General features: G+C 36.7%; 2 protein-coding genes across 4 annotated transcripts; one reads left to right on the top strand and one right to left on the bottom strand.

Moving 5' to 3' along the window:
• The first annotated feature begins 7675 nt into the window (after positions 1 to 7675).
• Positions 7676 to 48457, top strand: LOC109063076 (coronin-2B-like). 3 transcript variants are annotated; one of them, XM_042727723.1, is made up of 12 exons: positions 7676 to 7941; positions 29716 to 29916; positions 40164 to 40280; positions 41313 to 41462; positions 41667 to 41831; positions 42282 to 42401; positions 42987 to 43091; positions 44087 to 44183; positions 44775 to 44887; positions 46279 to 46369; positions 46464 to 46603; positions 46704 to 48457. In XM_042727723.1, exons 1-12 carry the CDS (start codon positions 7927 to 7929, stop codon positions 46875 to 46877), a joined length of 1488 nt encoding a protein of 495 aa, XP_042583657.1. In that variant the 5' UTR covers positions 7676 to 7926; the 3' UTR covers positions 46878 to 48457. The 3 variants fall into 3 exon arrangements, with proteins under 3 accessions (XP_042583657.1, XP_042583655.1, XP_042583656.1); XM_042727721.1 differs by lacking the exon at positions 7676 to 7941 and adding an exon at positions 28074 to 28231; XM_042727722.1 differs by lacking the exon at positions 7676 to 7941 and adding an exon at positions 28075 to 28231 and having other exon boundaries at positions 42285 to 42401.
• A 1234-nt stretch (positions 48458 to 49691) lies between these two features.
• LOC109063054 (acidic leucine-rich nuclear phosphoprotein 32 family member A) lies at positions 49692 to 54052 on the bottom strand. Its single transcript, XM_042727724.1, has 7 exons — positions 53893 to 54052; positions 51783 to 51932; positions 51572 to 51694; positions 51056 to 51254; positions 50834 to 50952; positions 50691 to 50745; positions 49692 to 50579 (listed from the first exon to the last, which is right to left on the bottom strand). The coding sequence occupies exons 1-7, from the start codon at positions 53944 to 53946 to the stop codon at positions 50515 to 50517; spliced, it is 765 nt and encodes a 254-aa protein (XP_042583658.1). The 5' UTR covers positions 53947 to 54052; the 3' UTR covers positions 49692 to 50514.
• Positions 54053 to 60948: the final 6896 nt, after the last annotated feature.

A 60948-nucleotide genomic window follows, 5' to 3' on the forward strand; every position in this document is an offset into this window, starting at 1 on the left:
TGTGATCTTACCGCACTATTACACCTCTATGTCTGATTTGAAGCGGGCAGAATGCTAGAGCTAATGAACCATAACTGACAAAAATAACAGTAATTTTTACCCTTCCAGTCAAATATTGCGCTGCAAAGAACAATACTACTTTAAATTTGTCTATAACTTGGCAAATGACCATGGAATAAGAGGGATAATCAATGGCTTGCCATACATTAAGTAAGGGATAATGTACATCCAGCCGGTTGTTATCACAGAATAATGCTTCGCATTGGGGTCCTTCACCCTGTCGGGTGGTTATTATGCGATAACATCCGGCTGGATGTACATTATCCCGCTTATTACATGGCTACTTGACACATAAGTAAATAATTAAACAAGATATATTGATTTGAGTTGAAATCTTTGAATGCAAAGCTTCCGTAAAGACGGCAGTTGTGAGCAAGCGGCAAATTCAAACTAGACAGACATTTAAGGGAAACGGTACAGTCATACCACTTATTACACCACATTAATAATTATAGCGATAAACTATTTAAGACGAAAATGTTTTAAAATTTTACCAGTTTGTTATCTTATAATCCATTACATTGTGCAAAACAATTGTATCAAAATAGCAGCAGCTTGCGTTTGTATTAAACACGAGAGAGCGAGACTGACGAATCAGAATCAAGTATTCCACAGAGCCGTGTATTAAAGGATTTTAAATGCACTTCACGTCGGCTGGTTCTTGGCCTCCACGTCGTGCACTTAAAATCCTTTAATGCACCGCAAGCCGTGGATTATCCCTTACATTTGTGCTAGAAACAATATTTGTTATATATTAAGAATAATATTTATTACATATTGATACATATGTAATAAATTTCATACATATAATGTATAAAATCTGAACACACGCGGAATTTTGCAGAGCACTAAGGTGACTGCACCTTATGAAAAATAATAATAATTAAAAAAAAAAAAAAAAAAAAAAAACTTTTGACCAACAAACTTGCTTTTTTTGAGCCCTGTCAACTCAATGTTGTATATACATACATACATACATACACATACATATAAATATATATATATATATATACATATATATATATATATACATATAAATATATATATATATATATATATATATATATATATATATATATATATATATATATATATATATATTTTATTTCAGTTGTAGTTATTTTAGTACAACATTGAGTTTTATTTTTCCTATTTTTTACACCCTCATATGAATGAATGAATGATGAGCTTTTCCATTTTTCTCTGGACTTTATGAATGTTTGGCACAACAAACACACATAAATGGTGAAGGAAACATCACCATGCTTTGACAGCTTGACGCCTGCATGTTTTTATTTGTAGATTTCAGTAGAATTTCCTCTTCTTTCATTCTAATCTCTGGTTTGTTAATAAAGCTTTGTAGTCGAAGCTCTATGCATGCACCTCTGTGAGAAGTGTAAGCAGGCTCACAATACTACTGTAATTGAAGCAAGACCACTGGACTCATGGTTAAAGCGCCATTGTGCTTCAGAGGTGAGGTAGCTGACAGACCACACACACACACACACACACACACACACACACACACACACACACACACACACACAGTCCATATTGTTCTTTGGATTGTCAGTCTCACAAACGTCACACACACATTAAAGGGCTGACCTTTGTACGCACAGAGTACCTGGCACTGGATCAGCTCAGCATACAAAAAGCTTAACCAAACATTAAATGCATAGATAAATGGATCTCTGACCACATCAAAGCATTTGTGACCACTGAGTTCAGGACAGCCCTAAACTATTACAATTTACTATCACATTTAAGCATTTAAAAGCATTTACACTTGGAAATACGAACAGCATATCCATAAAAAAATCCACTATATTTTAAACTGCCACAGCATACTAAACCCAGTGTGAGATAATTTAGTTATTGTGGAATTTCTCTTATGCAGTTACTTTTAACAGTAATTCTACATATTTTTCCATAGAAGAAATTTTGGTATTTCTTAATAATGATACCCTGAGGGACACTTACATTTATTTATATTTTTATAATTACACTGCAGTAACTTAACCATCTAAAAACTGCATCTAAGCTGTCTTTTGCATATGTGCAGTGAATCAGTCAAATATGACATGCGAAAGCATGTCATTCTTTATGAGAACATTACATGATATTTAAAGCTTGTTTAAAGTTATCAGCTATTGAGATGGCTTTATTTCCAGACAGCCAGTTATCCCTCTGGAGCAGCGGCAATAACTCAGCAGAATAAGCCTGTAATGATGTGACGGGGTTAACAGGCTAATGTCTTTATGAGGGGAAAAATGCCACGTGTACAATGCAAACCTTAATGTATCACTCTGAGGAAACATACAGAGAGAGTTATGGTGTATGTGGGGGGTGGAGTCACATGGTTTCCTTCCACTTGTAATGTTTTAAAGGTGCAGATCATTTTGGGTAAAAAAATTTGTATATGTCATACATATAATGTCTAAAATCTGAACACACGCGGTATCTGCATGAAGAATTGTACAGATTTCCATTGAAATTAATGGAATTCACCCACAAAATTTTGCAGAGCACTAAGGTGACTGCACCTTATGAGACTTTGAAAAATAATACTGAAAAATAAACTTTTGACCAACAAACTTGCTTTTTTTGAGCCCTGTCAACTCAATGTTGTATATATATATATATACATATATATATATATGTGTATATATATATATGTATACACACACATACATACAACATTGAGTTTTATTTTTCCTATTTTTTACACCCTCATATGAATGAATGAATGATGAGCTTTTCCATTTTTCTCTGGACTTTATAAATGTTTGGCACAACAAACACACATAAATGGTGAAGGAAACATCACCATGCTTTGACAGCTTGACGCCTGCATGTTTTTATTTGTAGATTTCAGTAGAATTTCCTCTTCTTTCATTCTAATCTCTGGTTTGTTAATAAATCTTTGTAGTCTAAGCTCTATGCATGCACCTCTGTGAGAAAAAAAATAAATAAATAAAAAAAAAAAATACAATATAAGTGAAGTGACATGACATACAGCCAAGTATGGTGACCCATACTCAGAATTCATGCTCTGCTTTTAACCCATCCAAAGTGCACACACACAGCAGTGAACACACACACACCGTGAACAAACACCCAGAGGGTAGATCTATATGGGTAAAATTATATAGTTGGGAATAAAATCTACTACTGCAGCTCAATACAAAATTACATAGAAAAAAGCAGGACTACTGCAGCTCAATACAACATTATATAGAATGGTCAAGGTCAGGTGCACTTATAAGAGTCATATCAATTTTTTTAGCACTAAAGATTTCCAAAATGTGCACAGCATCCCTTGTGAAAGAAAGTGTTTTAATTGTATTGAATGTGCACTTGAAGTGTATACTTCAAACCTTAAAAGTATAGAAAAACTGTAGACCTACTTGCAGACAAAATAATACTGATGAAATAAATGTCCAGTTAAGTATACTTAGAGTGTATACATTTATGACTGTTACACGTTTAAAAAGTGATCATTGTAATAGTGTCAAATTTTGTTTCAATAATCTATTGTTGTGCTTAAAAGAAGTGCACTAACATACTAACATACCAAGGCACATGTGCTGTACTTGACTGTAATTTTAACTGTAGTTTGGTATTTTATATTACATTCAAAGTAAATCATTTGCATTAAATTGCAACCATGAATTAAGTAATAAATTGAAACTTCACTTTATGAATATTTTTAAATACAATATAAATATAATATATATAAATAATAAGTTTCAATAGAAATAACATTACGAATATTTTAGTTTACCAAAAATGCTTGTCAGTACATTCTGCAGTATTTATGATGCATTTATGTGTGCTAAGTATAAAAGTATATACTTAAGTGGGTCAAAAGCACTCCAAAGTTCAGCTAAATGCATTAATGTAAATTTAAAATATCATAAACATTTCATGTAAATAACATGCAATTAAGAGTCTGAAAACAAAGCACTCATTTTACAGTTCTTTTTAATTTGTTTCAAATATATTATTTCTGTCAAAAGTAATCTTTTTAAAAGTATACTAATAGTGTACTTCTTTTTCACCATATCCAGTTCATTAACTAGTTCATCCAAAAATTCTGTCATCATTCACTCATTATTTCTTCTGCAAGAACACAAATGAAGATATTTTGGGGAAAAATGATTAAAGTCTTAGTATCCATACATTTTTATGTTAACTAACGTTTAGCTATAATTTTCCATATCCTCGGTTACACCTTATTCTTTTTGTGTGTATTCCATAATGCCATCAGTTCATCAGCTCCTCTCCTGTCTCCTTCCTGGAGGCCCTTACTTTTTCCCTTCGCTCCTAACTTCAGAGGAAGTGGTTTCTGTGCAGACAGCGTGTAGCTGGAACATTGTGTCATGTACATGGGAAGCTGTAACCAAAGAAGTGCACATTAAAAGTTCCACTAGAGTAACACTTTCTGTGCAGACAGATCTGGTGGACAGTCAAGCCAGAATTGGGGGTCTGCCTTGAATCTCACAATAAGTACGTGAGTGTGCGTGTCCGACTTAGGCACAATGTATAATACTGCCCACTAGTGTAAGCTTTCTGCTAGTGAACGGAGCACTAGGAAATCTACTGCCCCCTGTTGCATGATCACACACACCTTAACACCCAAAGAAAAGATTACTTACAACTTTAAGTTCTTGTAGGGCCTTACTCTCCAGCTCCAGTCAAAATCATAAAGAAGTATTTCAGGCATAACTGAGCAGAAAAGATATTTAGCTCTTATCTCTGCTTCTGTAGGTATACAGTCATTCCAGTAATGCTTCTGAAGTTCAAAAGCATGGCTTATCTCAGGCATTTCTCCATATTGTTTTAATGAGACATTATTTACTCTGCATGCTTGGACAAATTTAACTATAATGTAACTTTAAGGACAATGTGGTATTTAAACACTATTCCCCAGCATTACTCATAATCACCATAACTGAGCTTTAAGATCTGTTTTAGCCAAATTAGGAGTCTTAAAGTAACTTAAAGGGATAATACCCTCATGTCCTTCCAAACCTGTATGACTTTATTTCTTCTGTTGAACATAAAAGGAGATATTTTGAAAAAGGTTTGTTTTTGGTATATGCATACACACACATGCACGCACACACACACACACACACACACACACACACACACACACACACACACACACACACACACACACACATTCCTTTTTTTGTATTCCACAAAAAAAGACGTAGAGTTATATGATCTATTTTTAAAAAGCTTTAGCATTAGCCATGACAAACTAACTATGGACTATATTTGGTATTCTTATTCCAAAGCCATTATTTTTGTAATTGGTGACACTAGTGCACATAGATCTATAATTCCTGAAGAAAGCTATGCATTAGCATTTCCATCTAAACTAGTTGCTTGGCTGGCAGAAATACCCCCAGGAAATACAAAGTACAGTCACTGGTAGAACATCTACTATAATATAATGAAATGCTGTATATATACAAATGTACACAAAAATGTGTTCAAAAGTTTTGGCTGAGTGAGATGTTTTTAATAGAACTTAACAAAACTGATACAATTAAAATCAAATCAAATTATATCAAATTTGACAGTAAAGACATTTACATTGCTACAAAAAAAACAATAAAATAAAAATCAAATAAGTGCTGTTTCAACAACAATACAGTTTCAACAACAATATTAAGTAGCAATGTTTTTAGCAGTGATAATCATAATAAATGTTACTTGAGCATCAAATCAGCATATTAGAATGATTTCTGAAGGATCATGTGAAAATGCTGAAAATTAAACTTTTCCATCACAGGAATAAATTACAATATTAAAACAGAAAACAGATATTTTAAATTATTTCACAATATTGCTTTTTTTATTGATTTGTCATCAGATACATTTTGTTTGGTGAGCATAAGAGACGTCTTTCAAAAACATTAAAATATATTACCAACCCAGACTTTTGTATGTTAGTGTATCTCATCAGAACACACAACTCATTATGAATGGCTGTTAATGGTTAATTTTTTATCTCCTTAAAAATGGTGTAGCTATGCTATCTAAGGGGCTGTTAAACAGCTAAGTATGCCGCACATGTCCTAAAAAGTGATGCTAATGTAATTGCAAGTGTTTGTTTTTAAAACTTATTAAAATTGTTTTTAATAAGTTATTTGATGCTATAAAAATGGGGTGTGGCATCATGATTGTGTGCTTTCAATTGGGACAGCAGGAGTTTGGGCAGGACCTTGATATCCTGCAGTTCCAGCTCATGATAACTACTGCACAGACTCCAAATAACATCAGAAAAATATGACATTTCTGGTACATTTTGGCTTCAATTTCCTATAGCAGAAGGAAGTGGAGATGCACTTTAAAATTCTGCTTTCATCTACTTATTGTCATTCTGTTATAAAGTTAACCTTAATATGGCTTTCAACCATACAACACAAGATGTTAGCCAAAATAACTAATGATTTTCAGTCACTAATGATTTTCATTGCATCTTTTTCCATTGGGCATCTTCTCTTGTGTTCAACAGAACAAAGTACATCACACGGGTTTGGAACCACATGAACGAATAATGACACAATTTCTGGGTGAACTATCCCTTTAAATGTGTTGTTCAATAAATGTAAAATAGTGATGTAATATTGCTGAGGCCCACAAGAGGGCAGCAGAACATAATTAAACTACAGTTAATCCTACATCATGTTTAGATGTTCGTTTTTCTTGCTTTTCACACTTCTTACTTTAAGATGAATCTTCAGTATGCTTATCTTGTTAAAGTATATACATTTATTATATTGCTTTAAAAACATACATCCCAAAAAACAAAGGTAACCACAGTTTCCACCAAATTACCAATGATTGTATAATTCATGATCCCATTAAATTAATATTGAGTCTTCTTCAACTGTTTTTAAGCTTTCAAAGTTCCATTATGAATTTTGATTATAGCAGCCAAGTTACCTGAGTATGATGATAGTAGATACAGCAAGGAGAGAAAGCATATGTGACCCTGGACCACAAAACCAGTCATTAGTAGCACTTTATATTTGTAGCAATAACCAACAAAACATGATTGTATGGGTCAAAAAAAAAAAAAAAAAATATTTTATGCTAAAAAATCTTTAGGATATTAAAGATCATGTTCCATGACAATATTTTGTAAATTTCCTACCGTAAATATATCAAAACATAATTTTTGATTAGTAATATGCATTGCAAAAAACTTTTAGAAAATGGAAAAATTTGGAAAACTTTAAAGGCGATTATTTTTTTTATTATATTTTTTCATATTCCAGATTTTCAAGTAGTTTTGACCAGAAATGGTCCTATCCTACCAAACCATACATCAATGGAAAGCTTATTTATTCAGATTTCAGATGATATATAAATCTCAATACAGAGAGCTAAAGAGACATTGTAAATACTGTTGTGGACATCAATAATCTTCATTAGCACAGCAGTAATCAGACTGACAGCATGGAAAGAGAGAGAGAGAGAGAGAGAGAGAGAGAGAGAGAGAGAGAGAGAGAGAGAGAGAGAGAGAGAGAGAGAGAGAGAGAGAGAGAGAGAGAGCAAGGTGTAATAGTATTACCATACTATGCTGACTTCACTGCAGTATCCTGACTACAGGACCATGGCTACCGCAGCACTGATAGGCTTGGATATTTAGCGAGAGACAGCGACCAGACCCTCCCTCTCTCTCTCCCTCTCTTCTCCTCCTCTTTCGCAATCTCTCGTGTCTCACTCTGCTGTCATAGAGACTGCAGGCTGCACGCGCTCAGTGTGTCCTTCTCTCTCTGTCCTGCTGTCTCACTCAGCGTTTCAGGAACGGAAAGCTGACTCTTCTGCACTGTTCTCTGCATGACTGTCACAAAGGTAAGCGTGTGCTGGAGCGTGAGGCTGGGAGGGGCTGCTGGGTTTGGGCTTCACTGCAGTGGGATGTTCTGCTCAATCTGTGGCTGTAGTGTACTGCAGTGCCGGACAGGTGGAGTGTGTGTGTGTGTGTTTGTGTGTGTTTATGCAGGTGAATCTTATGTCTGCTGGATTTGCTGTGTGGTACAAACTTCTATGTGCGTTTGTCCAGCTGGCTCCCTGTGTGTGTTTAATATGCAAGTATCTGTCCCGCAGTGGGGCAGTGGGTCTTGGCTGGGTGAGGCATGTTTATGTGTGAGTGTGTGTGTGTGTGTGTCAGGCTTTTGCAGACTGATTACGAAGTGGAGCTCTTAATCCAGTGCTGTCCTGCATAAAGCCTGAGCTGTACTTTTTTTGCTGAGGAGAGACTGAGCATGTCACATACTACAGTATGCATGATGGTAATAAAAAGCAGAAAAGAGGAAAGGAACAAGAAGAGGCAGGCCAAGGGATATAGGAAGATTTCAGGTCAACTGGGCCACTTTTTGTCATTGGGATTAGGATGACGGTCAAAAAGTAGCCCATTTTCAACTAAGTTCATTAAGTATTAATCAGGCTAATTATGTCTTTATTGTGCTTGTTTGTATGTTTATCAAAGTGTCTGTTTAAGTTTGATTTATGTTATTGGACTCTCACAGCTGTCATGAGCTGCGGGCTAATTGAACTTAATTCATTAAAGTTAGACAAAAATGACTATGAAATTATCATACATGCAGTACACAAACAAGTCTGTAAAGCTGGAAACATACCTGATCTAAGCCTCATATTGTAGAGATGAACACGAATAGACGCTGTTTATAAGTCACACACACACACACACACACACATATATATATATATATATATATATTGATATGTATATGTGTGTGTGTGTGTGTGTGTGTGTGTGTGTGTGTGTTTATGCATTATATATATTGGTTTTGTATATAAAAAAAATAATCTATAGTAGGAAATAAGATATATCATGTTATAAGCCTCGAATATTCTACAAGACAAGTGATTTTGAAAATGGATAAACATTTCTGCATGTTGTGTTGTGTTGTGTTAAGCTCCGGCATCCCTGTAACTTCACATTGGTAAAGTAGTTTGAAAAGTAGATGGATATTATATTATATTATATTATATTATATTATATTATATTATATTATATTATATTATATTATATTATATTATATTATATTATTTAGATTTGCATATCTTACTTAAATCTCAGTCAGTGCCAGTGTTCATGCAGTGATGTGTGTTGCAGTTATTCCCGGATGAATTACCCGCACGACGCAGTTGCTGACTGTGTAAGAACTGATGTGTGTGTGTGTTCTGCTCTGAAGGAGAAGGTTGAGATGTTGAGTGCGGCTCGAGTGATGGGTACTGCACAGAGCTAAATGACCTTGGAGTGTTTGTGTATGTGTGCTGACCAAGCAGAACAGTACTCTGTCAGACAGAGAGAGACGGAGAGTGATTCCACTCTAGAGTGTCTGCTTATGTGAGAGTGAGTGCACATATAGACTAGTGTTTAACCACACAGCTGTGTGGCAGGATATCCTCACAGACTCTTGGGACTGAAACTGTCACACACCCAAACTGTCTTGAACAGGACAGGATGCATCTCACTGCAGGGCTATAAAACAGCTGGATGCACGTCACTTCCTGTCACACATTAATAAATAAATCACTGTGGATGGTAATTTCATACAAGGTAGGAACTAAAGCCAAAAAGCCTCATTAAAAGCAAAGCAAAGTAGGAAATAAAGTGTACAAAAAGTGCCTTTCACACAATCTAAGAAAGGTCCCCATACAACAGGCGTTAGAGCTGGTTTACACTAGTGGGCTTAAAAAAACAAACAAACAAAAAAAAAACCAATATTAATAATAATAATAATAATAATGTATAGCATAAATACAAATCTACTTTTATAATTAATAAGATAATAATCCCAAAAAAAAATCCTTTAAAATTTACATCAAAATTTTCAGCCACCTCAAAGTCACTCCCTAATTCCTACACTGTCATTAAAGTATGAAATCCACAAAAACATTGTAATCAATTTCATATGAAGAGACAAAGAAAGCAGGAGGAATGGATGGAAAGCTGGAGGAGGGGTTAGAGATCATTTTGTCTCCATAGAGTCGAAGGTCAACACATGTGCCCTCATGCCTTTGTTTAAAGCTTAGCTTTTCTTTCACCCTGGGACAGAATTTCATCTGACAGAAATGCCAACAGGCATCAGATTCTCCACAGAATTTGCAGAATAGACCCATTGGTTAAACGTACTCCCTTATCAACACACCGAGCCAGGCAGAAGTCATGTGTTCATGATCACTGAGTGTGCCGTGAGTGTATTTATTAGGTGATTGTGAGTAGGGTTCTCATCTATGGTGTGTGTGGGTGGGTTTGCACATGTCTGCATGTCAGTATGTTGAGAGGCAGGTAGGAAGCGTACAGGTGTGTTTATAAAGCTAAGAGACTATTTCACATATAAAATGCACAGAAACACACTTGTCAGGAGTGTTTGAGCGACTGAGAAGACCCTGCGTGGGAAGGAGGACTGTAAACTCACAGGTGTAAAACACATTATTATAACTACACTCCATATGCACAAATGACCTCATGCAGATAGTGGTGGGTGGGTGGGTGTTTTTTTTTTTTTTTTTTTTTTATGGCAGAGATGTGAATATAAGTGTATATGCAGCCTATATGTTACATACACTCAAAAAACTCACACAGCTATGTTGGTGCCCATCCATTATACATATATTATATACATAAAGATAAAAATAGTGAACTATTGTATAGAACTACACAATGCTGATGCTAATTGCATGGGTCATGTTTTTAATACTTCAAATCAGGAAAATGGAAATGGCATGTTTAAAAACACATAAGTAGAAAAACTATGGCAAACAAAAGTTACACTATACATAGAAAAACCCATGTCTAAAACAGTGTTTATCAGTAATTATATTGTTTATATATAAGAAAAACACATTATTATAAACGTTCTCTTATGAGAAAATGCACCAAAAATAAGACTCCTCTACAAAGATTTTTGTCCAATCAAATGCTCTCTAGAATGAAAAAGCCCATCCTTCTAATATTATCTTCAGGAACTAGCAAGTAACAAATCATGGTTCATGGCTGTGACATAACTAAAAAATAAATGGAACTAGCCCTTCTATATGTCCCACCCAAGCTTCCATCCCAATAGGAAATATTCCCTATTCTTCATAGTTCCTCTAAAGGATATCTCTAATGAATTCCTAACAAATTTCAGCAAAGCATTAATACAATCCTGCACATCACAACAAAACTGTTTGGTTATGTAGGTTTGTTCTAATGCATGTACTTAATAATATAAAATAATTATTAAAATCATTCTTAAAATAATATTTTATATTTGCTAAAAAATGCACTATAGAATATTTTATAGAACAGAAATACCTAATAGAGTAGTGACAAGCATAGTGTATTAGTACATGGATGATTGCCATGTCCACGGTTGTCCTGTTAAGCTATTTTTAAACTGATGCTGTTAGTTTAAGTTAAAAGTTTGACATATTGCATTGTATTTGACTGAAGTGCTTGTATTAGAATATTTTACCAATTTCACATTCTATCAATGATAAAATTGCTAGATGATGAGGGAGGGACACTGGTAGGGAGACTTTAAGCTCCTTAATGAAAACACAAGAGTATGACAAAAGTGACTATAAAATATGTAAAATACTTATTTCAGATATGGGAGTGCATATTTTGAGTTTTGATATTTGGGATAGAGTCATTACTCTAGTTTTGAGCTATTTTTGATGGGCCATTGGGCTAGTTATGTTTAGCAAACCAGGCAACCTTGAATACACGCTTGATTTGGATGCTGGTTTTTGTTTTATCCTCAGAGGGAATCTTATAATCTGGACTGAATTTGCAGGCTATTATGCCCTGTGCATGCAGTGTGCACACACACTGAGAAGAGTCACATTAGATCCAAGTCCTAACAGCTAGCTTAGCAACCCTAACCTCCCGCTGGCCAATGTGCTTATACAGAAAACATCCAATAATGAACAAATGACCAAAAGGTCCGGCATTTCTCTTCAACTTTTTTATGAAGCCTGAGAAAGTGTGAGACATTGTATTCATTGATGCAGTTATTCGATAGAACCAACTCCACAGAGACTGAGAGTTTCAGTGGGACTTTCTATAGAAAAGGAAAGGAGATCATGTCATTTATAAATATCCTGCTCAGCTCCTGCAGAGCTGTAGTGAACATGAGGTAGAGACACTGGGAAGAGGATGTGCTTCCTGTGGTCCTGGGCTGGTTAGACTCAGTGTAGATAAACAGCAGCTGAGGGGCATCAGTGTGTGATGTTCACACTGTCTTGTAATTCCCATTGTCTGTCTCCTCTCTCTTTTCACTCCTACTCTAAGGCATAGAAACTGAGAAAATATTATATTAAGATTCTTGCCTTGAGATATCTTTATCTATTGCCACTGCAATCCTAGATTCACAGACATACACTTACAGGGTGTCAAGAGTTTATAGTCACAATGTAAAAACATCCACAAAAACAGCAACCAACTTTCAGCTCAAACAATGGCATGAGTTTTGGAAACAGTCATTAATATTGCAATCCCATTTTTGTGTCCCTGTGTGTAAGAAGTTCACACTGGAACATGGGACCAGATAAGGAAATGCTACAGCCTACACAAATCAAACAGTGTGGGAGTGGGAACTAAAGCGTGACAGCATGATGAAGATGGGTCATATGCTTCCGCTCTCAGGATTTCAACACACTTCTCCTACAAATACAGTCTCATGAAAATGGAGCTCATTATCTGTAATGCAGTACAGCAATACATTCCACTGAGTGATCCCACTCACCAATGGCTCTTTTAAATTTAGAAGTGAACAGCAATCTGCTGCAGTAAAATGCTGCTAAATGACACACTTTCTTTCATGCATGTTATATGGCAGGCTTGGAACAATGCCATAATTCGCACTAGACTGAAGTCTTGGACTGCTTCAGTGTTCTTTGCTTGCTTTATATAATTTATTGTCTGTTTAAATAACAGTTTTGTTTTCGTTAATTTAAATGTCAGGTTTTCAATCACTTACGAGTTTTCATTTCAGCCCTGGACCTCTATGAGTTCATCAAAACAAAGACTGCTTATCAGCGCTGTCTGTTTATGAAGACAATGTGGGGTGTGACACATTTCAGCATGGTGTGCACGTTCCACACAATATAGTACAATTGCCTTATGATACAGTTTCACATGGACCTGCCATAATTAGTTTTGATATGCTCTGTTTCTTTATGAGACACTTTAAGGATGTCAGTAGCTATTTCCATTCAAGACAAAAATCATTTACAATTTATTCATGCAAAGTAGTCAATTATTTTCATGACATCTTTATGTATAAAATTAGTTTCCATCATAATGTATGCGCATGACTTCACACAGAATAAAAATCTTGTCGACCTGAAGTTAGCATATATGTTTTTTATGGAACATTTAATCCAATGTTCCAAAATTTGCATAAAACAAATGTTTGGCCTTCATGATCATTAGCATGTCAAAGCATAATCTGATGCGGCAACACTGGAATGCATGTCAATCATGAATCCATCTCTCATCTTTTGCACATTTATTTAATATTAAGGCTAATTTTGTGCTTCCAGCTATTATTAAAAATCTGGTATTCTCAGCTCGGTTTAACACATTTTTTCTTTTTTAAATCCATTTCACAGATTCTCCTTCCTCCACAAAATTAGCACAGAAATTGTGAAAAAAAAGATAGCAGATTCCATCTGGGCTTGGTCATAAGTGAGAAAGCACAATGAGAACATTATGAAAATGTTTTTTATACTTCAGGCTGAAGTAAACAATACCTACAAGTTGTCTGAGGCTATTGCCACTTAAAAGAAAAAAAGAGAGCAGCTTTCTTTGAGAGCAGAAAGAGAGAGAGAGGTCAGCCAACCGATCTCAATTAACATTCACATTCCTTCCCAGCATTCTCTGGCCCTCAGCAGTGTTTTTTGAAGTGATATGCCAAAACCTCAAGCCTTTTATTTTCTTAGAAAATGCATCAGTGAGAAAAAGTGCAAAGGAGCAAAAAACTGTGTGTGTGTGTTTAAAGCATTGTTAGACACTGCACTTTCAGAACAGCATGGGCTAGCTATTCCAGCAAGAATTATCAATATTATTATAAACATTAGCCAGAACATGATAACATGATCAAACAAATTCAGTTGTAATATCAAATCTATACACTCTTTATTGCAATAAGACCAACAAAAACCCGCTCAGATGAATAAATCAAGAACAAATCAAGAGTGGAAAATATGGGCTGGATAGAAAGCAGACTTGGCATGAGAAATGCATTACAAGTATTACAGGCCTCAGGTAGAAAGTCAGTTTTGTGGAAGGCAATTTAAAGAGGCACAGATCTAACCCCATGTGATCCTGGACTTACAGCGGCCCAGATTTCCTTCAGGCAGTTTTCCGAGTGCTTGGTTCTGCTTCCAGCCTCCAATTAATCAAATTTCACTAACAAAAAAACAAAAAACAAATATCGCACACAACAAAACAGAGCTGGAGGATTCGGAGAAATATAGGTAGAAGGACAAAAGAGAATGTGCAAGAGTGAGAAACTAAAAGAAGCATGAAGAAGACACTAGAGAGGATGTCTGAGAAAAAAAGCAAAACAATTTTTACAACATCATAACAAAAAAAAAAAAACCACCTCACAAACAATGACTCATAAACAAACAGACAGACAGCCAGATACACACCCACTGACACAGATTTCAGCTCTAACACTCCAACTGTTTATTGCATCTGTTTGGGAAGATATACTACGGCAACAAATTTTAAATATACCACCATTTAAAGAAGTAGTTGACCCAAAAATGAACAATCATCTAATCAACACTTAACTGAATTTTTCAAGAGCTCAACTCCATGCATGAATCCAAAATGGGTCACATGTAGGACACAGGGGACACACATACATGCATGCATTTGTGCAGAAACAGAAATCTGTCAATAAAGATAATTGATTTCCTCTGCTGATGACGTCAGTGACACAAATAACAAGGAGCGGTAAATTGTCATAAACATTAGACTATACAAATATCTTAAAGAATGATTTTTAGGTTGATAGTATTTAGAATAATCACTGTGCAAGTATATTCCTGCACTGGAGCACTACCAGCACTGCATATTTTGGATGTGCCCCTCATTTAACACACCCAGTTCAGTTCATGAGCACTCTGCTAACAGGCTGAGGAGATCCCAAATGTGCAGTGCTGGGGGTTGCTCCAGGTCCAGAACTGGAAAAATATAGTCTAGCTTATCATTTAAAATTTAAAAGACACAAGAGGTTTTGTTTTACCAGTGCCTGATTCTTTTTCAGGGGGTTTTAAAAGCGTTAAATTACATTTGGACTTACATTTGACCTGTTTGCTGGCTTTTAACATAACAGCTCAGGATAGTCATTATTTTTTTGTGGCTCTAGAGATTAATCACACTACCATTTAAAAGTTGGGGTAGAATTTTTTTTTAATTTTTTTGTTTTTTTTAAGAAATTACTACTTTTATTCAGCAAGGATGCATTAAATTGATCTAAGTAAACCAAAAACAAGTTACAAAATATATAAGGTTCTAAACTGTAATACAGTTTTACAGCATTTTTAATCAAATAAATGCAGTCTTGTTGAGCACAAGTGACATTTAAAAATCCTACTGACCCCAAAGTTTAAGTTATGTGCAAGTGATTACCTCAAAACAAACTGCAGTTTACTAGTACTAGTACTAGAGCTACTTCTGGCATCCTGCATCACAGAGCATGTTCCATTGATATACATGGAAGGTTAATACATAGTTTTCTCCTTGTACCATGGACCTCCTGATGTGCCTGGAGTTTCATATAAACTTGAAGAATAGATTCTGTAATGCAAGATGGAATACAAAATGAGGTTTAAAACTAATTTCAGTTTCTCACAAACGCATGTATTAGATCACATTTTACAGAAATCACTGTTTTTGCCGCTGAATGCTAGCTTAACAATGCCATCTTCACTGATATTTTTGCTTAGTAGTTTTACTCATCACCTCACTCAGCCTCTCATACAGCTGTTTTATATTTGACACTAGCCTGAGCACATTTCAGAGCACACCTTGCAAAAGCCAGTTTTAGCTCAGAGTGCTGTGCTGGCGATCACACTGAAACAGAATCCTGCCAGCAATGAGAAACAGTCAGAAGAGATTAGCCAAGCAGGAAGACAACAGGCTAATATGACATTGTCATATCACTGTGGAAGGTCACAGTGCTCATCAGTAGCTGGTTAACACTATTACAGGATGCCAGCCTCTGAGGTCTGGCTGATGTTGTTATAGCACCATCTGAAATGGCAGTGCTTTGATTGTGGCTTCATAGGTCCTGAAAATATGAGAAATATGAGTATAACAACACTTACAATATTAAGAAATTATTCATTTAATGTTTTTCTATGAAACTATACACAATTAAGCAATTTGATAGACAGTCTACTAAGTAAAAATTGGTGATTAAAAACCTATATGGATCGACCACTATGCTTAATATTGCTTATAGCTTTTACACAATGCCTAGGTTATGTCACTGTGACTGTTTTGGGTTTGGGTGTGGTGTGTCTGGCTAATTTATCCAGGGCAGATGGCATGTCTGAGCCATGATGCTCCTCTTCTGTGTAGCATACAGGAGCAGACTGTTACCTGCACAGGGAGCCAGAGACTGCAGGAGAGAAAGTCTGTCTAGTCAGCAAAGCATTGCCAAATCTGAAGCCTTAATCCAATTTATAAAAGGACTTTCTCCAAGATAGAGAATGCAGGAGAGGGACTTACTTATATACAGCTTTCATAGGATTAGAAAGCACTGAATAGACTGAGCAAGACAAGGGTAGAGACAGTGTGAATGCCACCAAATGGTTCAATCTCATACCGACAAAATTCTTTACTATAAATTGTCAAAACGCACATTTCTGCTCTACAGTTTAAAAATTGTCATCCATAGTTTCACACCACTGAGCATACATAAATTAGCATTTTCATGTGTTAATTAATTTACATAAAAGCCATCATTCTGGTTAGAATTTTCACACATACAAAAAAGACACTACTGGCAAAAGCTTTGTTCTAAAATAAAACAAACACCCTTTTTACCAATACTTTTACAATGATATGCAAATGTATTGTTAATCAGACCTAGTGTAGTCTGGGATTAAAAGATATAGGTGATGCTACCTCAGAATCTGGCAAAAAGAAGGTATCAATGAAGGCAGCATAGTGTTGCTGCCTTGGAACAGCCTTTGTGTCATAAGCATTTCTATGCCTTATAATGCTGCCTACATATGGAACTATGATTTGGAACTATAAATAACCCACTCTCATACGTTTACATTTTTGCAAATTCCTATAAAAATGCTGCTCAGCAGAAAAGATGGACTGTACAGACTGTGAAGTTCAGAATTAAAATATTGACAGAGGTTTTTGTCAGGTATGATTATTATGTGCCCTACTGTGCGCAGTTTATCCGAGAAAAACATTTCACATGTTTATCTCTCAGGACTGTTTGTTTTAGTCGCTATCGATCAAAAAAAAAAAAAAAAACAGCAAGCTGCTATTAAAACTACTTGGGCAGCTTCAATGAATTATTTTTGACAGGTGAAGTGGATATCTACTGAATCAGAGATGACAGGCTGTTAGACTTTATGCAAATTTGCTGGACTCTTGGCATTCCAAACTAAGAAATATGTAGGTTGGGATAGAAGCAATTTCACAAAGTGCATCTACATCTGTGTTGGAGCCCTCTAAATGATGAAAAGTATTCTGCCAGCAGAAAGCAGCTCCTGCGGTTAAGAAACGTTGGATGCAAAGAGTCAGTACTGAATATTCTTCTTGAGCACTTGCCAGATGGCCGTTATCACAACTGGGGCTTGTGTTTTTGTTGCATGTGGTTCAGAGCTGGCATCAGGACATCTCAAGCTGTGTCAGAAAGCTCACACACATAGTAGTCACTCTGTATTCTTTATGCATGCTAAAAAGTCAACCTCTATGCCTACTTTCATTCAGAAATTTCCTAATTTCAAGCTGAATTAGTCACGTCTTAACGCAGCAAAGTGTTATTAGTGAATCCTGTGTAATTTGATTGACAGATCAACAGAGAGCTGAGTCATGGTCTAGTCTCATGGTGACCATAACGATCATCTTCTTGCTGCCCTACCCCCTCCATCTCCTAACGTGTGCCATCCTTTGTCCTTCCTGTCTCTACCTCCCCACCGTAATCCCCATCTATCCATCTGTTGGTTCTTCTTATCACACCCTGTCCATTAACAACAGGGAGGTTAGAGGAAGGAAAACAACAGACAGCTCCTCTCCTGGGAATGACAATCTCTAGGGGATGCTCTTTCAGTCAGTGCAGCCATGCTTAAAGACACAAGGACACGGGAGGACATACGGGAGGAATAGTGTTGTCAAAAGACCTGGTATTTCGGTACCAAGTCGGTACAAAAATAAATAAATAAATGAAAACATTAAGGTGCCAGGTTTTCTTAAAGTGATAGTTCACCCAAAAATGCAAATTTGATGTTTATCTGCTTACCCCCAGGGCATCCAAGATGTAGGTGACTTTGTTTCTTCAGTAGAACGCAAATTGCAGTCTCTCAGGTGTACAGTGCTTGGCAAATGGTAACAGTATCTATGAATCTAAAAAAAAAAAAACATTCACAGACAAATTCAAATTAAACCCTGCAGCTCATGACGATACATTGATGTGTAAAGACACATCATCTTGTGAACTCGCTTCACAGCAGCAGGCGCGTGAGACATCATCAACTTCTTGTTGCTTTAAGTCTGCAATCCGCCTTAAAGCAACAAGAAGATGATGATGTCTCACACGCCTGCTGCTGTGAAGTGCATTCACAAGAGTTCTAACAGTTCAGACATTGCGTGAATCAGATACTGTTCAGTTTCTTGCACAGACTGATCATTTTGTGTCTTTACACATCAATGTATCGTCACAAGCCACAGGGTTTAATTTGGATTTGTCTGTGCATGTTTTTTTTTTTGATTCATAGATTCTGTTACCATTTGCCAAGCACTGTACGACTGAGAGACTGCAACGCCTGAAGCTAAAAATCATAATTTGTGTTCTACTGAAGAAACAAAGTCACCTTCATCTTGGATGCCCTGGAAGTAAGCAGATCAACATCAAATTTTCATTTTTGGGTGAACTATTGCTTTAAGTACTGGTGGTACCGAGTACCTGGTCAACCCAGTTCTTGATGCACTATTCGAAAGCTATCTTCTTCATAAAAGCATTGAGACGTGGCGACCTCAAAAAGAGGAAACGCATCAAACTAACAAAACACCTTAAAGGGCAACACCACGAAGAGTTCAAGCAGATACGTTATAGTTTCACCCAAATATCAAAATTATGTCATTAATGACCATCACCCTCATGTTGTTCCAAACCCGTGAGACCTCCGTTCATCTTCGGAACACAGTATAAGATATTTTAGATTTAGTCCGAGAGCTTTCTGTCCCTCCATTGAGAATGTATGTACGGTATACTGTCCACGTCCAGAAAGGTAATAAAAACATCTTCAAAGTAGTCCATGTGACATCAGAGGGTCCGTTAGAATTTTTTGAAGCATCGAAAATACATTTTGGTCCAAAAATATCAAAAACTACGACTTTATTCAGCATTGACAACTCTCCCGGGTCTGTTAGAAGCGCGTTCACAGCACATCCGGTTCGCGAAAAGAATCACTCGATGTAACCGGATCTTCTTGAACCAGTTCACCAAATCGAACTGAATCGTTTGAAAATGGTTCGCGTCAACAATAAGCATTAATCCCTACCCCCTGACTTAAGCGCTGTTAACTTTTTTAACATGGCTGACACTCTCCCTCTGAGTTCAAATAAACCAATCTATCCCGGAGTAAATTCATTTACTCAAACAGTACACTGACTGAACCGAGCCAGATAACGAATGAAACATTGACTCGGTCTCGAGTCAAGAACAATCTTTCTGGATCTCTTTCAGTCACGCGCGTCCGGTTCGAGAAGCGAGGAGCTGATGATACTGCGCATGCGTGATTTCAGACTTGACACACAGCGCGTCTCTGTACCAACTGGTTCTTTTGGTGATTGATTCTGAACTGATTCTGTGCTAATGTTTTCTGAGCGCGGGTAAACCGAAGGCTTGAATCAAGGGCAACCCCCAGGCCCAATGAAGTCATTACGTCGAGCGCAAAAGAACTGGTGAACCGTGTTTTCGGCAACCGGTTTATTGAATCAAAATCTCCGAAAAAAAACCGGTTCGCGGAAAAGAACAGAACTTCCCATCACTACCGGTGATCCGAAAACCGATGCAACCGGTTCTTGACTCGAGAACGAGCCAATGTTTTCGTTCGTTATCAACTTCGGTCATCAGTTCAGTCAGTGTACTGTTTGAGTAAATGAATTACTCCAGAAGATTTGATTTATTTGAACTCAGAGGGAGTGTCAGCCATGTTAAAAAAGTTAACAGCTTAAGTCATTTGTGGATTAATACTGCTTATTGTTGACGCAACCTGTTCAAACGATTCAGTTCGATTTGGTGAACTGGTTCAAGAAGATCCGGTTTAATCGAGTGATTCGTTCGCGAACCGTTTGTGCTGTGAACGCGGTAATAACAGACCCGGGAGAGAACTGTCAATGCTGAATAAAGTCGTAGTTTTTGATATTTTTGGACCAAAATGTATTTTCGATGCTTCAAAAAATTCTAACGGACCCTCTGATGTCACATGGACTACTTTGAAGATGTTTTTATTACCTTTCTGGACGTGGACAGTATACCGTACATACATTCTCAATGGAGGGACAGAAAGCTCTCGGACTAAATCTAAAATATCTTATACTGTGTTCCGAAGATGAACGGAGGTCTCACGGGTTTGGAAAAGACATGACGTGGCGAGTCATTAATGACAAATTTTGATATTTGGGAGTTCAAGCAGATTAAAGGGCAACACCACGAAGAGTTCAAGCAGATACGTTTTTAATTGCATTTTTTATATTTATAGCTTCTTTTATGAATATTATTCCATATTTTAATTTGAATGTCGGATTGAAATAAACATCGCCGTTAGTGTATACATAGTTAATTGTTAGCATAAGCGCGGCTAACACTAATATAATGAACATTAGAATTACGTTTCTTTGTTAAATATTTAATGCTCCTATAACTTTTATTAGTGTAAATGAACTGTGTATCCAAAATATGTGTATTAGAGAATGTATGGTTAACAGTTTTAATGTCATATCAGTCCAATAGAAAAACATTTCTGGCCTTTTTTTTTTTTTTAGTAAGTTAGTTGTTATTTTTGGCTGAATAACTCTAGCAGGTTTTAAAAGCCCTTTAAAATTAAATATGAACACAGTTTGGATTAAATAAAAGTAGAGTCAAAATTTATTTCCTGTAAAGACTTTACAATGACTTCATGTTCACGAGTTCATGCATACATATAATTAGTTGCAGTATGGTAATGCATATTTGGTGTGCTGTCCGGGAAGGTCTCCGAGCTCGGGAATGGCCTGAACCTAGAGTACCCCCCTCCCCGTATAAAAGTGTAAAATGAACTCGAAGTGAGGAGATGGGGCGGTAGAGGGAAGCTGAAAAACCGTCAATGAATAGAGGTAAGTCTGCTGTATTTATACCATGCTGTTGATTAACTTGAGTGCGCTCCACCTGTGTTAATTAGGCTAAGTATATGACGCGCTCCTCCCGAACCTTGTTAATAAAACATCATTTATCTAACTTAGATCTAGTAACATCTTACAGTGAGTGAACGATATATTTGTACAACATTCATTAATGTTTGTGAATTTTACAAACACTTGATCATTCATGTTTATTCATTGTGCATTAAATAATTTATCAGATTGAACTTGTGATTTATGTATTAGTAAATTTTGAAATGAACCCAAAGAAGAATAATTGCTGTATAATTATTATTTATTGTTAGGTCATGTTATCTAACGAATGAAATCTTATTGTAAAGTGTTTTTGATACTAAAGTATCAAATCTGTTTGATATACACTTAGTATATATATTCTTATCTAAATTTATTATAAAAGCTGAGGATTTTTATTGACTGAAAAGTTATATTTTAGCTGGTGTCAAAGATCAATTGACACCGTTGCAGTCAATTGAATATTCTTGCATTTGGTCCGACTCAGCCCATTGCTGTACTTAAGTATATTATATTTTCCTTTTACAGCTGCAGACTGAGGAAGATCATGAAACACACCAGCAAACCCCAAAACAGTCAACATTTTACAGATGTTTTTCAGCGGCAGCAAAAATATGACAAAACTTTTGGGTGAAACTTGTTTACTTTTTTACATACTTTTATTTCTTTTGGAAAAACTTGAAATAATTTTAAATAAGTATAAAGAATGGCATTGGCTTTGTACATTTAATTTTTGTTTAATGTTATTAATAAAAATAATGTTGTTCAATTAGCATGTTTTTGTGTTTTGCTTTTGGTACCGAAATTTTCACTGGTATTGGTACAGAATACTGAAATTTTGGTACCATGACAACACTAGGGAGGAACAAGTCTTTTTAATACTGATTTTGAATATTAAGAAAATAAATAAACCATTGTACAGTATAGTATAATGATTAAAAAGTCAAAAGCTGATTGCATAGAGATAGACTTGTTACATCTAAAAGAATATCTGTGATCACAGTAACAAGCATAACCATTTTTTTCCATTAATTTTCCCATGTTTGCAGTTTCATAGTTTTGATAATTTTACAATTATTCTAAAATGTGGGAAATAGTAAAAAGAGAAAGTAAGTTACAAAACTTCTGACTGGTAGTGAATGGACATACTCAAAAGATACACACTCACAAGCAAGCTATAAGTAATATGGAGGCTACAGAGTGTAGGATAGAGAAAGAGGAGGTGTTTACCATTTCTATAGTAGAAAGGATCTTTTAGAAGCATAACTGGACCTTAAGAGCAGAGCAAGGCTGTCCTTGACAATGTTGGTCTCTTAGCACGGCATCAGATAACTTCCTCTTTCATTATGTTCTACTTCTTTATCAAAGTCTGATAACCCTCTCAAGGACATCCTGTCCCTTAATGCATGAACAACAACATACAGTTTATATCCCCAGATGACACTTGTAGCACTTTACAAGTTTTTTTTTCTTTTTCACATATGAGTCATCAAAATCAAACCTTTAATAAAAAGGAATCAAATCAAAATGTAAAAAAAAATAAATAAATAAAAAGGAAAAGCCTTTCATTTCACAGAAAAGGACTGAGTGTTGAGTATTAAAAATTTCACCTTTGCAAAAGAAGGGCCTAATATTTCTTTCTCTCATTTCGTCTCCCCAGCAGTCCATCAACCCCCCATCTTCTGTCTTGTAGCCTGTCTGTCTGATCCCCTACAGAGACAAAAAGGGAGGAAACTGGTGGTCTTGTTTCTTATGTTTTGGAGAAAGTATGTCACGATACACTCAATAAATTTCCCAGTGTTCTTACATCAACACATCCTGTTGTTCAACATCATGGCAAAAAAAATCATATTTTACCTGAGTTTTAAATGTCAGTTGTAGCTGTCTGAATGCAATAAAAAAGACTGTGTGTCTGATTGCTGAACAAATTACTCATATGAGCTAATTCTTTATAGTGAATCAAAAATATACAGCACAGCCAGTGTAGTCTGATTCACAAACACATGACTTTTATGAGCAGTTTCTTTAAATGAATAGTTCAAACAGATGATTTACTGGTTTACTTGGACAATAGTTGGCAGTAGTCGAAGACCCCTAGTCTAAAATAAAGCTGATTTTTCATAATTGTTCTCCTTTATACAGTTAGGCCTTTTACAATGAGAGACGTGTTTCAGTTATAGATCAAGTACAGTGTGTGAAATTTTCAAATCTGGGTGTCAGTTGTTACAGCTGCTTCTGCACTGTCTGGTGGAGCAAAAAAATACAGCCAAGCAGACAGTAACAATAACAATACCAAACAAAGGGCACCTCAGTACACAAAAAAAGCCTCCAGTACAGTAGTAATGAGGGTCTCTATCCCATCTCTGAGCATTTTTCCTCCCTCCCCTGAATTTTGTCCTCACTGAGAATTGAAGGGATTTAAATGCCCTTCAGCTCTGACAAAATGATTCTGTTCTGGAACTTAACTTGTACATGTGATTGTTTTCCTCAAGGTATTGCCATTGCTTAATAACACAGAGTAAGCTTATGGCTTAAGCTGATTTCATTAATGTGCGTGTGCATGGATTTAGTGAATCCACTGAAAACAAACAATAAACATAGTACATATAGAAAAATACAGTGTTATCCTTTGCCACTTGGCAGCCATATATCGGGTAAATCTCATGTTGTCCTTATTATATCTTTGTCTGCACTGAGTAAGAGCTGAATTTTCTATAGCGAGTTTCCCAAAGTTCAGGGCTGGCAGACTTTGGACAGGTTTAAGGATAATATTTATTGAAGCCTATGCTTTAAACTCTCTCTTCGGTCACCTACATTCATTCTGAGATATGTGTGTTAAAGGACAGCATGCAGCTTGACCTGGCTCTCTTTCATCTGTATTTCATTCACAGTTGGAGCCAGAGCTGCCAAAACAGGCAGTGGGTCTCCAGGCTCAGTGTTATTATCTCCCACAGAGACAGAATGGCATCAGAACTCACTCCTGCTACTCAGAAGCAGGAGCGGGAGGTTAGCTGCTCTAATGCCCCACAAAGACGGGCTTCCTGGCATAGAGAGGGACTAAAGCTGTGGCCCTTTTGGATGCCTTTCATCAGCTTTTGTGTCCAGTTTTAAAGACAGAAGAAGTTTGCTTCCTGACTTGGAATCTGTGGAAATATCAGTTTCTTTGAATGATTCTTTACATGAATTAGGCAGAACTGGGTTGGGGAGATCTCATATTTAATGGAGTGATGAATGGGACAGAGTGCACTATCTGAAAAATGAATGATATAACAGCCTATGGTTGGTCTTGCATTTTGTTTCATCAGTCCAACGTTGGTATTAATAAAACAAAAAAAAAAGTAAATTGAAGATATTAACATAACTGTAAAAAGTAAAAAGCCCTTGCTATGTGTACTGCGTTAAGCTAACTGAGACTTGTTATAGCACTTGTATATCATTGCTCTTTTGTTGATTTTGATTGCTTCCATTGTCCTCATTTGTAAGTCGCTTTGGATAAAAGCATCTGCTAAATGACAATGTAAATGTAACTATCTGCAATAATGGTAGAAAGAAAACCAAAGACATGGCAGCAGAAGAAACTGAAGGCAAGATACGAAAAGATGCGAAAGTTTTTGTCATTTAGGGGCAAGACTTATCTGAAATAGACTAGATTACAGTAATAGACCAGTATCAAGAATTTCTTCCATCAAAAAATTACATATTACTTCACAGACATACTCAAAAAACAAATCTGAACTTTAGACTGACTGCATCGCATTAAACACTAAGTACTTTAAATTTCAAGGATTTAATGCCATTTATTTTTCATTAAAAAAAAAAAAAAAAAAAAACAGTAATCAGCTCTTTTATTCTCTCAGTTCGGTACACTCTCAGGAAAAATACACAAAAATTTTACCTTTAGGGTTACCTTCAGCTTGTCACTATGTATAGTACAGTACTCTCAAAAGGACATCTTTATGCTTTATATACCCCTAAAAATTTCTAATAGTACCTTAAAGTACTATACCTTACATATTATGATACTAAAATGCACTTTTTAGGGGTAGATAAGTTACAAGGGTGTCCTTTTAAGGGTGCTGCCACTGTGATAAGCTGTTGTACCCCTAAAGATACTATTTTTTGAACATTTTTAAGTGTAACTTTTTTCAGGATGAAAAATAAAATCAAAATGTACTCTTACTTCCAGAAGACACGTAGCACCAGCCAATGAAATTAACATGGGCAATGTGCATCAGACGGTCATTAAATGAGCTGTGGGCGATCCCTGGGTGTGCCGTCTGAGACTAAGACTAATGCTTCAGTCCATGCCTACACACACACCCTTGCATCCCCTAATAAAGAGAAGTCCTCAAAATGAACATACTAACTTTTCTTGAGGCTAAACATCAATTACCAGTAAACCTAAATTAACATGACTTTGTTTTATTATCTAATTCACCACTAACTGTTTTCAGCCCTTGTTTTTCTTGTATGACAGTACATAAATGCTCCCAGCTAAACAGACATTATCTTATCATGTGTAGTGTATTCTCTGGACAGTATTTGCATCAATGTCTGCAGCAGTCAGACACATGGTGAACAGAGAGCAGAGCTAAATGGAAGGCCAAGGAAAGAGTGCTGTCTCACTGAAGTAAAATAAATCTTGTCTGTCTGCATAGAGGTTGTCAGGAGCTAGCCAAATAATATCCCATTTAATCATTCAACATAATTAGAGAGAGAGAGAGAGACATTTGTTTTAACATGGCCCTGAGAACACTCCAGACGATGTCCAATGTCTTATTAACATTCTCGTGTTTATTTCTAAAAATATCACACAGCCTAATTATAATATATTAATTATGTCTAAGAAGTTGTAAATCGACCAACCACAGAAAAACAAACCAGCCTCTCATATCTTCCACATGTAGGGTCAATGTAGGACATCCTATCAATACAAAATGCATTAAAAAATGCATTTACTCTGTGTAACATAACATAAATATGACTAGTTGATTAAACGTGGTGAACGTGGCTACACAATCAACGTTTAATGAATTTAATTGAAGATTTCACAGACCACAACTACTGAAAAAAATATGCATAGAAAAATGTAACATCATACTTAAAAAACTATATAAAAAAAAAAAAAAAAATACACAAAAAAAAAAAATGGAATTAAAAATTAAAAAAAAAAAATGCACAACACTCACCACACCCTTTTTTTAAAGTTTTTTTTAAGGTTTTTTTTTTAGAAGAAATTACATTTTTATTCAATAAGAATGCATTAAATGGTGTTCTTTTGAATTGAAAGAAGAAGAAAAATGTATCACATATTCCACAAAAATACTACACAGCACAAGTGTTTTAAACATTGATGATAATAGGCAATGTTACTTGAGCATTTCTGAAAATCATTCTATTTCTGAAGGAACTTCCAGTTTTTCCATTCCAGGAAGAAATTACATTTTAATCAAAATAGTAAAATTATTTAAAACTGGAATAATATTTCATAATATTACTGTTTTACTGTATTTTTGATCAAATAAATGCCACATTGCTCAGCATAAGAAACTTTTTAAAAACATTAACAACCCTTATCAACCCAAAGCTCTAACTGTAGTGTAAATATACAAATACAAAGTGACTTGAGTGTCATTTACTTATAACTGACCATGATGCACACATCTGATGTAGTTTCAACATACTGATGAAACTTCTAATCATGTCATGTACTGTATATGCAACTGTAAGTCTACATATCTCAAATATAGCACATAATATTCACTATTTTATCTGGAGGACTGGACAGTGAATGAAGAAATTAAAAAAAGAACAAAAACAGGAACATAGATGGAGAGAGAGCTCAGGAACAAGAAGATAATCTTGTCATTATGTTTTTAAGACCATAGCTGCCTGCTATAGTTGATGCACATATCATCCTCCGGTGGAAATGAGGGCACGTCCCCCAGACATAAGCAGACAGAGTGCAGTTGCGTCATACTTATTATATAACTCGACATTGTCTTTTAGTTTAGATGATCAATATGTTTTATAAAATTGAATGAGTGGAATCTGTGTGCTCAGTCAATGGCAGAAATAAACAAAAAGACATTAATAAGCAAACACTGACATACTGTAAAATAAAGAGAGGATGGAGCAACAACTTGTGCCTGTGAGGAAGATAACGTTTATATGTTAGAAAGGGAGTAACTGTGTGTGTGTGTGTGTGTGTGTGTGTGTGTGTGTGTTGCAGGCAGAGAGAAAGATATTCAACCTCTAGCAATTACAGTAGCTGATGTGGGGCTGGGCCTGGGAAGAGGGAGGGAATGAAATAGTAAAGGAGGGATGAAAGGAGACTGTGGGAGGAGAACGCTTGAAGGAAAAAGGAAAAGAGAGAAACAGATGCAGGCCGGCAAACTAGATGCACGCAGGAAGCCGAAGAAGATACAGGCTCTTTTTGTAGATGACTGCAGAATTCAGAGGCTGGTGAGCTCAAAACCAAGAAAGGTAGGAAATTAGCTTGAATAATTTGGAGTCAGACATTGAGGTGAAACTAATAATAAATCATGTATATTATTCTCATATATTGAATAAGAAAATATATTTTGTGGATTCATATACAGAAATACTGTAATGCAGATAAAAAGTACACAGATAGAGAGTGGTAGGCTGGTCTTTTAGAGAAGTGAGCGAGTGTGTATGTACGTGCAGTATTAAATGATTAATTGTTCTTGTATGCAAATCTCAAAGGCACAGCTCTCTATAGCTGGTAAGGCCTCTCTCTGGTTGATTCGGTTATGGTTAAACAGACAGGACAACACGCACACAAACTGCTGTATGCTTTAGGATTTTTGTAAACATTTACACAGTAGGAGAGCTGAAAACAAATGTGGAATTTAAAAAAAAAAGTGATGAAGGTCCCAGATAGATGTAATTTCAAGCCTCACTGCTAACAGAAACTTGATTAGCCAAACTTTTTAACTATGCTAATAATACTATTCCCGATTAGTCATCATAGGATCTGTTAGACATAAACTAAAGACTAAGGGCTGTACATGTTCTCATACAAAAGCAGAGGGACATTCACAATGCAGTCTTTAGTCACGAGTGGTGTCAATCTCTCATAAAGATTCAGATCAGACACTGGTGATTTAACACTTCCTGTCCTCCTTGTTTGAGTCGCAGCTCATTTTAGTTTGAATGGCACAGTCTCCTTCATTGGAGCCTAAATTGTTGCTTGTGCATTCCTCCAGGCTAAACTACAAACAGCGGTTTGAGTTGTGAGTGAGATTTTTACAAGCATCCACCAACCGCTTCCTGTTTGAGTGGTGAAGTCTTCTAATGGGTTTCATAATGGAAAATGGAGCCAAATCAACGGCTCCAATATCTGTATTGCACGTATCACATTTATGGTGTCACCGTACATTTTAATTGTTATATATTTATTGACGTAGTCTGTATCAGAGTTTGCTTAAAGGCCCAAGACCCCAAGTGATGTTGGGCTATGATAACAACTAGTTGGGATCTGGGTGTTGGTTTGTGGTTTGTGTCTTGTTTACTTTGTTTGTTTCTTTTCTTTTTTAGCTGGTTGATTGCAAAAACACAGATTTAAGTTTACCTCTAGTATCATACCAAAACATTTATCTTGTACATCTTGTGTTGCGTTGTATATCTTAAATAATAGCATATATGTTTTTTTTGCTGTTGTTGTTGTTGCCTGTTTCCGTGTAGATTAAAAAAATTATTCTTGACATTATGGATTTTTCCCGGTCTTTAACAGTATTGGCTCACATCTTTAACAGTTTACCAGACTGGGAAAAATCCATAATGTCAAGAATAATTATTTAATCTATAGGCTTGTAGATTAAGATTTGATATTGACAACCCCATCTGCCCACGTCACAGTTAAAAAAATAATAATAATAATTAAAACAAAAAACCCTGATGTCACACTACTAATCTCGTTTGTCGTCTTCGCGTGTGTTTTGCAGATGTCATGGCGGCCGACCTACCGGAGCTCCAAGTTTCGAAACGTCTACGGCAAAGTGGCCAACCGAGAGCACTGCTTCGAGGGCATCCCGATCACGAAGAACGTCCATGACAACCACTTCTGCGCGGTCAACAACAAGTTCCTCGCCATAGTAACGGAGAGCGCGGGAGGAGGATCTTTCGTCGTTATCCCGGTCACTCAGGTAACGATAACCACGGCGACGCAGCACGCGCTAGTACTAGTGTCTGTTCTAGACAGTTGTTTTATGGCTTACACTAAATTCATGACCCCCACAATGTAGGTCTCCAAACTAGCACAAACAGCGGCAATGATGCGAACCCTTCAAGAGCATTATTTTGGCGATTTATATGCAGGCAGTGAGTTTAAAATGAAGCCTATAGACAAATCCGCCGCAAAACTCTATGGGCGCCGCCATCTTGCCTGCCACCATTACTGCGTGCCTGCGAAGTGTGACGGTGTGGACACTTGCCGGTGCCCTCTAATGACATTTCAATGAAAGCGGATCCTGCTCATTAAAGAAAATGTCTGGTGAAAGGGAAAATTGGGTAGATGATGTCAGGCAGTGGCCAAAACTTACTGATAAAGGTAATTTATTGACAACATAATGTAATAATGTATAAATATGTAATGTATTGTAATTAAGAAGTGTATTAATTGATGACAACAATAAAACCGAACGCTGTCATTACTAGCTGTGTTGTTAATATGTTCACAAGCTTCACAAGTTTCAAATAACTATTAGGCCATCCTTAAAAATATTCTTGTTTGCCATAACTGACCGACCCTGTCAGTTTAGGACTGACCCAATTAATTATGTTTTTCCCCTTTTTGTCCGACCGACTTGCCGATTGTAATTGCGTTAAGACCCACAGATTTTTTTTTATTTTACTCTTCAAACTAATACAAAATGCAATAAAATGTGAGACACACGCAATTGACGCTTTTCACACGCTCTCACACCACACATCCATTTTCTTATCTCACGCACAGAAAAATCGCGAAGCAAAGAGGGACACGGAGACCGACAATCTCACAGCTCTCAGATTCTGTCAATTTTATTATGAATTTCAAACCATGAATACCGTTTTGGTGCTTTGTAAAACGTGACGCGACAGATCCCTAGCGGCACCTGAACTGATCAGTCTCTAGCTAATAGTAAAGAACTCTGTGTTAATCCGTATGACCGTGAACATGGGCAGTCAAATGTGCAACACAAGGTTCGTGGATTTCACAAACGGGTTTATTCCATGCCTGTAGTTTTGTGCTGTTGTTAAAAACAGCCAACCACACAAACACAACTCTTCTCGGCATCACTGGACAGCATACGTACTAAAAAAAACTAAAGAAAAATAACTTTTCGTACAGCTATAATCTGCTACAGCCGCCTACGGGACTAACGCTACTTCTGCTACTTCCTTAGCAGCAAGGCACGCAGTAATGGCGGGGGCCTGCTTTACTTCCGTGTTTCGCCGGATAAATCTATAGCAATGCTGTTGTGTTGATGCAGAGACAGGTAAGTGTTAAATGGGGTGATTTGTAAAACCAAATTTTGACCAATTAGAAATGAGCTACAGGGGTGAAATGTCACTCATTAAAGCCACCGTATAACGTTAGGCTAGATTATTTATGGAGGCCTAGATTTTTACAAAGGATGTCACCAAATGGAGATCTTGTCATTTTTATCTCTGAGGACAAATTTGCCTCAAAGCATGACTAACTGCACGGAATAACTACGCAGTTATGGCTTTTAATGTGTGTGTGTGTGTGTGTGTGTGTGTGTGTGTCTGTGAATACATATTAATTAAAATTCATGTTTTGAATTAAAACATTTTCAACCATGTGAAAGTAAAAAAAAAAAAAAAAAGAAAAATCATTGTTACAATCTACCCCAGTGCTCTTTGTGCTTGACTTTAATTTGTAGCAGACAGGTATGGGAATATTAAATCAAAGTTTGAGATATAGAGCACAAAAAGTGCATTGGAGCATTACAACACTCAGTGAGCAAATATCTCTTTTTATAATATGAGATTTATATATATATATAAAAAAAAAAAAACAAGTGTGGCAGGCAGCTGCCCTGGCCTGCATGCTGTAGTAGGAAATGTGCATCTTAAGGGGAACTGTGATTAAAGTGTGCACACTCTTGAACCTTGATCCATCAACCAGTGTGTGCGTCAGTCTATGGTCTTTGAATGGAAGACCAAACTCACAAGCATTTCTGTTAATTTGACTGCAAATATGCATGAAATCTGTCTAAAACAAAGCAATACTACGGAGGAGTGCTAATGGATGCTTTGCACAAACTCACATTTACATTAATTGGTAGAGAGAACATGAGCAGTGGTTACTGAACAGTGGAAAAACATAGATGAGTCATCCCTTACCCTGTTCTTATATATGCACATGTGGCGCACACAAACCCACAGGCCTCTGTCTCTCACACTCTCTTTCTGTTGAACACTTTAGTTGGCTCTGTTTTAGAGTAATATGCATTTTCTTTGCAAGGTTTAGATTCCCTTTGCACCAATACAAAGTCATTTCACGATCACCCACATTGAAGAGATCTCTTTTAACACGATTACATTCAGAGATAGAGTTGGGAACCGAGAGCCGGTTCTTATTCAGAACCGCTTCTGTTTTTTGAAAAGAACCGGAACCGTGAGCAATTTCTAAGTTTCGGTTCCAAAAACGGTTCTGGTGCAACACGTGACCAAGCGCTGTGAGCAGCCTTGTGCTGGTGTTCTGACGATTCGGCGTTTCCCGTAAAGGATGCCACAAACCAAATAACAGAAACGTCACCATGCCTCTTTAATTACTGAGCACATTTTTTCTAATGACGCACACTCCACAGACACGCGCGCCGCGTCATGTCTTTAACTGCCGAATACATGTTTCCTATGACTGTACTGCACTCGCGCCTTTGATAACTGTGCACATCGTTTTGTCTGACTGTACATGTACCGGCCGCATGCACAAAATTACATTATATTTGTCCCATATTGTCATTAATATACATACTGACTTTAACTTGGACCACTAAATAAATAGACTGCTATTGTTATAAGTATGAGGGTTAGATTATTTAGTGTACAGGTCATTTCAAGAGTGATAAACAAAGTGATAGAAAATATTTATTTTCATGCATTTTAAAATGTTTAAAAAATGTGGGAAACCACTCATTGCATCACAGCATCTCCTGACTGCATTATTATTTGTAAAATAGGGGCTTAATGGAGTGTGTGTATACATGGTTATAAGTATAACAGTTTTTTATTTCATTAATTTAGGGAAATGAACAAGTGTCTTAGCCCTCAAGGGACTATTTGGCCAATCTTATTCCTGCTTGAAAAGCAAACATGTTATTGATATTGTAAAAAAAAATCAACTTTGAAGCACATGCTGATTGATGGACTTGCATTACTCAACATTACTTACTACCTTCCAGCAACACTACATTCAATGAAGGTAAAATAGTAAAAAAACATAATAATAGTTTATTTAAATGGAATCGGAAACAGAAAATTTGTATACTGTAATATATATGTTGAATTTTGACATTGCCAACCTTTGAATTAAGTTGACAGTAAGTAATAAACAGTATTGAGCATTGAGTTTTTGAGTATTGTGCATTTTTCCTTACCACTATTTAATAGTTGTTTAATGATTTTTTGTGAGAAGCAAAAAGAACCGGAACTGGAAAATGTCTAACGATTCCCAACCCTATCCAGAGAGCACAATAATAAGTCAAATAAATGAGCAAAATGTTGTGTTATTACTATTGCCGTTGACAATTGTATAGTTGTGAGAAGCACAAATGTTTGTTTTTGCATCTTTTAAGAGCAAGTTGCTATTGAGTCTGAACCATGAAGTAAGTCCCTCACCCAGTGGCTTGACATGCTCTAAACTGAATCTTTCTGTTACCCTTTTTCACAGGCAGAGCAATAGCCTGAATAGTAAGCAGAGAGCAGATACTTTTTCTTTGATCTCTGGCTTTAATGCTGTAAAATGGACAAGCACTGGAAGCTGTAAACTCCTAGTTACTGACACTGATATAACAGTAGTGTGAACTAATCTATGTGGACATCAATGTGCTCTGGCTGGAACAGCTTTATATGTCTGCTTCATAAGGAAAGATAGAAGACTGGGGTTATGCAGGTTAAAGTGATTGTTTATCCAAAAATGAATCATTTTCCTCACGTTGTTTCAAACCTCTACGATTTTCTTTTTTCTTTTCAAAAGATATTTTGAAGAATGTTGGTAACCAAACAGTCACCATTGACTTCTACTGTATGGCAAAAAATAAAATAAAAACATTGAGACATTTCTCAAAATGTCTTCTTTTATGTTCCACAGAAAAAGGAAATTCATGATAACAATGTTTCAGTGAGCTATCCCTTTTTGTAACAATGTTACTGACTCCTAAAGATGCAAAATGCAAAGTTAGTGAATTTAAATGTGACTCCAAATTCCACCTCCACAGCAACTGGCCAGACTGCACGAAAAGCACAGACAGAAAAAATGACTCACACACCATTTATCATTGACATTGCCTCTGATGTCCCATTCTTCTCTTCAGTCATCTCCGCTCTTTATTCTGTCTGTTCTTCTGTCCCTCCTCTTGAGCGCATCCGGTCATGCTACACTGCCCATTGGGCCTGCAGACCCTCGGTCATGGTTTCAGCCAACTTGGATAAACTATCAATAGCACTTTTGTGATGAACATTCAGAGTCACCCAGTTAATGTGTGATGTAGAAGGCCAGCTTTGTGCCCTTAATGCGCTCATTCCACAGTGTTCGTGACTCCAACTGGGCTCCCAGGCCTTGGAAAAGAGCTCAGTCCCTCTGACTTCCGCATATGTGTTTTTTTGGACACCACGTGGGGCTGTTTCTTCCCAGCTTCTTCATTCTCCTTCTCCCTTGTGTCTCTGTCTAGCACTGACAGCTCCCTGTGAAGTTTGCATACTTACTGTAATACTGAGAAATTCTTTGTCACATCACTGAAATCTGCCTTAGAGATAATAGAAATCACTGTGAAGCTATTTGAAAACTGACAATAGTTCAGCTTAGTTGCATTATATACTGTATGTAACCATTAAATAAAGTTTGAAATTTTCAGTTTTTAAATAGCTTTTTATTTCCATTTTTTGTAGTTAAATATGTTAAGTTTGGCAGTTTAATGGAATTTTGTGTTTGCTGTAATGTGTATGTAGCTTATTAAATCTCTCTAATGTGTTTATTCAATTCAATACATTAGTCTATATTACAGGGACAACTGTCTGATTAAGAATAAGCAATTCTCATAGTAAAATCCAGACAATATAGTGGCAGAACATTGGCTTCTCAAATGGAATTCCTCGTATGACAAAGGAGCTTCAGTTGTGTAATGGAAACTGCATTCAGAAACCATGATGAGATGGCCCAGGGAAAGAGAAAAAAAAAGAGCATGAATAGAAGGCTGTGGTATTCGCGATGATGTCATTATTAACTGTTTAACCATTTGGAAATGAAACCGTTCCTTTCCTTGACCTGCTAAGCGGCTGTTGACAGAAAAGTCTGTGAATGATAATGTGTGAGGTGGTGCTGTAATGGTTTGGGATGATATCAGAATTCTTAAAATAATGCAGGCTCAAGCAGTCAGGCGTACACTTACACACATACGCAAACATATATAAAAGGGAGTTGGGCCATCTGGCAACACTGATAGGAAACTGACAACCAGTTCAGACTACTTTAACATGCCCAAAAGTGCTTTTTACTAGACCCACACCCATTTTATAATGCCCCAATTAGCATACAGTCAGCTCAGAAAACTGAAATGCCCTTTGTTTAGAATTTTGTTCCAAAACCATGGAAAATGTTGGACTTAGAAGAATGCAGGATCATTTTGAACAGGCTTTAGAAGAGCCAGCCATGTTCTGGTGATGTGGTAGTGTAAAACTGCACACTCCTCCAGCTGTCTCTGAATATCTGCAACAGAATAATGAGTATTTGTTAGGCTCTGCCAATCATCAGTTTGTAGCAAATAATTTATTAAGAGGTGGTTCACCCAAAAATGAAAATACTGTCAATAATTACTCACCCACATGTCTTTCCAAACCTGTAAGACCTTTGTTCATATTAAGAACACAAATTAAGATATTTTTGATGAAATCTGAGAGCTTTCTGACCCTGCATAAACAGCAACACTATTGACATGTTCAAGGACCAGAAAGGTATTAAGGACATTGTTAAAATAGTCCATGTGACATAGTTCAACCTTAATTTCATGAAGCAACATGAATACTGTGTGTGTTCAAAGAAAACAAAAATAACTTAATTCAACAATTTTTTCTGTTCCTTGTCAGTCTTCGCCATGCGTTCACAAAAGTACCACGACACATGCGTGTGCGTTCCTTCACTTGCAAACATGGAGTTCTATGTCAGAACGCCGGCTCCTGTGTCTGCAGCACCACATGCATGGGTGAATGTGCACAGACCGGAAGAGATGGACTGTTGAATAAAGTTGTTATTTTTGTTTTCTTTGCACACAAAAAATATTCCCATAGCTTCATACCATTAAGGCTGAACCACCGATGTCACATAGACTATTTTAAAGATGCCCTTTATAAATTCCTGGGCCTTGAATGTGACAATTGTGTTGCTGTTTATGCAGGGTCAGAAAGCGCTCGGATTTTATCAAAAATATCTTAATTTGTGTTCAGAAGATGAACGAAGGTCTTACAGGTTTGGAACGACATGAGGGCGAGTAATTAATGAATAATAATTAAAGAATTTTCATTTTTGGGTGAACTATCACTTTAATTAACAAAATATTACCATTTTGTAATATGCTATCATTTTGCATATGCAGAATGTGCATGCAAACTATCTTATGTTTCTCTGTGATAAAAATGTAATAAAGTAAATCTTTTGTTTATACTGTTACATGAGAGGAAACAATATTTGCAGCATTTAACATTAAGAAAAATGTTGTTTCTGCCTCTTAAGCTCTAGCACAGGTCTCTAACCTCTAGCCCCAAAACGTGCATTCAGAAATCTGTTAAGTGTGAGGACTCATAAACATAATAGCATTATAATCGAACCTGACCTTCTATAAACCTGTATACAATAGACACTGATATAGCATACTCTATGGACCATCGCATAATGATGTTATATTGACTTTTATACATAGATGTAGATATTCATGTGACACTAATTGAAGTGTGGCTCAGCAGTGGCTAAGGCATAGAACTTCTCTACAAAGGAAGTTAAATTTGTCATCTAAGAAAACGCTGTATTTTTTACAAGAATGTGCTGTCAGAGTTATGGCAGTCTAGACTGTAGGCACATCCACTGACATCATAATTAGTGTAATCACATGGCTGTTCCTCACGCATCATTGTGCTGCTCACAATAGAGGGTGTGGCTAAATATATTATCTGCTTTTGTCTTTGAGTGTAAGATCTCAGACAGCGACTACTCAGCCTGATCTGCAGCCAACACATCTGTGTCAACAACCATCCGCTGCCAACACACTCCTACACACAAATCCGTAACTATTTTGCACAAAGAATAACAATAAACAAGAATACAAAATGAAGTGATCAGAGAGAGGCAACCAAGAAACAAAGAGAAAGCTAGGCGTAAAAAGCAAAAGCACCTCCTTTCAACACTTTGTCCTGTGCATATATGAAAATGTCCCTCAGAGAATATCATTATCACGGTTGGACATTATTTGTCATGATGTTTTATCAAAATATTTGCAAATGCAATTAAAAGATCATTAAAACTGTCATAATATACCTTTAGTTTAGTTATTAGTTAGCAACTAATAATGTTAATAGTTTTAGTAAAGTCATACTTTAAAATCGCTTTATTTATTATTTTATTTTAATTTCATTTACTTATTTATGTTATTATTGCTTTTTTTGAATTATTATTTATTTATTAAATTTTTGCATTGCTTTTAACAATGCCATGTTTGTACAAGTTGTTTTGGTTCTAATAAGTTCTAATAATAAATTTGCTTTTTGATTTGAATTGTTTATACCAATAAGCAGAGGATCATTCTAACAGTTATATATAGTCTTGGAAAACACCTTGACAAACCCAGCAATCCTCACACATACAGTCATGGCCAAAAATATGGACACCCTTGGTAAATATGATCAAAGAAGGCTGTGAAAATCCATCTGGATTGTTAATCCTTTTGATCTTTTATTTTAAAAATTCACAAAAATCTATCCTTTTATTGGATAATAAGAATTTAAAATGGGGGGAAATAAATGTTTTTCTCAAATACATGTTGGACACAATTATTGGCACCCCTAGAAATTCTTATGAGTAAAATATCTCTGAAGTATATTCATATTCACAAGTTTGAGCACTCCAGCATGATTATGAACATGAAATTATCCAGCCATGGCTTCCTGTTTCACAGAAATATAAATATAAGGGATAACAAAGCCCAAATTCCCTTAATCATCCATCAAAATGAGAAAAAAAAACAAAAAATATATTTCTGATGTGCAGCAAAAGATAATTGAGCATTAATTGGCTTTAATAAAAGAGCTAGAGCAGTGAAAATTCCCATTTCCACCATCGGGGCAATAATTAAGAATTTCCAATCAACATAAATTGTTACGAAACTGCCTGGAAGAGGATGTGTGTCTATATCATCCTAATGCACAGTGAAAAGGAGAGTTTGAGTGGCTCTACAAGGACCACAGCTGGAGAACTGCAAAAAATAGTTGAGTCTCGGGGTCAGAAAACCTTGTCAAAAAATTGTCAAACAGCTCCTACATCAACACATGTTGTTTGGGAGGGTTTCAAGAAAAATTCTCCTAGCTCATCCAAAAACAATCTCCGGCATATTCAGTTATTAGACACAACTGGAACTTCAAACGGGACTGGCTTCTATAGTCAGATGAAACTAAAAAATTTACTTTTTAGCAGCAAACACTCAAGATGGGTTTGGTGAACACATGGATAAAAAGTACCCATGTGTACAATGAAATATACTGCTGTATTTTTGATGCTGTGAGCCTATATTTCTGCTGGAGGTCCTGGACATCTTGTTTAGACACATGGCATCATGGATTCTATCAAATACCAACAGATAAAAAAGTGACTGACTCTGTTAAAAATCTTATAATGGGCCATGTTTCGATCTTCCAACTGTACAATAACCCAAACACAAACCTTAAAAACAACACAAAAATGGGTCACTGAGCATAAAAGCAAGCTTCTGCTATGGCCATTCCAGTCATCTGACCTGCACCCTATAGAAAATTAGTGGAGTTAACTCGAGAAGAAGCACCAACATGGAGCTGGGAATCTAAAGGGTCTGAAGTGATTCTGGATGAAGGAATGGTCTCTGATCTCTTGTCAGGTGTTCTCTAACAGGAGAAAATTTAAAGCTGTTAAACTGGCAAATGGAGGTTTAAAACAGTATTGAATAAAAGGGTGCCGTTAATTGTGGCCAATGTGTATTAGAGAAAATATTTATTTCATAATGATATTTCCCCCCATTTTAAATTTTTATTATCCAATGAAAGGTTAGATTTTTTTTTTATTTTTATAAAAGATCAAAAGAATTAACAATGCAGATTAATTTTCACAGCGGCCTTTGATCATATTTACCAAGGGTGCCAATATTTTTGGCCATGACTGTATGCAAATATTTGAACCAGTGTAACTGAGCACTTTGACCACAGAAGTAAAAGCTTTGACATTTTATAATTGGTCGTAGTTTCTGTGTTCTTTTTTGAGTTTTGATCTCCTGTGGGAAATCAAGGACAAATTCTATTAAATGAACACCCCTGGAGCAATTGCAGGGCTAATTTAATGCAATAATCTAACACAGAGCAAATCACAGACATGATTTCCATCATGCTAATCTAGGAGAATAGCACAGACATGGGAACAGAGAAAATGTGTGACAGCCAACAAGCAGCATACTATTCAATATCAAGCTGCTTTTGTTTGTTTTTTGTCATCTCTCTTGACTAAGATTTAAGCATGCATAATTTCTTCAACAATGACTTCTCTGATATTAGAGCACCAACAATACTATCTCTCTGCATTGTGCTGAAGGCCTGACCTATAGATGAAGTCTTTCATAAGCAGCCCACTCAGGGTGCACTCGTGCATGACCTGAACTACAAATCCCACAGGACCTCAGAAGGAGGTCAATGGACTAAAGTGACATCAAACATTCATGACATCATGACTAATGTTCTGTCTACTACTCACTGTATGACTGTAGTTATGTAGCGCCACACAGTGGATGTTTGTGTGTATTACAATGGAGCTGTATTTGTGCAGGTGTGATATCGGTAAACTGTATGAACATATATAAGACAGCTCATAAAAATGTGAATGTTTTCAACTATCCATATATATATTAATCTTATGTTTGTCCAAACCTGTACTTCCCTCCTGCAGTTTGGCCGTATCGACCCTCACTATCCAAAGGTCTGCGGTCACCAAGGCAATGTGCTGGACATCAAATGGAATCCTTTCCATGACAACATAATCGCTTCTTGTTCAGAGGACTCTTCTGTGAGTAAACTTCAAAAGCACCACAATAAAGTCAAATTAGTCAGCATCATTTAAATAAACTGTTGAAATCTTTCTGTGCAATGATAACCTGTTTCAACTGTTTTTGTTTTCAGAAATGGAAAACCGGCATTTACTTTTACATTAACAGCATTTACATGTCACAAACATCACTTAAATCGAACCTTTATTTATTAAACCTAAACCAGTACACTGTAGAGATTTACACGTATAAGAAACAGCATAAACATTTAAATGTCATTTTCATGTGTGTACTTTTGTTTTACATAAATCATATTAAACCTCCAAATAAAAAAAAATGAAATGAATAAAGAAAAAATTGACATTAATTTAAACACACACACTCAAAATGATGCCCAAAATGTCTTCTCAAAATCACAATAGGGATAGAGCAGGTGAAAACATATGATGATGATGATTAGATGGCTCTCAGGAATACTTGATCGCTGTAATGCTTCAGTATGTTATATGTGACCACAAAACCAGTCATAAGGGTCAATTTAGAGAAACTGAGACTTATACATCACCTGAAAACTGAATAAATAAGCTTTCCATTGATGTATGGTTTGTTAGTTTAGGACAATATTTGTTCAAGATACAACTATTTGAAAATCTGGAATCTGAGGGTTCAAAAAAATCGAAATATTGAGAAAATCGCCTTTAAAGTTATTCAAATGAAGTACTTAGCAATGCATATTACTAATAAAAAATTAAGTTTTGATATATTTACAGTAAGAAATTTACATAATATATTCATGGAACAAAATCTTTACTTAATATCCAAATGTTTTTTGGCATAAAAGAATGATTTCGACCCATACAATGTATTGTTGGATATTGCTATAAAAATACCCCAGCGACTTTGTGGTCCAGGGTCACATATGTTGTATTTGTCATTTGAGAGAATTTTAACCATTTATGACGTTATAGATTAATAACTAACTGAACATTAGAGTTTAAAACTGCTGATGCTTGATTCAAAAGTGATATTTGTGTGTGTTCTGCATGTGTCAGGTGCGAATATGGGAGGTTCCTGATGGTGGACTGAGGAGGAATTTGACAGAGTCTGTATTAGAACTGTATGGCCACAGCAGGCGTGTGGGGCTCATAGAGTGGCACCCAACCACTAGTGGGATTCTCTTCAGTGCTGGCTATGACTACAAGGTAATTTTTAAGTTTAGTAATATGAGCTATACAGTTAAAACATCTAACCAATATTTGATCATTTAAAATAACAGTGTGGACAGTCAGTACTAAAGATTGTATTCTGATTGTCCATAATATGGTAATGAGAGTGCCACTCGCAAAAATAAAACTGTCAAAAGACTGCACTCAAGGTTTGACTGTTGTGTTTTTCTCTTTCTGTAGATCCTCATTTGGAATCTTGAGATTGGAGAGCCGGTGAAAATGATTGACTGTCACACAGATGTGATCCTCTGTATGTCATTTAACACAGAGGGCAGCCTGCTGGCCACCAGCTGCAAGGACAAAAAGCTCCGCGTCATCGAGCCCCGCTCTGGCAAAGTGCTACAGGTGTGGATTGTGTGCATTTAGTCTTACAGTACATGCACTCGAACAATCATTGATGCAGAAACACTCATAAGAGATTTCAATCATGTTCCTTCTTAAAACTTGAATTGACACTTGGTTTTAAAAATGCATTTCTACACTACTGTTCAAAAGTTTGGCATGTTGGCAAATGTTGTTTATTTTGAACTTTTTGTTCATCAATGAAACTTGAAAAAAATATTCAGCTTAACATCTATAATAATACAAAATGTTTATTGAGAACCAAATGACTGCTGAAAAATCACCATCACCAGAATAAATTACATTTTAAAATATATTAAAGTAGAAAAGTTTTTTTTTCTATTTACAGTATTTTATTTATTTCATTTATATAATAATCATAATTTTCATGCATGGTTTTGTAAATGCACTATTGAGTAAAATTTCACCTTTATTTCTGTTTTATATTGTCAACAGGAGGCGAACTTTAAAAACCACAAAGTGAACCGTGTTGTGTTCCTAGGCAACATGAAACGACTCCTAACGACAGGTGTGTCTCGCTGGAACACACGCCAGATTGCTCTCTGGGACCAGGTGAGAAGAACCTGTGTATGTGTGTGGGTCAGCTTTTGACCTGATCAAATATCCCCACAAGGGTTTTTAAACCTGAAATCACCTACATTCTGCGACCAGTCAGTGAACACAAAATATTGTCTTAATTAAAATGTAAATGCTAAAATGTGTCTGTGAGGATCAGGGCAAGGGGTTTGTGTAGTTTTAGTGGTTACAATATATCATTAGTTCAGTATAAAGACCATGACAGATAAACAAATGTATGTGTGTTTTTGTGTGATTAATTCCCAAAACTCATCCAGAAATACACATTGTCCCTGATGTCTGCATTACCCTAAAGATTACCGTTCTGAAAGTCATTATGTTTTCTTCTCAGCATCTTCCCTGTAATTATTGTGTGATAATCACATTCATTGTTCTTTGTAAGTGTAGCTAAACAGCTACACTCACTGCAATAATGAGAGAATGTGGGTAAAGAAGCTGGTTGCGTTGCTCTAAGTACATTGCCAGGGTTCTGAGAAAGCCATGTGTCGCAAAAATATTTTGTAAAATGGGAAAATTGCTCTCTGCAAATCTAGGTTCAAAGTTGTCTGTCTCTCTTGACAGGAGGATCTGTCCATGCCAATCATTGAGGAGGAGATTGACGGCCTGTCAGGACTGCTTTTCCCTTTCTATGATGCAGACACACATATGCTGTACTTAGCAGGCAAGGTACATATTCTCGATCCTGTTAAGGATTCTTACATGCTTGTACTGTAAATGTGCAAGACGTTCAAAAGTTTAGGGTCAGTAAGGTTTTTTTGAACAACCTAAGAAACGTTTCTTGAGCACCAGTTCAACATATGTGACCCTGGACCACAAACCTGTCTTAAATAGCAAGGGTATATTTAAAGCAATATATCCAAATATCCATTGTATGGGTCAAAATTATAGATTTTTCTTTTATGCCAAAAATCATTAGGATATTAAGTAACGACCGTGTTGCATGAAGATATTTTTGTGAATTTCCTACCATAAATATATCAAAACTTAATTTTTGATTAATAATATGCATTGCTAAGGACTTCATTTGGACAACTTCAAAGGCAATGAAGTCCCTCAATATTTTGATATTTTGCACCCTCAGATTTTCAAATAGTTGTATCTCGGTCAAATATTGTTCTATCCCAACAAACCATACATCAATGAAAAGCTTATTTATTCAGCTTTCAGATGATGTATAAATCTCAATTTTAAAAAATGACCCTTATGACTGGTTTTGTGGTCCATGGTCACATATTAGAATGATGTCTCAAGCATCAAGTGACACTGAAGACTGGGGTAATGGCTGCTGAAAATTGCAAAAAAAAAAAAAAAAAAAAAAAAAAAACTTTTGAAAATATATTCAAATAGAGTTTATCATGATGGTTTAAATTGTAATAATATTTCACAGTATTACTTTTAAGCCTTGATGAGCATTAAAAAAACATCTTTCAAAAGCATTAAAACCTTTTTTAAAAAATCCCAATCCCAAACTGCTGAATGGTATATTTAAAAATATATTATATATATCAGTGTTTTGTTTCAATTATATACTGAAAACACATATTGATGCACCAGTAGGGGATTATACGTTGATATAGCAGTTGCTTGAGCTTCCATCATAAATGCTCACCTTAGAAAAAACTGTAATTGCCTTTGAACTGACTAAGATGGTGTAATTGCAGGGTGATGGGAACATCCGGTACTATGAGATTACCCTGGAGAAACCCTACCTGCAGTATCTCATGGAGTTCAGGTCCCCTGCACCACAGAAAGGGCTCGGTAAAGCTGAATCCACAGCCTTCAAAGATCACACTACAGCAGCAACGTCTGTAAAATGGTGTAGGAAATTTTCCAAATTAACCCTAGAATGCAAAAAACCCAAAACAGAAACCAAAACAATCTACACAAATTGATAAAGGGGATCAAAATGGCCCATATTGGATTCAGTGGTTCTCTTCATAGAACGCCTCCTTGTTTTCTTAATTTTCAGTGCAAGGAAATCAAGAAATAATTTTTTATTTTTTTTTGTTGATAATATTCATTTATTCACTTTGACAGCATTCAAAATGTTTTTTCTGAATCTATGATCAAAATATGTAAATGATAATAGCCTTATGAGGAATATCACAGAATCCCATTTGTTTAATTAACAAAAGTAATTTAAATGTCTTTATGCAGTCTAGGGTTAAACCTGGAATTTTGTATGTATAACCTTAGCACTTTTATTTTCTCAGTAGGTTCTCTCTTTTAATAAACCAACTTTGTGTTGTGTTATGGTCTCTTCAATATCAAGAAAAAACCAAGAATAAGCATGCCAATAACCAGTGCCAACTTCTCATACATTCCTCTCTCATGTGTGTATTCTGATAGGAGTGATGCCAAAGCATGGGCTGGATGTAGGGGCGTGTGAAGTCTTCAGGTTTTATAAATTGGTGACTCTAAAGGGCCTGATTGAGCCAATCTCTATGATTGTACCTAGAAGGGTGAGCATAAGCACCAAGCTATTAGTTCGCAGTCCACGGTTCCCAGTTAAATGAATCATTGAGAGTTACACTGAAGGATGAAAGAAATTTGTGGTAGACATATCCCTTGTGTGAGGTCTATAGTTGAGTATCCTGCCAAAATGTCTCTTTTTAAGCAAGCAGTCTGACAGGATGAAGGAATCCATCACCTCTCTGTTGCTGGTGTAACCGCCGCCTCAGTGAGATGAGAGTAGTGAGCCATGTAATAATGTCCATGTGAGACCCAGCATGTCCGTTTTGTGCTCTGTACAGAATTGGTTGACCCATTATCTGAGGGCTTTAAAAACAGTGGGAGGGACAGCCTCCTATCAACACCACAATTTTAAAACACACCCCAATAAATCCAGTGGCAGTTCTGTTTCACTGCAAACTGTCCTTATACCCATCAATCCATATCTATCATTCATGATAGAGGGGGAATCAGCCTACATTTCACCCCAGGGGTTTTAAAATCAGGATGCAACAAGAGGGTGTTATAAAAATTTGGAAAGAAAAAATAAATAAATTTACAGTTGTGTTTATCAGTATGAATATAATTATGCATATTATATGCATATTATTTCTTGCAACATATCTGATATCTTTTTTTTTTTTTTTTTTTTACCACTGATGCCGTTAACTTGCCATTTTTATGGAACTATTTTTTGTAAAGCTGCTTTGAAATTATATTAATTATGCAAAGTGTTATACAAATAAATTTAAATAAAAATGTTTCTAGTATTTGGTGGAAAAAAATACACATTGAAGGTTTTGTTTAATATTGTAATTTAAATATGGATTAAACATATATATATATATATATATATATATATATATATATATATATATATATATTCATTTTAGTAAAATGACAAAGCAAATATATAATTAATATTGCTATAATTTAATTTGGGAAACAACAAGTACTACTTGATTTTGTTCATTTATCACATAATACATATTCTTTGTACTTTTAACTGCCTTTATAACTTAGGAAGGAGATCGTCATAGTTGGAGGTTGCAGGCATTAAATATTTTGAAAACCTCTAGTTTTACTCACACCCAAAACATTAGTAATTTTGCTTTATTTGTAGCAGAGGCCTTGGATACCTGGGATTATTTTCACTCAGATACTGAGTTACTTTTTCATCCAAAGTTTCTCACAGTACACTAATTACACATCCTGAAGGATCCCTAAGAAAACCGTGATAATAGTGCTCTTTCCACGAGCCTCTGGATTCCACGTGTTAGTTTAGACTGAACATTTACCTGCCCAGAGCCTAACACATCAACTAAATCTAATGAAAAACTTCAATCTGACTGTACAAATAACAGTAAATGAACAGTGAAGTGAAAACCCTCTTTCTTTGCAGTCGGAGACATATCAGGAGGACATTTATCCCATGACTCCTGGGACAGAACCTGCACTGTCTGCCGATGAGTGGCTCAGTGGAATCAACCGAGGTAAAGACCTGCAGTTATATTCAGAAAAAAAATATTTGAAAAGAAAGACAAAGGCTCAAATTAATCGAATTCATGTCTGTATGTACACATCTAGGTCCGGTGCTCATGTCCTTAAAAGAGGGTTACAACAGACCAAACAAGCTGGTGTTCAAGGCTCCTGTGAAGGAGAAGAAGGGCGGAGTGGTCAATGGGATTGACCTGCTAGAAAACGTGCCTCCCCGTACAGAGAATGAGGTATTACCATAATTCTGTTTAGATTTATTATGGTTGCTGAAAGGACAATTTTTTAGGTGTTTATATATGTGTGAGTAACCCTGTGTGTTTTGCTCTGTAGCTCTTGCAGATGTTCTTTAGGCAGCAGGAAGAGTTGCGGCGACTGAAGGACGAACTTACGCAGAAGGACATTAAGATTCGACAGCTTGAGCTGGAGCTCAATAACATAAGGAACAGCCCAAATATCAGCAACAACAATAACAACAACAGCAGCAGCAATGGTAGCAGCATTTGACATTGGATCTGTGCTGTGTCTATTGATTTCCTAAAATGACACACTATAAGCCCTGAGCGCTGCAGAAACACACAGGCTTCCTTTTGCCTAAAACTCCAATATCCCTCCTCTAAGACCACAGGAGAGCTAGCGCTTGTCTTTATAAAGCAGTGTTTCGCTCTGACCCCCAGTGTTGACCCCACAGCTGCTGTGTGCTAAGTCGACTTTATTGGAGTGATGACTCACTAACCCTGTGAAAACTGTCCCATCACGTGACTACCTGCAGTGGATTGATTCTCTGTGGATTGGTTTTGGTACAAGCATTATCATCTCATAATTGTAGGCTAAATTTAATTAATAGAATTATTTATTTTTTTCTTTGTGCTACTTAGCCTCGTTCTACACATCTTAATAAACTCCATATAGAGAAGAAACGTGTTTTAATCACAGTCAAACAGACATGCTTCACCCATTAAGCTGTTATCTCATGTAAACACTAGGTCTATTGCATCATTTTGATATTACCCACAGTGCCGTTTTAATGTAGAAACTCAAACACCACAGTGCAGTAATCTCACACGACAATCTAGAAGTGTTGTAATATAAGTTGGGGAATTTATAGCTTCACATAATTTAGATCCCTCTCACAACTGTGCAATGTGAAATATGTTCAAATCAGTTTATAGAGGCAATTCAAATGGGTTTTTAGGTTAAACTTAAGTGTACATATAGGAAAAAGTACACTTTGCATTAGATGAAAACATTCAAAGAGGCCACAAATTGTGAAATCCAATTATGAAACGAATTAGTAATAGATGTAGTTTTAGAGACCTACACTGTAGTTCCATAGGAAAGTAAAGTTTAAAGAGGACGTGAGAAAAAGAAAGTTCAACAAATTAAAGAATGAAAGACAGAAATTGATTCAGTAAGTTGAATGAATGGTATAGCTACTTCCATTTGAAAGACTGACTGTGATTTATAAAGCATAATGAAGCATTGTTTCTTTTTTATTTTTATTTGTCTCAAGTTTTCAGGTTTGTAGCTTGTAACCATGAATTTACTGTATCCTTTTCTGTCCTGTAACATTCAAATTATTGACCCTTTTAAACAAATTGCTTCTTAGATGGGATGCAAGCTCTTATAAATTGCATTGTATTTACCTTTGCACTTTCAATGTAAACCCTTTCAAATGTTTTATTGCAAAGAGGACAAATCCCTTGTGGGCAAACATCTTAAGCGCCACCGCCACGAAACACTAGTCACGCGCTCTCCAGTGCGCGCTGCTCTCTAAAGGTTACCCTATTAATTATGATTTAAACATTTATTTTGGAGGGAAAAACTGGACCAGCTCGTTTTTAAAGTTGAATGGCACATTTACTCGACCACCTGTTAGCTAATGTGTTCAAATGTTATCCATTTTCAAGTATATATTCAAGTTCCTAAATGAACTAGTGGTTATAAATATTCGCTCGACCAGCACGAAAAGGAAAGTGTGAACTGAGCAAGTGAGTGTATCACATTTTCCTGCTGTCGCTATTTAATGAACACAATATGAGCCTCAAGCTTTGTAAATATTTTGCTTCATAAAACAATAACACAAACTCCAGCAGCTCTTGCTTCGTTATTGCATAGTAATAGCGCGTTTTGAGTAAAAAAAAATAGTGCATTTTAGGTATTTTGACATTAGGGGGCGGTAAAGCCACAGTCTTGCTCATCTCAGCGCAAAGGCCTTCACTTGCCATGAAACAAACTACACAGCATCCTCTTAACATGTAACAACTGGCAATATTAACACTAGGCCAGGCTAAATGGGCCAAACAGTGAGGAACAGGTTGTTTCTGTAGCCAGTAGCTACATTCCGAATCGCGTGCCTTATAACTGTGCATCATTTTAGATGTTGAGGTGAAGCGGTTATTCATTTGTTCACAGCGTGAGGTGTCAGAATGTGTATGTTGTACTCAGGCCCCTTTCATTTGGTGCCAGACAAGGCGCTCACTGCCTACACAAGCACAATTAATGTAGAAATATTTCGTGCTGACAATGCCTGAAGAATTATGAGGCAAGATATTAGGCTAACCTTTGTCTTTGATTAAAATGAAGAACATTAATTGGTAATCACTACTCTGTATTTCACTATTCATTATGATTAACTGACTAACTAAATCATGTTGCACAAAAGGTAATCGCATGCGAGGTAAAAACCTCTTCCTGAGGAAGAACACTAATGTGCTGAGCTGAATTTACTTTAATGGTACATCAAAATTTAACTGTCTAGACTGAGACTAGCTTAATTTACCTTCAATCTCACATACACACGCACAAAAAACAAAAAACAAAAAAAAGGCAATCTGTTCCCACAGATCATAAGAGACACCTCAGTTACTCTGTAGGCAATGCTTTCATGCTCATGTTAACAAAGCACATGCTTATACAGAAAGTATTCATTTGAACAAAAATGCTGACTTCTATTCATGTGAAATCTTAAGTCTTCTTTTAATAAAAAGTTCAATCAGTATGATCTGACAACTGGATACAGCTCAAGTTAAAACTGCGTATGTTTTCTCTTTAAATTGGTATGATGCTTCTGAATATTTACACAATATTCAGTCATGTATCATCAAAAATAGACAAGCTATTTTCCCTGAGCTTCACAATGCAACTTCACGTCATATATTCAATTAACCCGCAATATCAGTGATGAGATGATATACACTTGTCATCTCTGCACAAGACCTCAAATACATAATCTACTGATCAAGTATGTAATCACATCTAATTACAATACGTGGATTTTCTGTGGCTGTCAGAACAGAGAACTTCAAATTATAGAGCCTCTTGCGTTTTTATTCATTTTATTACAGTTAATGGTTACAACTGAGATTATCTGTGTAAATGTCTGCCATTATCAAAGGGAATCAGAAAAAAATATATTTGGTCATTATTTACAAAGAACACGAAACCTCTGAACTATCCACACAAAAGGGAGAAGGGGTTTAGGGCTCATCTGACAAGGGCAGACATTCGGCTCTGAACATTAAAAAATAAAATAAAATAAAAATCACATTGAGAGGTTGAACTGTGCATGTCCAAGCAGACATCATGATGTATTCTTCAAGCCTAAACAGCACGTCACACGGTGGTGATGATGATGAAAACACCAAAGAAACAACATACACAAATAAAAGATGCAATAAAAAAGTGGGTTAGAAAATGTTCTTCCTTGAAATCCAGTAGTCAACTTTAAAATAGAGTCAGCCATGCACTCCTAAAAGGTTTTTGGTTGTTTTTTTTTTTTCTTTTTTAATACATAAGTCATCACCAGCATTTAGGCATCAACAGTAAAGACAAGGGAAAAATTACAAGAGCATACTGGTCTTTTTTTTTTCCAACAATAATAAATTTCCACACCGTGTTGTCAGCCATTTGAAGAGCTTTTGGAGAAAATGAAGGGAATCAAACTGAAAGTACAAACCAAACCAAAAGAAAACAACAACAACATCAACAACAAAAAAGCTAAAAACAAAATATTTAAACTGTGTCCTCGTTTATACTAACCCACCCCCTACCATCTGAATACCTCCCCAAACCATCGCAGAGTGACAACAGGACAGATATACAGGGGTTAAACGGTCAGATCACGATTGGGGGGAGTGTATGTTCAGTCATCATCTTCCTCCCCTTCCTCATCCAGCTCTCTTTTCCTCTTCTGACCCCGCTCCTCCTCTGTAAACACAACACAGGAGGACCAGAAGTTAGGTTTACTCTTACTCTCTCTCACACTGCTTACCAGCATTCAATTCACGGGTGATACAAACGCTGCTTCTATTCACTTACCAAAGTCTTCCTCATCATCTACCTCGCCATCGTTTAACTCTTCCTCCTCCTCTTCCTAAAAGCGTGCGAAAAAGGCACAAATTGACACCATGTATGTGTATTTGTAAATAAAAAAGGAACCATCATTATATTCCGGCATTAACCTCTCCGCTGATGTCTTCTTCTTCCTCCTCTTCTCCCTCTTCCTCATCCTCCTCCTCTCCCTCTTCTTCGTCCTCGTCTCCTGGAGCTGCATCTTCATCATACTCCTCCTCTTCTCCCTCTGCAAACAAAATTAGGTAAATGAAAAAATAAATTCCTTAATCTCGGTTTAAAAACTGATACATCCTGAAGCACGGTGTCAGTCAGACTCTTCACAAACATACCATCTTCATCATCCTCGTCGTCGTCTAGGCCTTCGACGTAAGCTTCGGCGTCAGAGTCGGGGGCTTCTTTATCCTCTTTGTCATAGCCGTCCAGATACGTCAACTGAGGGAGCAGCTTGAAGACGTTTTCTCTGTAGTCATTCAGGTTTGTCACCTCGCAGTTGAACAAGTCTAAACTTTTGAGACTTTCCAATTTTTTCTGTTGGGGATGCCATTTAAAATCCAAGTAATAATAATAATAATAATAATAATAATAATAATATATTGGCATTGTTTTTGTCATTTCAAGCCATTTAAAATCCAAGTCAACTTTTTTCGTGCCAAGCAACAACAGAATTATTTAGATGTGTTATTCACGAATGTTAATAATAACAGTACTTTAAAGTCTCTCAACAGTGTTATCATTGTGTGTGTATGCATGCATATATATATAATTAATTAATTAAAAATATTTCATCAGTAAGTTTATAAACTCCACTTGTTTACAACTCCTATGATACTATGAACGCATCTTACCAGGGGTTCGATGGTGCTGAGGTCTTTAATTTTGTTGCCGCTGAGGTTGAGATGGGTGAGGTTGGGACACTTCTCTGCCAGTACCTCCAGACCCCCTGAGATTCTGTTATCGCTGAGCTCAAGCTGTGGAAAACACGATTCAGTGCCATATTAATAAGACTGGCAAAGACTTCACACAATCCAAAAAATTGTTCATGAAAGCACCTATTACCTTTTTGAGTTTGTTTAGCTTCGGCAAATTGGCGACTGATGTTAAGCCTACGTTGATTGTGCTTAAAAATTCCAGTTCCTCAAACTCATCAGTGAGGCCCTCAATTTTGCCCTCATTTGACCGACAGTTGTCCAGCACGAGCTCTTTCACCTGTTAAAAGGCACATGAGATGAAATGTCATAATTAATGAATACAGCATCTGTTAGAGTCTCCACCTGAGAGGTTTAAATTCAGTCACTTTTGCAGCATGCCAAGAGCACCGTGTGTTTACTTCTACCATGTTGACCCACCAAAACAGCAAAAAAAAAAAAAAATTGTAATAAAATCTTTATCTCTATAGATCACACCGTTATCAGCAATACTGAAAAAAAATAAATAAAGACAGATTCTATTCTTTACAAAATATGAATGTATTAATCAGGTTAGAATGAGGGGGGAGATAGCAGATAAACACGCCGCCGCGACCGAATCGGGCGCCATTCAGTTGTGAAGTTTACTTCAGCATGCGGTCTACAGTAGCAGAGAGGGGTGCATGTTTCGGTGCTTTGACAAAATCTCACATTTGACTGCCTATCCAACAAAATGGCTGACTCCGCAACAAGCGGCGTACACTGTTTTCCTGTGGGCAGAGCATTTTTACTATAGTGCGTGCTCGAACAGCAAAGTGAAGACGCGTAAACGATAGCCTGGGTGTTACACAAATGCATTACATTGTCTTGGAAGAGCAGAGACACGAGGACGGACCCAAGAATTCACGAGTAGGAGGGGCAGAGAGGCGCATGATAGTGCAACGGAGTCGCGCTTTAAGCGAAAGGTATTGACTTTCACGGAATAAAAAAAATGAAATTTCCGGCTTCGTACACGCTCGACTTTCTATATTCAACGATTCTTGTCGGTTCGAGGAACAGAGACGACGGCAACGGTTCTCTGCTCGATTAAATACCGTGCGTCTTTGTTGCTGGTTAAAATGGCGGCTTGTCCTAGATCTTGCAACTAGAGCAGCGCAGCTTCAAGTTGCGTAGCGCTCACACAGGCGCGCGGTCTGTGTCCATAACAAGCAGAGCCACACGGCTGGAACCCTCTCTCTTTATCCTGCCAGTGGAGACGCACAGAGGCGCTCAGAACACGGTTATGACATTTTAATTACGAGGTCTATTACAGCGTATTTAGGTATGCGTACAAGGGCAATAACAGAGACCTTGATAACGTTGCACTGAATTGATCAGAGACGGGGGATGTGGGAATTGATATCTAGTAAGAAAAACACGGGGGGGGCATGTAAGAACGAGATCTGGTCTTTACATTCTGGCAACGTCGTCGACATATAACGCCGTTTTAAATAGGTTTGGGCACCTTTACGCAACTGGATATGCTGTGACACGATTCCTTTCTATACCGCGACCGAACAACAAATGCGCTCGTTTCCCATCCAGATCAAATAGGCTACTGTAAGTAACGTGCTAGAAACCCTCGAAGAAGATCCCGCCTCAGTATTTACACAACTTTTCTTGTTGAAGGCTTTCGATTTAGACTCGAGTGCCTCGATAAAAGCCTTTTGCGGGAGAGATGCCACGAAATGTATTTGAGCGATCGGGTTATCTGTCAAATCGCCTGCACGGCAATCCACAAAAAAATGCGTCCCACAACAAGTTAGCGAACTGGCCGACGACCACCGTGACTGGCGAGCGTGAATGTTGAACTGAAAATGGATGTGCGAAAGTGTGAGAGAGGCACGAACTGACTTTCGCAGCACTGAGGATGCAAAGGAAAAGGGCGCGTTCAGGGGCTACAAAGTTACAAATATGGCTTCTCACGCCGCTTCCCTTGTTTATACACTGAATGCATGGAGCTCTTGCAGTTTCCGACCACAGCATCATCAAAGGGTCTCGCGAAAGTTGGGAAAAAATAACCAGTAAACCTGCTGAACTTATGGGCCACACTGAGATAACAATATCCGAGGCTCTTGGCTTGTAACAAAGTCGCCGCAAACTTTTCATTCAAGACATCAAGTTGACGCGTGCACATCTAGCGTTGTCCATCCAAGCAGAACTACACTAACCAAACAGTTTTATTAAAATCGTATCACTCAGAAATAAATGAAGATGCTTACGTCTGACGGCGTCCTGTTCCGCAACTCCAGGTGAATTCTCTTTTTCATATCCATCTTACTGAACTCTGAATGAGTGTTTTAAACCAAAGAGCGCAGTTAGACTTGGAGTCTTTGCTGCACATTCAGCTATAGCCTCTTAACAAACTAGCTATTGCGAGTCTCACAAACATGATGCCCCAGTGGGTGGGAGTTGGGTGTGGGATTGTCGTCACCGGCGACCAATCAGAAGCGCGGAATGGAATGTGAAAACACTCAGAGCTGCACTGACGACCAATCAGCGGTCGATCACAAACTGGGTGGGGTTACAGTAACTGTTAGGTTGATCCAGCGAATCTGTTTTAGGGTGACATCTATGCGATAAAATCAACCGAACAGTCGAAGGCGCAGAGACTAAACAGGGGTATGCTAGTTATTTTAGTTTAGAGTGGGTTTATCCCCACTTAGACGAGGTTATAGGAGTTACAGGAATACAAAGACGGTTTGAAATAAACTGACGCGTGTTGGTTACATTACAGTGCCAGCGCTCGTGGAAGTGAGGGCTGTGCACCTATTAAATATTTTGTCAAACTACTGCTTTTTGTTTTGAAGCATATAGTTTCCTGACAGGTAAGTACCGTCACTTTGGACTGATGGATGGTAAGACCGTCAGGAAAACACGACCCCTCCCCCTTTTGGAGGGAATGCACGGCGGCGACCACCGAGAAGATCTGCGCTAAAACCTTTATTACTTTTATAGTTTACGCAGTGAACGCTGGGGAGTTTTCACACTGCTTGTCACAATAAAGGGGATTTTTTTAAAGCCCTGTTAATATAAACGCTGATATGTAAATAGTAGCCTATAATGGTTTAATTAGACAGACCAAGCATAATATTTCAACACGAACCAGGGAATGGTTGCATAAGACGCACTACTAGACAGAACATACGAAAGCACGCTTTCTATAAGGCGAAAAGTGGTCTTGACGTAGATACATACATACATCGACTTAGTTTAATTATTAAAAACGAGCCCCGCTATGGCAGAACCCATAAGTTACCAGTAGCCACTGGTCTTATTAAAACAAGTTTGTCACATGCACTTGACTGCCACATCGCACACTCCAACCACGGGCCCACGCTTTTTCCTACAGTTCAAACCAGCCAATCGTATTTCAGGGGGAGCATTCACTTCCGCTTCTCGCTTTGACTATTGTTGGTATTGAGGGGAAAATAACAAGGTCACCTGACTGTGCCCGGCGCCATCTTTACTCGCAAAATACAACACATTCAAATCATTATAATACCATTTATTGACTCTTAAAACGAACAAAAAGCAATAGACTTTACCTATATTTGATGTCATGTCTGTGTGTCGCTCCGCTACCGCTTAGAAAAAACTGTAGAGCAACTGCTTGGCGCATGATTGTTTTCACAAGTGCACCGGCTGGGTTGTTTGTTGAGAGAGCGCATTTCACTGGCGACTCTGTCGTTTTACAACGTTATTTCGAAATCACTTCACACCAGGACATTTTGCCCTTGAAGAAAACAGGAAAAAAATCTTCTTCTCTCGATCTGGCCACTGACTCCAACCCGCGCAAGCGGGCAGTTCTCAAGCCCTTTTGATTGTACTTGCGCATTAGTTGAGACCATTTTTCCTCTGGGTGTGTCTCACTCGTTGTCTGAACGCCCTTGCTAGCAGTACTGCATCAACTGTGTGTGTGTGTGTGTGTGTGTGTGGATTGCATTGCAGAGTGCGTGTACGATGTGCGCAGAGCCAAATCGTATTCGCACGCTTTGTGGCACACACACGCACACAGTCGCTCCTTTTCACACCACCGACGGCTAACTTTTGTGCGTGAAAGGCGAGGAACGTCATCAGGACAAAACGTAGAAAATGAGCGAACGTACACCAACATGTTTGCTCATGCCAGTCAGAAATCATACTTTATCGTTTTCACAGTGACAATGGAGAGCGCGTGCATCATGTGACTCCACCGAGCAGGGTTAGATATTTGAATACAATGCATTTGGAAAAACGCGGGGTTATTTCAAGAGGACAGATGGATTGATGAGCATTTGCACCATCTGCTATAATGCTAAAAGAGTGACGCAAGGATCAGCTCGTGACGTGTTTAATCATCAACCTTGACAATTCATGTCAGTGTCACTTTAAAACAATGCTTTTCTTGGTTTATTACCATATTCGTTACACGAGATCAGTCATTTTGTGAGGCAGTTTCAGGGGCGTTCCCTGTGTTTTACAAAACTGGAGTAGCATGTGTCAGGTTTTATTTGTCACAACAGCACTGTACATGCAAAAATGAAATTAAAATGTGAAGACAACAGTGCAATCAATAGGACAGAACCTCTGTTTTTGAGTCATAGTGTCATGTGTATGAGTAATCACTTACTCTTGAGTAATGCATACTTCATGACATAAAAAGCAAGTTCAATCAAATTATTTACTCCTTGTCCAGAAATGAGTCATAGCTAGACTTCTCTAGCTGTATGCCACACCGAATATTTCTTTAAACGAAAGGAATCACCAGACCACTAAAGTTAAACAAATCTCTCTAAAATACACCTTATTTTGATTCACACCACTGCAAATAATGCAATTTATTAAAAAATGACTATCATGCATTTCTCACTTAACTGCACTACATCTGAATATCTACAGTGCTTGGTTTGACTAATGTTTCAGGGCGTTTCTGAACTGACCTGGACTGTAATAAAGAAACTTCAGTTACGATCTGACTAGTTTTCTAAATGACATCCTAACTGAAAATATTTCTGTAGTAATGCCCCTGAACATTTATTTCAACTGTGTTAGCACTGCTTTCACAATCGGTGAAAGACTTCCTGCATAATTTCTCTAGCCTGCTACCTGCTAAATCCCGCTTATGCTGTCTGTGCATTTTTAATGGTTTGCTCTTTGTTAAGAAAGCATTGGATACGAGCATACATTTAAATGGAAAGATTTGGGGAGTATTCAGTACAGAGCAAATGTATGATTCCAGGGGCTGTTTAAGCATACGTTAGGAGAAGCTGCTTTTTGTTCAAACTGGAGATGCTTTATGATTTGAAGCATCTCCTGGATGGAGGGTTTTGACAGTAATCTTGTCTCCACACTTTATCCCTTTTGGGTCATGCAGGGCATTGATAGAGGCCAGTGCTGTGACAATGCATGCACAATTGACTGGTTGTGAAACATTTGCATGGAGAACATCTTGTTTTACCCTCTGTGAAGGTGGTCTCATGATGCAGTTATGACACTGGCCTTTAGAAACTTGATTGTCTCAACAATATTTCCATGTATCAATTATAAGTTAATGGAATATGTTGAGATATGCATTTGCATAAATACATCTAACAGCTGTTCTTTAGATACAGATGTTACAACACAAGGCTGCCAATCTGACCTGTTTTATCTGACTTATTAGATATTTGAATTGTGCTGTTAATGGCTCACTTTCATAATTTAAGGTCCACTAAACACAGTTATTAAAAACAATATATGGGTGAAAGACAGTGACCTAAATGCTGACCCATGTGTTAGGCTGTATAACTTATCTTTGTCAACATGTGTAAAGGCTGCATTCTCTTGAAACACCACTAGATGACAGCCTTTCATAGGCTGAAAACTATGCCACATTAGATTATGATTTCTGTTTTTAATTTTTTTTTAATTTTTTTATCCTAATTCATGTTTTTATAACCTTTTTTCGTTCAACTACAAAAATGTATAGATGCCACAAAGAAACTTGTTCAGCACTATTATTAGGACTATTATGAGGATTAATCTGAAAAGGATTGTGTGTTTGGGTCTGAGCAAATGGAGCACATCCTTCAGTGACCAATTGATTATAACCTTTCACTAATAATACGCTTTAAGGTTTGCTTTTTTTTCATAAAATAATAATAATACAAACAAACAAACAGAAACTTCTGTTTCTCAGTATGCACATCGATGGCATATTGCTGCCATCTTCTGGTTTGTTAGTGAAATACAACAGCCCGACACAATCTCCTGAACAGTTTCACCATCTTTTTTTTTACTCTCTGCCGTTAACTGTTTGAGTTTATGAAACCTAAATATCCACTTGATATGACCGTGCTCGTATAGAGTCCTGTAAAGTGTAATTTTAATTTTCCCATTTTTATAGCACAGGCCCGAATGTCGAACTTTTTTAGCACACAAATGTACAGTCATTGACATGATGGCAGATTTGCTGTTACATTATACATACAGCTAAGTACGACCTCCAACCTTATAAATAAACCTTTTTCTATTGACTACATGTGTACTTTATTGAGTCCATAGTTGCAGTAAAATATTTTGACCACACGATGGCAGTCTAAGAAAACAAGTTAACAGTCTTTAGGAAAAGTGAATATTGCTGGTGAGGCCTGTATTCGGAGCTCATCGCTAAATAGTCCCAGAGAAATCTACTGAAAGAAAATGAGAAACATTACAATCACTTTGTCCATTAGGATACAAAACACTTGAACAAATGATTTATTTCTTATTAACTTAAATCAGAGGCTATGTGTATGTATGTACACAAAAGCTGTCACCGAGGTGGTACCCTTTCAAAAGGAACTAATATGTACCATTTAGGTACTGATATGTGTTTTTTTTTAAGAGCAATATGTACCTTTAAGATACAAATGTGAATGAAAATGATGCAAAGGTGTACCTTTTGTAAAGGTACTGCCCCATTGACAGCTTTTGTAAATTATTATTTTTTTTTTTTCTGAGAGTGTATTAAATTAGATAAGAATACAAATACATTTGCATTGTACCAACAGAGGGGTGTATAGGCCTACTGCTAATCATCTTAAAATCTGCATCTTTTTGGACTGCATTGAACAAACACTCTCTGATGTCAACATCAAGATGGAGTGATGGCCAAAAGGGGGTGGTTTTGGAGGGTGGGGTATTTGTCAGATGAAACAAACTGAAATAAACCCCTGCATTCATTATTCATGTTAATTGACTCTAGGATCAGATCTAAGACGGAGATTGTAATTTGATAGCCACTTAGAGGGTATGGATATCCTGCTCTACAAAAGCATTCAAGACCATGTGGCTGATTCAAATTATGCCATCTCATAGTAACATTACAAGCAGCTGAGACAGTTTCATGCTTTTAAAAGGGCCGTGATTTAGATTTTAGAAACTGTTATGGATGCACAACCTCTATGCAACCAAGGGTTGAAATCTTCATTACTCAAAACTGTTAAGTAGTGCTCTATATTCTACCTGCGACGGGGGAAAAAAAAAATCTTCTTTTGTGCTTCATGAAACAAATATCACCATACGGCTTTATAATGACAAGAGGATGAGTAAATAATGACAGAATTTAACACCACATGCTCAGAGAACAAACATAACAGCGTTTGTAAATAGATGCAGTGAAATGATTCAGAAACTTTCCATGATTCACTCATATGGGCGACATGAACATGCCCACATCTTTTTTTTTTCTTTTTTTTTTGTCTTGAGCACAGATAATAAGACAAATTTTTCTTATTATATGTTTTTTTTTGTATCACATTAATTTCTATAATGTATTATTGTGTTTATGTTCTGCACAATTGAAAAAAAAGAACAGATGGCCATAATAAAGTGCTCGAATGAGAGGAAAGTGCAAGATATGTAAAAAGAAAGTGTGCCTGTAGGGTTATGTTCTGTGTCATTAACAATGTAGCTCTCAGCTCTCGTCTCAAACATTCATGAAGATTCTGTCCAACAGGATCATGAGATGTTGTTTGTCTTCAACTGTTCTGTCTTCCTCCCCCACAAAATCTGAAATGCCACCTCTTGCTTTCTCTTTATAAATGTTCAGTTTCAGTTTTAATGTGTTTTATTGGCATGACATAATTGCACATTTGTAATGCCAAAGTTTTTGCAGCTTACAAAGTGGCATAGAAAACAAAAGAACAAGAATGGTGCAAAACAATGTAAGTTGGGGAAACTAGCAAAAGACAAAATGTACTTGTTAATTAAAAAAATATATATATTAAAAATGAATAATATTAGACAAAAGAAGTTGAGCAATAAAGGCAAAGAGAATGCAGTAATAAGGAAGAAAAAGAAATTAATAGGGATGAGCAATCGCCCAATAATGAGCAAAAGAAACCCTCTCACACTCCTTCTTTGCCTTCCTGTTTTTTGCTTATTATTTTCTTGATGTCCTCAATCCATATATGAAATACACACCATATGCAATGAGTTTACGTTGTATATTCCTTATTCTAAAACAATATAAAGTTTTCTGCTCCTTGTTAAGCGCTCAAGATTTGAACTGTATCCACTTTCCAATCCCTCAGAGTCACTTGTCCAAACCACTAGTGATCTATTAGTGAGTGTTGTCATTCATCTGCTGGAGAGAGACTGGAGGAGAGAGCTGTGACGGCTCTCTGTGTCTAATAACCATATAAGACTGATCTACACAACTGCTCTTTCACTCTGTTTGCTTGCACATCATTTTGTAGGATTCCCTAGTGTCTTGTGTCTTCTAACACTGCTGTGGTGCATTAGACCTACTTTTTGTCTGTGTGTACTTAACAGACAGATAATAAATCAAACAATACATATACAGGGTAAGATGGGGGAAGTTGCCTAACTTAAGAACTACTCACCCCCACCTGGGGCAAGAAGTCCACCGTCCACTGTTACGAAATGTATAAATAACTTTTTATTTATTGTTTTTTAATGTTATTAAAATACTGAATCAACTATTCTATTTCAAATTGTATTTTGACAATTTATTTGAATAATTGAATAAACAATGACAGGCAAAGCAGAGGTAGATTTATTCTTTGTATTTTAAATGTATTTTTTATATGTATAATGTTATGAGATCCACTTATATAAGACTTTTATTCAGACATATTTACTCACCCATATTTTAATTGAATATGTGTCAAAATAGCAATGCTATGAGTGCAAATTGAATTCTTTCACTCAATTAGCCAGCAAGTTTTAATGAAAATCGAAGATGTCTGAAATGTACAATAATACCAATATGACATTCAGGGCCTTCTGTGCCAATTCCAGAGGTATCTTAC

This window comes from Cyprinus carpio, chromosome B7 (assembly GCF_018340385.1).
Source record: "Cyprinus carpio isolate SPL01 chromosome B7, ASM1834038v1, whole genome shotgun sequence".
In the NCBI taxonomy this organism is placed as follows: Eukaryota; Metazoa; Chordata; class Actinopteri; order Cypriniformes; family Cyprinidae; genus Cyprinus; species Cyprinus carpio.

Coding starts and splice junctions, on each gene's coding strand:
- LOC109063076 (XM_042727721.1), top strand. CDS start 28,127: ATGCAGGCCGGCAAACTAGATGCACGCAGGAAGCCGAAGAAGATACAG. Junction 41,832..42,281: donor GCTCTGGCAAAGTGCTACAG/GTGTGGATTGTG, acceptor TTATATTGTCAA/CAGGAGGCGAACTTTAAAAA. Junction 46,604..46,703: donor CTCCCCGTACAGAGAATGAG/GTATTACCATAA, acceptor TTTGCTCTGTAG/CTCTTGCAGATGTTCTTTAG.
- LOC109063054 (XM_042727724.1), bottom strand. CDS start 53,946: ATGGATATGAAAAAGAGAATTCACCTGGAGTTGCGGAACAGGACGCCG. Junction 51,695..51,782: donor AGCTAAACAAACTCAAAAAG/GTAATAGGTGCT, acceptor TGTTTTCCACAG/CTTGAGCTCAGCGATAACAG. Junction 50,580..50,690: donor AGATGATGAGGAAGACTTTG/GTAAGTGAATAG, acceptor TTGTGTTTACAG/AGGAGGAGCGGGGTCAGAAG.